Source organism: Lethenteron reissneri, chromosome 27 (assembly GCF_015708825.2).
Source record: "Lethenteron reissneri isolate LAM-NWPU_2019-01 chromosome 27, ASM1570882v1, whole genome shotgun sequence".
In the NCBI taxonomy this organism is placed as follows: domain Eukaryota; kingdom Metazoa; phylum Chordata; class Hyperoartia; order Petromyzontiformes; family Petromyzontidae; genus Lethenteron; species Lethenteron reissneri.
This window is the reverse complement of record NC_083805.1, coordinates 9,981,006-10,053,094: the sequence shown is the minus strand read 5'-3', so window position 1 is coordinate 10,053,094 and position 72,089 is coordinate 9,981,006. Positions and strand designations below refer to the sequence as shown.

General features: G+C 43.8%; 1 protein-coding gene across 1 annotated transcript; it reads left to right on the top strand.

Annotated features, from left to right (window-relative positions):
* Nucleotides 1-21,991: 21,991 nt before the first annotated feature.
* Nucleotides 21,992-69,355, top strand: PPIL2 (peptidylprolyl isomerase like 2). Its single transcript, XM_061561407.1, has 20 exons — nt 21,992-22,178; nt 22,597-22,646; nt 23,391-23,436; nt 23,630-23,692; nt 24,379-24,430; nt 24,586-24,637; nt 25,512-25,603; nt 26,149-26,238; nt 26,444-26,519; nt 27,754-27,914; nt 40,019-40,094; nt 41,804-41,916; nt 46,755-46,844; nt 48,837-48,870; nt 55,278-55,395; nt 58,332-58,388; nt 65,565-65,637; nt 66,460-66,522; nt 66,958-67,100; nt 68,166-69,355. The coding sequence occupies exons 1-20, from the start codon at nt 22,147-22,149 to the stop codon at nt 68,257-68,259; spliced, it is 1,575 nt and encodes a 524-aa protein (XP_061417391.1). The 5' UTR covers nt 21,992-22,146; the 3' UTR covers nt 68,260-69,355.
* The last annotated feature ends 2,734 nt before the right edge of the window (nt 69,356-72,089 follow it).

Genomic DNA, 72,089 nt, shown 5'->3' with positions numbered 1-72,089 from the left:
GTAGTAATGCATAACAAAGAGGTTATGTTGTGTTGCATTGTGTTTCTAAGTTTACTATGTTTGTTTCTTCTCATTCATTCTTACCTGATGATGGTTGCTTGTGTTGCAATCGAAACATCGTATTCTATTATTATTTGATTTTATTTTCTACGTGACTTTACCGAAAGAACCAAAGAGTAATCCCTGCAGTCACGAAAGCTTCGAATCTAGTTTATGTTATTGAGGCTTCATTATAATTGGGTTAATCTAGAAGATTGATAAACACAACAATTGGGGTAACTCTAACACAGCGTTCTTCTTTGCAAGGCCCGCAGGCCACTCGTAGCCCCTGGTGGCCTTTAGTGCGGCCCCGACAATACACAGCGAGTGAAAACACCCCCTCCCCAATCGCGCTGCTGTCAAACCAATGGTTTGACGGCCCTCACCCTGACGACGTCTTATCGGTGAAAGTGCCCCGCTCCTACCGGTGTGAAAATGAGTGAAGAGCACTGCTCTGACAGTGAACCCTTCTGCAGGTGTATGAGCTCTAAAGCGATGGGAAGGCCTATTTAGAAATGGGAAAATACGTTGTTCATGAATCCTCGCGTTATTATCCATTAGCTTGTTTTTGTACTCTATATTTGCAACGTGAGTCCAGGGCGCGTGTGGCAAGAAGTCAGCGTCCTCTGTGATTTGGAAAGCACGCCGTTTGACAATGTTTGTCGATTAATACCGAAACTACGTCGCTGGAATATGCCAATATGTTTTTTGTAAACAGTCCTATGATTTCCCCAAAACTTCCTCTTTCATTTTAAACTCAGCGTTTCCAAGAAGCGAGTTTTGTTTTCCCAGCTGATGTGTGTCGACGCGAGGCCAATGGTGTCCTGTAGTTACACAGACAGCGTCTTCAGACACTGTCGCATTTCGAGGCTATTTCAATCTGAGTTGTGTTCTGTAAACGCCACATAAATGGGAAGGGGAGGTAACCTGTCTGCAAGAGGAGGATGAAGTGGCAATAACTGAAAGGTGGCCCAATTTTTTCACAAGCTGCTCAGAGAGGATGCCATGCTTTAGTCTGCCTCTCTTCTGGTAAGCTATCGCTTCGTCTGTAAGTCATCGGCCAGTCTTTGTACCATTTAGAGTACGTTCAGATGCATAATCTCCGTTGCAATGGAGACCCCTTGCACAACGAGTGTGGGGGAGCCTGGTTAGCGTTGGGATGGGTGGACCACCAGTGCTTATAGGCATGGCAATTATAGGGGCTTTTTTTGCCAGTATCAAAGTATGAAAATAAGAATAGGTTTTCCCCTTGCTGGCAATCGAATCAGTGTTAAGATGTTCAAACACCAAATAGAAACGTTTTGCAAGGAATGAAGTCTGCGTTAACCACATGTGCTCGTGGGTCTGCGAGGTGGACAGGGGTTGGTAGTGCTGAATGTCACCTCCTCCTATGCGTCGTGGATTTTCTCCAGGCTCTCCGAGTTCCTCGAACAGAAAGCCAAACACTCGTATATATATAAATATCGTTATTCTGTGCATCCATGCTATTAACCTGCGTGCGATACAGAACGAAGCTGTTCCTGTACAAGCAAAAATTAAGTTTTGGTAATCGTGTAAGGCTCCCTTAATAGCTCGGATGTCAGCATGTTGTGGTTTCAAATATCTTAGCAGCAAGATTTAACCTCTGAACGGGATCACCCTATTCATCGTGCTGTTCCGAAAACAACACTGGATATTGTGCAAATTATGATTCACAATTGCAGTGCTAAAAAAATGAACCCGTAAAAACAAAGTTTTTCACTATAAATCCTTTATATGCGTGGCGGCTAGAGTCCTCTCGTTCTCTGGCTTGAGATGGCTGCCACCTATGGGTCAGATGATTGCCTGCCACCATTAAGCAATTTGTAATTAAATAAATAAAAATTGTCCTAATAAGTGTAAAATTTTGGGAAAAAATTTTCACGAAAATAAATTGTCACGCACAACGAGTCTGTGTGTAAAATGTCAGCTCGACTGGATCACGGGAAGTGGGTTAAAAAATGACCGAAAGATTTGCACGGTCGTAAGCAAGCAAGCAAGCAAGTGAACTTAATATAAAGGATTTAAAAATAAATAAATGTGTTTTTAAACGTAATTGTGGGGTACTGAATAACATTTCACCATGTATGTTTAAACTTATTTTACGGCGCAAAAGAAGTTCAACATACACACATTACCACAGGCTATTGTGGCAGCCTTGTTATGGGACACGTTCGAATGGTGGTGTCACAAGACGCCAAGTCTAAGGGGCCGTCCATAAATGACGTCACGCGATTTTGGACGATTTTAGACCCCCCCCCCCTAGTCACACAACGTCACTAAAAGTCAGACCCCCCCTCAAATATGACGTCACAAAGCTCTGCCCCCCCCAAGAAATAGAACATGCTTCAAATCGCTTTAAACTATTATCAATGTAGTGCGTATTTAATGTGGCGCTGCACTCTGATGTTGTAGGAGATAACATTTATCAAAACGTCTATTTAATTAAGTAGAACGTGTTGTCTATATTCATTGAAAGTTGCGCATTTTGATGTGACGTCACATTTCTCAACCCCCCCCCCCCTCGTCACACATCGTCACAAATGTCTGACCCCCCCCCAGGTGCGTGACGTCATTTATGGACGGCCCCTAGGGGAACAGTCCTTACTCCGAGCGAGGCCCTCCTGGGGGGTACTGCCCCCACCCCACCCCCCGCTTCGTTGAGTCGCAGGCGCAATCGTCAGTTTATGTGAGCCTACCTCTTTGTAGGTAGATATCTCTACACGAATATGTGTGCCTCTGTGCGTATATGCACCTGTGTGGAACCAGTTTCCTGCCGGAGAGCCTTCGACACTTCACGTGGCCTCAATGTGCACCTAGCCTGGTACAAGCGTCAGTTTCAGTTTCATGTATTAGGTATAGCCCTGTGAGCCATTCGGCTCCTGAATCGGGTGCAACCGCAAACAACAAAAAACAAAAACATGAACAAGAAAACATATTAAAGCGACTATGTGGCTGTGCAAACAGAAAATCCAAGAAAAGACAGCAAAATATTGCGGGAAAAGCACCGTACACAAACGCTGTGCAAAAATCCCAGTGGGATGCAAGTCAAACAACAACAACAACCACAAGACAACTTAGATTAAGACCATCAGTCTAACTCTGCACTCCAACAAACAAACATGGCCAAACCAAAAACGTTTTCGAAATCACCAAAATAAAGCCAATAAAGCAATGTAACATTACCGCCATCAAGTGAACGGCCGCTGTTGCCATATATATCTACGTCATTATCCGTGCGTGGGCATGCGTGTATATGCACGCATGCCCACGCAGTAGTGTAGCGGTTAGCGTGCTGCGCTATGAACCCGGCGACACGGGTTCGATTCCCGCTCACGGCCAACACCAGTGACGAATATCTGAACCGGTCCCGGGCCTCCCCTAGGTCGACTCAGCCTCAAATGAGTACCTGGTGCAGTGTGTAAACATTGTCACAGGGGAGACAAAGGCGGTCGGGCGTGGTGCTGGCCACCCACCCCTCGTGTACCGTTGCGGCCTTCATAGGTGCTCGCTAACAGCACTTGCCCCTACAGTCTGTTAAGGCTATACGGGGGATCTTTATCTGTACAGGGGTAGCGTGAGCACAAGATAAAGTCGGCCCCTTGCCCCACACACACACAAATACCGAGGTCATGCCACCTTCACACGGCTCAGGGAGACGGTCGCTGGGGGTGGAGACCCCCTGTGCACGCCTCGCCGGCGGCAGTGAAGGTTTCCGAAACTGAGGGCCTCCTGTTCTTGGTGCTTTCGGTAAAGTCATGTAGAAGGAAAGTAATTAAAATAAAATAAAACATAATAAAATAATTCTCACGACGTTTCGGCCACAACGCAAGCAGCCGTCCTCAGGTGAAGAAGGGTCATTCTTCACCTGAGGACGGCTGCTTGCGTTGTGGCCGAAACGTCGTGAGAATTATTTTTATTATGTTTTATTTTTATTATTTAATTACTTCCCTTCTACGTGACTTTACCGAAAGAACCAAGAAGATGAATCCCTGCAGTCACGAAAGCTTTAAATCGAAATTTGAGGGCCTCCTGTTCTTGGTTCTTTCGGTAAAGTCACGTAGAAGGGAAATAATAAAATAATAAAAATAAAACAATAAAATTCTCACGACGTTTATTGTTTTATTTTTATTATTATTTCCCTTCTACGTGACTTTACCGAAAGAACCAAAAATATGAATCCATGCAGTCACGAAAGCTTTAAATTGAGGGCCTCCTGTTCGGGCCGAGCCCTCTCGTAGAGTCAGCAACCTGCCTAAGACCAGCAGCACTCACTCACACAACGTACCACCAACAATACAAAGACGACACCGACTGCGCAACATTTATTCTCTCATCCCTGGTTTGGCTGGGCTCAAGAGCAGCTTTCTGGGGTGCCGAGACCTGGTGTGACCGACGTGGTGGCACCGGAACCCAGAAGGTGTGGGGCTCCAGTGGAACCCAACGCCTTCACGTTTCTCCACACGTGTCCACCCTCCAGCTCGCCCTCCACCAGACTCCCCCGCTCCTGGCCCTCTGCCTCCCCACTCCTGGTTTCCGCCCACTAAAGCTTACTCATTCTCTCCCGATCGTGGAGGGCTCGTGTGGGATAACGCCGATCACGTCACCCAGACTCTCCCATTCCACCCCTCCCCTCTCATACTTAATTTGGAGCTTTCGTGACTTTCGGTAAAGTCGCGTATAAAGAGAAAATAATAAATTAAATACTCGTATACGACGTTTCGATTGCAACACAAGCAATCATCATCAGGTATAAATGAAATAGAAACACAAATCTAGTATACTTAGAAATGTAATGTAATACAACAGAGAATCGGATAACATAACAGTCAACACCTCTCCCCTCTCTCCTCACCTGTTTGTTAACTGCCCCCTTAGCTTTTGAATTACTCCCAGTGAGAAGTGGTCGTTCCCACGTGCTTGGGCCCAGCTATTTTATTCTTTCTGCTGGGGACTGCCACGTGTTCGATCAATATTGAATCTCGTACATGAAGAAAGCACACTCAGGCCTCCAACTTGGAGTGACTTGGCCTAAAACCCTTTGAACAAGTGGCAGAGAGAGAGAGATCCATAAATAATGGGTATTCCACATTGAGTTTGCCCCTGCGTAGCCAACAAAGGAACATCCAGACAAAGCGTTCTCTGTTCCTTTGTGTGCTTATCTGCATTTGCATGGATGCGTTGGCATGTGTGATGATGTTAAGATGTGAGAGATGTGCCATCTTGGGGGAGGGGGGGGTTGGCGGCTGCCCAGCCCACATTAGTAGGTGAAAGGTGCAAGAGTTTAGCACAGAGGCATGACCCGGTGGTCTATGGCTCCACAACGTACTCTTAGTTTTTTCGGTAAAGTCACGTAGGTAAAAAATGAAATTAAAATTAATAAAAAATAAAATAATATAAAAAATCACGACGTTTCGGAGGCAACACAAGCTCCACAGCGGTCCGTGACTCCGAGTTGAGGAGCCAACATAGTCCACCCCGTGGTTTTTAGCGTGTAGGTGGATTAATTGAACAAACTAGTGGCTTCACGCACAGAGATAAATAGGCTTACATGTAGACTCACATAGACACCCATGGACCTCCACAGAGGTCAGAGACCACGAGCCTCACTCGAGTGAGACCCATTGAGTCAACTGACACTCGCTGGCTGTGGCTTCATCATCCAACGGACGAACGCACGCAGCTCACGTAGCTTCCCGGAGGTCTGTTCTGGTCTGGTGCGCAGCGCAACAACAAATCTATGCTTTGTGTTCCAATCACCAATTATCCCACCAGCGCACAATATCACCTGAGACTGGGGAAAACCCCCGAGGCTGACTCTTGTTGTCTCCTCGACCTCTGGGATCCATCTACGAGCTGTCCACCACTGGCGTGACCTCAATTAAACACGTGTATGTGTATACAGTTCTCGAGCTTAGCATTCCCCCCCGTCTCAACGTGGCTGTTTTTTTTGCTGGCGCATGGAATGCTCACGGTTTGTTCCCCTCCCGCCGACCCGCTCGCGGCTGGGCCAAAATAACAAGTGGAACATTTTTTTTGGGGGGTCGAATCCGGTAGTCACACACACACGCGCACGCACAAAAACAACTTAAATATTTCAAGAGTCGCGATGCATGTGAATCCGAGACGGGCGTTCCTTATCGGTGACTAATGTCACGACTAAGCAGTCCTTAAAGAGCCGCAGGTTGCCAATCCACCGTTCCTGTGGTCGCCGGGCGGATTATATTTATAGTTGAGCGACGGCAACTGGCAGAGAGAGGGCATCCTCCGCGGCTGGCGGGCAGGGTGCCCAACGCTGCGGTGTTTGCGTCGCAGGCGGGGGTGTGGTGCCTTGACTCGCGCGCTGATTGGTCGAGAGCGGATGGGGACGGACTGTGGACGATGGGATCAGCTGATACCGTAGGGCGAGCGGTTAGGGGCCATCCATTGAGTGCGTAAGCATGGAGGAGGGAGGGGGGGGGGGTTAACCCAAATGCGTAGGCTTGCGTATTGGGGGGTCTACTGACAATGTGCGTACGCATAGGAAACGGGGGGGGGAGGTGAAGCCTTGATAATAATTTGTCTACATTGGCCTTCAAATGAGTTAGATAGTCCGGCGGTGGACTATCTGTTTGCTCAAACGCGTCAATATTTCCTTTGCCAGGACCAAAATATGATAATATGTTTTTCCCATTTTTTCTGGCAACAAAACAGGTGTTGAGATGTTAAAACGCCAAACTGAAACCTTTTACAAGGAAACATGTCTGCATTAACCACAATACTTGTGGTCAGAATGCAAACAAAAAACGTACTCTGGTAACACCGTTCAAAGACAATGCATATATTATCAGAGTACGCTTTTTGTTTGCATTCTGACCACAAGTAGTGTGGCTAATGCAGACATGTTTTCTTGTAAAAGGTTTCAGTTTGGTGTTTTAACATATTAACAACCTGATCATTGGTTTTTTACCCTTTTATCTGGCAACAAAACTGACACCTTTTTTTACAAGGAGTCATGTTTGCATTGACCACAATACCTGCAGTCGTAATGCAAACAAAGAACATAACTCTGATAATGTATGCACTGTCATTGAAGTTGATTGGTCCACACCCGAGACAGCTTTCCTTAGAGCCTAGTCTCATTCTGGCAAATTAGGTTCCAATGGTGTAAATCTTAACAACCTGTTTTGTTGCCAGAAAAAAGGGGAAAACCTATTCTCACGTTAATATTATGAATCCTTGATCGTTTCTGCCTGGATTAAATATCGGCCGTTCTATAGGATTCGGAGGGGGGGGGGGTGCTTCAACCGTACGCACGCACGCAGGTGGGGGGGGGGGGTGTAAAAAGTACACGTGTGTAGGGGGGGGGGTCAAGTTTTGACAGATTTACCTACTCAATGGATGTCCCCTTAAGCCCTCTCGTGCAGCCAACAATGTGCGTGCGCGGATGTTTGTCACGCGGTCAGCGGTGCCTTTGGCGAGCGTTCGAACGGCGGTTATAACGCGCCTGCGCGACCAGACACGATTTATCTGGGCCTCCCCTAGGTCGACTCAGGCCTTAAATGAGTACTTGGCGCGATGTGTACACTTTGGTGCAGGCCACCCACCTCCTCAGCACTTGCCCCAAAAAGTATGCTCAGGCTATAAGGGGGAACTTATTTATATTGGAAATATTCGTACTGCTGATTTACCTTATCGGCTATATTTCTAAGTGTATATAACGTGATTTTGTTTTAATATGTCCTGACACTTTTCATAATGAGTATCATGTTTTTGAAGTTACACGCATCCATACTGGAGGTCATACTTCACTGGACGGGTCATTATGGGTCTGTGACGGTGAGGGGTGGGAACCTAGGAGGAGCTGGTCATATATCATCGATGTTGGCCGTGGGCTTGGATTTGATCTCAGATTGCTACGTTCATAACCATTGCGTCACTACTCCACCCCCATATCTATTAACAGCGCTTGGTAAGCTCGTGGACGGGTTTGTAACACGTGGGTCTGTCGCTGCCAGCTTCCGGCCCGTCTACCACAGTGATCCTCCTTGCTGTGTCATATTCCACACAAAGAGGATTTGATTTTGTGTTTAGGGTTCATGATTGCATGCGTGGAGTCCGTGATGCGGTCGTGTGTGCCCAGAACTAAGCACAGGTCTGGCGGTTGTGGCTTTGTGTGTCCAAGGGGGCCCAGCACCTGGTGGTGGTGGTGATTGTGGGTTGTAATTGTGGTTGTGGCTGTACATGTGAAGGGCCAGACCTGGTGGTGTTGGTTGTATGTGGACGAATAATGGCAAAGTGGTCAGTGCACTGACCTCCAATCCTCGCTCCTTGGGTTTGATTCCCAGCCGTTGACTATACATCAGTGGCTCGTAGTATATCTTGTACTGGGCCTCTGCAAGGTCAACTCACCCTTAAATGTATATAAAGTAAGTGTATGTGTTTCCATTTTTTGGAATCGATTGTTTGGTGTGTGTGCGTTTTTACGTACTATTTACAAATCTAATTTGCCAACTGTATCATGTTAAAATGTGCTTGCCATGTGATATATTTTTTTATTTTGATCCAGGTCTCAATTGACAAAGACACGTCTGTGTGTAAATGTGTTCTTATATGCACTGCCCCTTTGTCAATCTATTGCTAGATGGGGGCCTCCCCACGTCATATTTATTTTCCCATACTTCACCGCAGCAGTCAACGCGGGTTGGTGAAGACAGACGGAGAGCATAGACATTGTAGCATAGTACAGTACAACAATGCATGTTGCTACACTGCTCCCTGACAATCACTTTAGCCCCACAGTAGCGTATAACACCTGTTCTACACTCCAGCAAGCACATCACCAACTTCGAGGTGAGCGTCTGGACACGCTCAGAGCCAGACGACCTCGGCTCTTCGGACACCTTTGCCTCGGCGGACGCCTCAGCTGATCATATCAGAGCCCTGCGCGCGTGATCATCGACGGCTGCGGGATTGGAGACGACCCCGGGGCTGCAGGCCACGGTTGACATGGAACACGCACGACCAAGATTGATCTTCACCACCACCGTGGCCTTGGCCTGCACTCAAAACTAAACTTTTCACTTTTTTATTTTATTATTTTATCAGGTGAGGACCACTGAGCTAAACATCTCTTTTTTATAAGCGACCTGGCTATCACAAATGATAGCTCAACGAAGCGGCTTATCACGTGGACATTTGTAGTTAGCCAAATACCGTACTATAAACGCATGTTGATTAATTATAAATTTGGGGGGGGGGGAGGAAACCCGGAGGACCCGGAGACAAATCCACACGACCGTGGGAAGAAGATGCAAACTTCAAATATACAGCAGGTGTCAGGGTATGGGATCGAACCCACGACCTCCCGCGTACCAGGCGAGGGAGTTAACATCTCGCCACCGCGGCGCCCCAGAATGGCGAGCGAGGTGTAGGATCGCTTAACGGCGTCTCGTGGGCACCGCTGCACCCCGAGGGATTCGCCTTGTGACGATGATGGTTGTCCATCGCTATCCAGGCTCAACCTGCTCAGTTTCCAAGATTTGTTACGACCTGGCACACTCTGGCACACAGTTGCATCAGACGAGACTTTCTCCAGCAGGAGGGAAGATGTGGATGGTGAAACAAAGCGGAGAGTTAGCGCAATGATATTGTAACTGTGACGTGGAGCCAATGTTCGTGGTCACAATGACCATGTACGCATGTACAGATAAAGATTATTGACATGTGCCAGAGGAAAGGCAAAATGTGTTTGCGTAGAGCCGAATAAATGTGTGACTATCGTTATATCATTGTACAGTTTGTTTGCATCCCAAACAGTGCCTTATAACCTATGCTTTCATATCATCGATACCATCACGTGAAGTGATAAATCCTAATTTTCAGCAGTTTTTAATCCTGAATGCAGACCAAATAACCCATTGCAGGACTCTCCTGAAACAGAGCATTGAGACCCTGTAAGGATTTCTAGATGAAATTGAGGACACTATTATCTTCTTGGTTCTTTCGGTAAAGTCACGTAGAATGGAAATAATAAAATAAAAAAAATAAAACATAATAAAATAATTCTTTTATTATTTCCATTCTACGTGACTTTACCGAAAGAACCAAGAAGATGAATCCTTACAGTCACGAAAGCTTTAAATAGACACTATTATCATTGCACATTGTGTAGGCGCTTAGTGTATTGTTACAATGCAGAAGGGTGAGCGATGGTGACGGCTTGGGAAGGCCTTCACCGAGACGCGTTGAACAAAGATCAAGCTGCAGCAGCAGCGTGCACAAACATTGCGCACACAATTCTCTCGCGCGCGTCGTGACGGGCACTGCGAAATCCGACCGTGTCCGTCCGATGCTCGCTGAGCTGCATCTGTGTCCGGTTGCCGAACGAATCCGTGATTATAAGGCCGCACTCGCTCCACACACACACACATCGATTGCCACAAATGAAGCCACGATACCATGCTGATCTCGTTAAGCATAAACCAGCACGCGAACTGCGGTCATCGCAGCAGCGGCTTCTGGCTCGCCAACAGATGCGCTTCTGCGGCCGTCTGGAACGCTCTTCCTTCCGATATTAGGAAGCCACTGGAGCGGATGCACTTTTAAATCATCTAGATTGAAAACTCGTTTCTTTAGAACTGATTTTTGTGTTTGTTTTTTATCCTTCCCCGCACCTCCAATTAGCACGGTTGGCTACGTACGGTGTGAAAGAAATTCAATATATACACATCAGGCGTGTGCAGCGTGGAACGCGTCAATTTGTATTTCAATGGGAGGAATTGATAAGCGGGGAAAGACGGAGCGTGGTTGAGTCGCGACGACTGGAGTGTGGAAAACCCTGGGACTCTAATGTCCGCACAGACACACACGTGTATCTGGCACGTTACTTTTCCTTACATACCGAATGCACTTATTTGCTGTGCAAGGAGACAAACAGCGAAAAACAAATCCGACGGCGGCGCAAACACCCACGCCAGAGGTCGCAACCGGGTACCCGATACCCGGCTACCCGTACCTGGCAGGGTACAGGTACCCGTTTGCGACCCTGGTGCGGCCGGGTACGGTTAGGCCGTGAGTCACTGGTGAGTGACCATTTGTCACTCATTTCCCAACGTCTTGTCTCTTCTCACAATTCAAGTTCCTAGAATCAACCCACCCGCGCCTGCAACATGGCTTCATCCCAGAGGTCGCAATCAGGTACTCGATACCCGTATCCGGCTGGGTACGGGTAGGGTACGGCCGGGTACGGGTCCGGGTACCCGTTTGCGACCCTGGTGCGGCCGGGTACGGGTAAGGAATCAAAACTCGTTTGCGACCTCTGACCTACGCCCGCACGAAAGTTCACCAACGCGCGACCGTGCCAGTGGTGAGACTAAACGCCACGCCAGGAAGAGCATTGTTCCCCCCCCCTCTCGCCCAGAGAGCAGCCAGCTCTACTTGGTGGCCGCCCGTGTGGCCGCTTCACACAGAACCGCTGAGCGAGCTCGGGCGGAACGAGGCGAGGCGGAGCGGGGAGGTGGTGTGTGTGGGGGGGGAGGCTGTGTCCGTCCGTGTCATCCCGTGCGTCACCCCCAGATCGGCTGTAACTAGTTTGAGCCGGCGCCGTTCAAGTTCTTGGCCAGGCGGCGATGTCGTCACTCGCCTGGTGGTTTTCGCATTTGTCTTCCTTGAAGAGATGTTTTTTTGTTCATTCAATTTTGCGTTTTCTTTCAGCCGCAAACTCTTTCTCGGTTCCCCTTTTCACCGAGATACTGCGTGAAACTGAGCGTAGCCGTGGTACTTCCACTTGCTCGGCAGGCGGGTTTTCAGCAACGCATGCATCAGCTGTTTTGTGGGTGTCGATTGCATTTTCTCACATGAATGTTTCTGTTCCGTACGTATGTATGTTGAACTTATTTCGCACCGGACGTCGCCATCCGTGGTCTGTGGATGTGCGGGGAAGAACAATCTAAACACAAAAAGCAGTGATTAAGAAATGATTTTTCAATCTAGATTTGAAAATGCATAGCTGCTCCAGTGGCTTCCTAATATCGTAAGAGACGATCCTTAATGAATAACGTCACGAAGCGGTTCTTAAAGAGCAGCATGAGGTTCCGGAACCGCAGGTTGCCGACCCCTGGCCGTTAGTGCAAGGAGTGTGATGTCAGTGTTACTAATTCACGATTCTAAAAGCTTTCTTGTAGCGCGTTGAAAAAACTCACTTCAACCAAGTTGTTTACTTGTTAAGATTAACGATTCACAGTCTCTTGTCAATCCACGGCTAGATGAAGGCCTCCCAACATCTTTCTAGATTTGAAGTTTTCGTGACTGCAAGGATCCATACTCTTTGGTTCTTTCGGTAAAGTTACGTAGGTGAAAATAAAACATAAGAATTAAAAATAAGAATAAAAATGAAAAAATAAAAATTGAAATAACTAAATGCAATCACGACGTTTCGATTGCAAAACAAGCAATCATCATCAGGTGTGAAAATCACAGCTAGAATTTTAAAAGTATTTTTTTGTAATTTTCTAGCTGTGATTTTCACACCTGATGATTGCTTGTGTTGCAATCGAAACGTCGTGATTGAATTTAGTTATTCATTTTTTTTATTCTTATTTTTTATTCTTGTCTTTTATTTTTTATTTTCACCTACGTGACTTTACCGAAAGAACCAAAGAGAATGGATCCCAACATCTTGTCGGCCAAGGGAGTTGTTTGACCATACTTCACCACGCTGGTAACTGGGGGATGGTGAATGAATTGAGATATGACTCACTGCTGATGGTGTCCGTTGCAGGAAAATTCACTGGAGTCGCTGGGTTTAGAGCAGAATCCGAATCAGAATCTCTATTTAGACTGGAGGAATCCGATGAGCTATGAAGCTTTTTTCACAAATGTTCAGTAGAGGCGAGTCAGCAAGTTACATGAATGAACAAACCACAACAACCCTCGCTTGCTTCTGGCATTGTGTTACGTGTCCAATGTTACTACACCTGTGGAGATGACATCCAAACAGAAGCGTGGAATGAAACAGAACTCAGCACACGGGGTTCTTGTCCAGAGTTAGATGGTAGGAAAACATTTGTTTTCAAAAACGGATGATGCTCACCTTGTCATAGTATGCTGTGTGTAAGATTCATTCGTGCCTCATACCTTCAGATCAGCCATTGCCACCACTCGTTTTCTCTATGACCAGATCAGAGCCCACTGTTGGCACAGTGGCTAGAGTATTGCAGTATGAACCCAGTGACCTGAGTTTGATTGCCAGCCACCACGAGCATAAACAATCAGTGATATCCGACCTGGTCCTGGGGGCTCCTCCCTTCAACCAATCCGCACTGACCGGCGTGGTGAAGCATGGTCGAACGGTCCCCACCTCCAACACGGTTTGGAGAGAGAGCCCTTTATCCGTAGCCAGGTTGAAATACAATTCTATCTATAGGGCACTTGTATTTAATTTGGCTTAGTCACACGCCCACTTTAAAAACTCAAAAATAAAAAAATAAACACTCGTTTCATCGAGGGCTGCAAAAATAAGTATACAAAGCAAACGTGTGCACATCGGTGGGCATTTGCTACCAGAATAAATTACGAAAAACAGGGTGCACCATTTCGTTATCCGCACCGGGGCTCGTGCCAACCACGCCACTGCCGAAGACACCGTGAGGTTAGCAACAGGTTGCCTGCCGTGTCTGCACAAAATGTGCTTAACCCGAGAGCCTGAAACGGACTCGGCTGGCATTGCAAACTCAGCAGCGTTCGCGCGCGCAAAGCATGCGCGGCGAAGAACGGGAGCCAAACCCCGAACTTGAACGCCAATCCAAAATAATCGCGAACCTACGTGGCACTCACTCTCCAAACCTGGTGATGGGGCAACAACAAAAAAACCGGCAGTCCGGCTTGTAATCGAGACAGCCCGTTGAAGCTCCTGTTGACTCGATGTCCGCGGCGACTTCGTGGCCAAATAAGAAGATTTGGGGAGGCGCGCACACGGGGCTGGAGGGGTGCAGAGCGCCCCTGTCACTGACGCAACTCGGAGCCGGCCTCGCCGATGCTATTAATACTGCCAGGCGGATTGGGCTTTGAGCGGCGTGTGACGGCACACGTGACACATAGTCACCGAGGCGGCGGCAACCGGTTTTGAGAGGAGCGGTGCACCAAATAAAGATCGCTGTGCCCTCCTCCAGCCGGCGTTGGGATTATTAAATCCTTTATTAAATCCTTTATATTAAGTTCGCGTGCTTGCGTGCTTGCGTGCTTGCTTGCTTACGACCGTGCAAACATTTTGGTCGTTTTTTAACCCACTTCCCGTGATCCAATCGAGCTGACATTTTGCACACAGACTCGTTGTGCGAGACAATTAATGTTCGTGAAAATTTTTTTCCAAAATTTTACACTGTTTAGGGAAAACAAATTAAATATTTAATTACCAATTGTTTAATACTGCAGACAATCATCTGACCCATAGGTGGCAGCCGTCTCAAGCCAGAGGACGAGAGGACTCTAGCCGCCACGCATATAAAGGATTTATAGTGAAAAACTTTGTTTTTACGGGTTATACTTATTGTATCGCAAGGTTGGTGGCGCGTTGCTCACTGCGCGTTGTGTGAATCATGGGGTTAGGTAAGTTCAGTCTAGTTTGTTTCACTAGGCGAGTGAGAATTCAAGCGGTCGTGATGAGCCTCATTTGCAAGAGTGATCCTGGGTTACCAACATGACTGAAGCAAAACAAATAAAGTACAGTAAAACCTTGTATTGCGAGCATAATTCGTTCCGGAAACGTGTTTGTAATCCAAAGCACTCGTATATCAAAGCACTCGTATATCAGTTGTGATCACGTGACGCTCGGCAGACAAAGCGTATACACGTACTACTCGTGTTGCAAGACCTCGCTCGTTTATCAAATGACTATTTATTTAAAAAATTTGCTCGTCTTGCAAAACACTCGCAGACCAAGTTACTCGCAATCCAAGGTTTTACTGCACGGCCATGAAGGTAATAGACATCAGGACTAAAGCAATTGTGCCACGTGAGAAATTGAAGATATTGCACAAAGACAAATCAGTGTTAAATAACAAATTCCCTGTTGCGTAGTCGGTCAGCTCGGGCATATTATTTTGTTGAATGATCGTTGTCCAATTACAACATAAATGACAGAATATTTTACAGATAAGGTGACTTCCATTCAATATGTAAACGGTTAAATGTACCCATTCACATGAATTACCGATCTGCCTTAAAGAAGGGCATTTATAAATCATTGCACGTATTGTGTGCTATGCTGTGCGGATCAGAAACATGGGCAAATCAAGCGGGTTTTTTTCTCTCCAGGTTCTCTAGTTTCCCGTTACACGAAACTAAACACTCAATGATACTGGCCAAACACTCCAATTCAGGTTCTTATTGACACAAAAAGTCTTGAGACTCAGTCAGGCGCTCCTGGGTGGATAGTTTGAATGATTATGATTTTACTCTTCTCATTCAATTCATTCAGCTTGCTTGAAAGTGCATTGTATTGTATGTAATGACAGAGCCAGTGGCAAATATTTATCTTGTAGTAAAGACGCTGCCTCCCACATTTCCCCTCAGCCTGTTTGCACAGTGGCAGGGATATAGGTCCCTGCTGTTATCGTCTTTGTTAATCAGGGGGTCCTGGCACATATAGGGTCCATAATCAACGTTTTTGGGTTTAGATCGCGTTATTTATAAATGTGTCGTAACCCTCCACCACCCGACACGGCCAATCAGTAAAAAAGTGTCACGTTGACAAAAGACAATTAGTTCACTGCTTTAGCCCCACCGGTGTGTTGAAGCGTGAAACCACAACATTTACAATTTGAGTACTAATTGTCTTTTGTCACCGTGACACTTTTTTACTGATTGGCCGTGTCGGGTGGTGGAGGGTTACGACACATTTATAAATAACGCGATCTAAACCCAAAAACGTTGATTATGAATAATATTGGTCGCGAAAGCCTGCTACGTGTTAAACAGATAGGGTGTTGAAAACCCCTGCCCTGCGGTGTCTCCTGTTGACACAACACACACACACCACTCTTGTTTCGCCAGGCGATGAACAACAACGCGGCGAACACAACACGTGGGACGTGCCCTCATTCCCAACGGTGCCCTGAGGTTGAGTCATTCGCTCCGTTTCTAAAATCGTACGTGGCGAAACGAAGTAAGCAACCGCAACAAAAAATCGAAACTCCAAAAACGAACGTGAAATGCACTTTAAATTGGGAAGAAATAACAATCTGAATTAAGTATGGGAAATTGATTTAGTTGTAACTATGAAACCCCAGGCGGCTGCTTGCTAATTTCGAATCCTGTGCATATTATTGTAAAAGCTAAACTAAGCTTTTTTTTTACCAGGTAAGGCCCACTGAGCTATTAGCTCTTTTTCAGAAGCAACCTGGCTACAAGTGATAACTCAACGAAGTGGCTTATCAAGTGGAAATTTGTAGCAGCCAAATACTTCGAAATATGGAGGGAAAAACCAGAGGACCGGGAGAAAAATCCACGCGACCACGGGGAGAACACGCAAACTCCAAATAAACAGGCGTCAGAGTCAGGATCGAACCCACGGCCTCCTGCAAAACAGATGAGATAGTTCATATCGCGCCAGCCGTGGCGCCCCGAATACGACAAAAACATCAATAACTCAACAACGATAACAGACCATTGTCAAACAGATGAACCGAAATATTACGCGTGTACATTCCAGTCACTCTTTTTGTTGAATAACTGTAAATGTTGAAACCAACGTGCAGCGCCTGAAGTTGACAGAGGAAGACAGCTCTTCGTTAAGTCAACCGTTTGACGACCCTGCAATCTTGTGACATTTAGCTTGCATTCCACACACGCAACAATTTGACATGCAGGTTGGGAGTGGCAGCAGATGCCTGTAATGTCCATGCCCAGGGGCCAGGTGTGTTAAACACAAACAGGTTACTGTTGTCCTGCCATTCTAATTGCTTTGGTTTTGTTTGCATGAAGCTTAGAACCAAAGTGCCAAAGTCGTGTGGCAATGCTGCAAAAAATATTGACGCGTTTGACATATAATAATCATCAAATCCGTTCCAAACACCTACAGTATGACCTATCGTCCTACATTTGAGTCATGTGCACATCTGGCGTATGTATATCAGTGAATTGAGTGAGCATGCTGACATTGGTTACTTTTGTAGGTAAGGGTCGCCAAGACACCATGGTGTTCTGGAGAACTTGGAGGTCACACTTGCTGCAAGACAAATTGTGGAAATTTGGCTCCTACTGCAAGCATCACAAAAGCTCAGCAGGGTTGAAAACAGGACGGCGCTTGGATTGGTGATCACCATACACGTGATTTGTTAACCTATTCGATACTTTGCACGCCTAAAGTGTTTTAGTATTTGTTGTTGTACCGTTCTGACCCGCGCCTACTGGACATCTGTGAAAACGAGCTTAATAGCTCATCGGATTCCTCCAGTGTACATATTCTGATTCTGACACAGCTGGTTGCTGTAAGCTGCGGGGCTACGTGGTGGGCAGCAGAGGGCAGTGTAGCAGATTCCATTGTTGAACTGTATTTTTAAATCCTTTATATTAAGTTCGCTTGCTTGCTTAGGACCGTGCAAATCTTTCGGTCGTTTTTAACCCACTTCCCGTGATCCAATCGAGCTGACATTTTGCACACAGTCTCGTTGTGCGTGACAATGAATTTTAGTGAAAAAAATTTTCAAAAATTTTACACTGTTTAGGGAATTTTTTAAAAATATTTATTTACAAATTGGTTAATGCTGGCACACAATCATCTGACCCATAGGTGGCAGCCATCTCAAGCCAGAGGACGAGAGGACTCTAGCCGCCCCGATGCCACGCATATAAAGGATTTATAGTGAAAAACTTTGTTTTTAAGGGTTAATTTTTATATGCTTCCACATGTCATGTGCCCGGTCTTCACCAACCCACACCGGCCAGTATGGAGAAGTATGGTCAAATAACCCCCAACTCATCCAGCAGTAGATTGACGAAAGGGCTGCACATGTCCGACAATCATCTAAACGCGTGTGAACTCACGCGGGTTTAACATAATCGTCTGCCTCTACAAAAAAACACATTTTTATTTTGCGCGCATGTTTCATTAACAGTAGTTAACACTAAAATAAATCGATTAAAACATTTTAGGCTTTTGAAGTAGAACACGAAAAATGTAGGTATCGACTGCCTGAAAATGTAATCTTGTCTTCTTGGTTCTGTCGGTAAAGTCACGTAGAAGGAAAATAATACAAATAAAACATAATAAAATAATTCTCACGACGTTTCGGCCACAACGCAAGCAGCCGTCTTCAGGTGCAGAACAGGTCTGTCGAGAAGGCAGAGTCTGAGAAGATGAATCCCTGCAGTCACGAAAGCTTTAAATCGAAATGTAATCCTGATTGACTGAAAATTCAGGCAGGAGCTATTCAGATTTCCTCAATATTCTAAAGTCTCCCTCAACTGGATGACAATATTTTATTGTGTTGATGGGAGTTCCTACGTTTACATGTGTGACCTATCTGTTAGGGGCTTTGGTAAAAGCTGTGAGCCCGACACAAGAAGCCAAAACATCCTTTGATGGAATTGCTTAAACATCCCGATGTAAAAGTCGACTCAAAAGTTTTGAGACTTAGTGGGGCTTTCGTGAGTAAATAGTATTACTCTATTGATACTGATCTTGATTGTTTAAGAGGACAAAAGTTGCATTCTGAAGCGAGGGAGCTCAAGCAAGATCAAGGGACATCAGTCTCCTCCGTTGCCCTCATAGTCTGGAACTCCCAGCCTCTGTTCAGGCACAATGCCTTGAATCTAGGATAGATACAACATACATTAACATAAGATGCGGTCGCATTTAAAATATATTTAAATCCATATTGCAAGTGTGTAGACTGCAGTCTTACGGAGACAAAATGTAAGCACATGCTTTCCGAGGGCAACCACGATGAAACATGCGTCCAGAATTGCATCATTGAGCTACACAACACGAGATCAGCTGAGTGCAAGCTATTTTTGTAGTAACTGAAAGTGAATAATACATGAAATCACACAAACATTAACTATCTGAAGATAACGGGAAAAATGTATCGCATTCAAATTGTTTCATTCCTACTCTCTGCTAAATTGACATTCTTTATATTCTCGTCTGCAAAAAAAACAATAAAAACACTCCTAATTAAATTGTACTGTTGCTTGGGTTTTAGGAAATTTAATAATATATAATTAATCTTCATCGCAAAAGGGAGTCAATAGTGATTAAGCTCTTGCCCACAGCAGGCCTGAAATCATCATCAGCTATGAGCAATGCACTGCTGGATGAAGACAATCTAAGATATGGGCTAGCATTGACTTGCTGCCTACCACTTGTAAATCAGGCGTTGATACTATTTTTGTAACAACCTTGAGGCAAGCGTCTTGAGACTCAGTCAGGCTTTCCTAGAGAATACATGATAATAAACTGAATTTGTCCATGTGTAAGTCTGTCAGTCACAGCACTTGGGTCTTATTTGTTGCAGAATGGCTCTAAAGATAGAGGACCACGTGGTGTTGATGAACTATGTATTAACCTACGACACGTGACACAAGATAATTATATTCTTGGTTCTTTCGGTAAAGTCAAGTAGAAGGGAAATAATAAAATAATAAAACAATTATATTCTCACGTTTCGATTGCAACACAAGCAATCATCATTTACCTTCTACGTGACTTTACCGAAAGAACCAAGAATATGAATTCCTGCAGTCACGAAAGTTTTCAATCGAAATACAAGATAATTACTTTGATAATATTCTGGAATTTTTAGGAAAGTGTAAACTTTCTTCCCATTCCTGTATTAGAGTTGAGAATTTGGAATGGTTTTGTAAAATAAAGAAAACTCTAGTCATCAAATAAGGATAAAATAAAAGTCTCTTGCACCTTGCTGAAGACATGTATGTTGCATTAGCAGTGAAGCTGGAACTTAAAAAAATTGCTGGAATTAATAAGCTGGAATTTGGTCAAATTAAGGAAAAACCTAATTTAATGTCAGCGATTTTGTGCCATCATCGATGACCGGGTTTAGATCATGAACTCGCTACGTTTGAGAAGCCAGTTCAATCATGGGTGGCTGAAATCGAGATTTGAAACAAAGGTTCTTAACCAGCTCAGTACCCTGAACCCTTCAGCCAACTCGCTACCTTCCACCAAATTTTATTTAAAATATATTTACTGTATCACGCATAAAGTTCCGACCAGTATTTTATCAGCTCAATAAAGACAACGCCATACATACTTGGTTCGAAAATGTAATTCCCTGCCATGTACATTCTACAGCCTGTCCAATGGCACCGTCTACTGGAACAAATATGTATTTGCATGTGTTACTGGTAGGAACCTCCTGGTTACACCAGCCCACAGGGGATTATTGTGTCCGTCCGTCCGTCGTGCAGGGAGGGACTAGGTGGGGAGCTAGGGGCTGGGTGGGGAGGGGAGGGTGGGGAGGGGCTGGGTGGGGAGGGTGGGGAGGGGCTGGGTGGGGCTGGGTGGGGAGGGGCTGGTCACCCCGTGGTGCCCTTATAAAACTCAACGTTGAACCTACTCACGCCGGCTTGTCCCCGCCCTCACAGTCGGGCATATTTGCAGAATACACCACGCCGCCGTTGACCCTGGCCATTGACCGAGCAACGCAACGTTCCTACCAGCTCCCTCCGCAGGAATGTGTTTTAAGACCACACGATACCCTCTGGAATATTATGCCTGTGCTTGGTCGATGCGTTTTGATTTGCTCAATAAACATCAGACAACGGCTGCTTAGGGTTGCCACGTGTAATTGGCAAGATCACTCCGTGAACGTTGTGGGGTTCTGTTTAACGTGTGTTTTAAACGAACGTTGATGGTTAACATGTTTGTAAATCAAATCGGCTGATAAACTCAAAGTACCGCAATAATGCTACGTGGGCAGAAGTGACCGATGACGCTAAAATGAGAATATGATTGTCCTGTAAAACCTTGGATTGCGAGCATAATTCGTTCCAGAAACGTGTTTGTAATCCAAAGCACTCGTATATCAGTTGTGATCACGTGACGCTTGGCAGACAAAGCGTATACACGTACTACTCGTATTGCAAGACCTCGCTCGTTTATCAAATTAATATTTATTTTAAAATTTAGCTCGTCTTGCAAAACACTCGCAGACCAAGTTACTCGCAATCCAAGGTTTTACTGTACCTAGTTCTGAAATATTAACTTCTAGAACCAGAACGGTGCGGTTAGGATGCTGCTTTGGCGGATACACATTGTGTTTCAGACCACAGTGGTTGCTATTTTTATTAAGTGAAGTCTCGGTCCGTGTGTGAAGTCTCGCGTGAAGTGAAGTCTCGCGTGAAGTGAAGTCTCGGGCCGTGTGTGAAGTCTCGGGTCAAGTGAAGTCTCGGGTCAAGTGAAGTCTCGGGCCGTGTGTGAAGTCTCGGGTCAAGTGAAATCTCGGGTCAAGTGAAATCTCTGGTCAAATGAAGTCTCGGGTCAAATGAAGTCTCGGGTCAAGTGAAGTCTCGGGTCGCGTGAAGTCTCGGGTCAAGTGAAGTCTCGGGTCAAGTGAAGTCTCGGGCCGTGTGTGAAGTCTCGCGTGAAGTGAAGTCTCGCGTGAAGTGAAGTCTCGGGCCGTGTGTGAAATCTGGGGTCAAGTGAAGTCTCGGGTCAAGTGAAGTCTCGGGTCGTGTGTGAAGTCTCGGGTCAAGTGAAGTCTCGGGTCAAGTGAAGTCTCGGGTCAAGTGAAGTCTCGGGTCAAGTGAAGTCTCGGGTCAAATGAAGTCTCGGGTCGCGTTAAGTGAAGTCTCGTGAAGTGAAGTCTCGGGTCGCGTGAAGTCTCGCGTGAAGTGAAGTCTCGGGTCGCGTGAAGTCTCGCGTGAAGTGAAGTCTCGGGTCAAGTGAAGTGGCGGCTGCCCGTGTGTTTGTCGTGGTCCCCCGCGCGGTGCAGCGTGGGAGCATCGCGCAATCCTCGTCCACTTCCGGCGACGTTCTGGACCGTGTTCGTCCGCGTTCCTTCTTGGCTTCCGCTTTTTTGTTGTTTTTAGTTAATTTTGGTTAAATTTTCGCTGCGGAGGCGCCCGTCTTGACGCCCAATCCTCACCATGGGCAAGCGGCAGCATCAGAAAGACAAGCTGTGAGTGTTATGCACTACCGGAGGCGATCTCTGTCTGTCGGGCCTTGCGGGCCCGAGTCCGGCCCGCAGCGCTTTCCTAGATCGGCTACCGGGATAGAGGCGACGGCCCCGGCAGCAGAGCGACCAGCCCGGCCCGACCCGGTCCATCGGTGTCTCGCGACGATTACATCGCGCCTTTGACTTTAAATTAAATAGTAAATTATAGTTACAAGTACAGCAGCAATTGTCATCTTGAAATAAAAATTTGGGGGTTGTGATTTCAATTCGTGATTAACTACACAATTGGAATTAGCCTCACGTCTCGTAATGAGACAGACCTTTTCGTATCAAAACCTACATTTTTCTGGAGCGAGACAGCCTGCCTTTAAGCATCAATTAACCATAACTCTTGATTGTTATTACTCTCTCCTTTGTACAGGTACATTACGTGCGCTGAATGGACACATCTGTATGGTGGCAAAAAACCAGGTAACTCATGCTAATTATCAGCAATATCTTATAATTTAGAATGCAGTTAACAAGCATGAAATTCTAACAATGTACATCACTTTATCCAGGGAAGCTTCACTCAACTCTTGAGGGCACTTTGCAGCAGGGTTCTGCAATGGAACGTTGGGCCAATTCCATGAATAATGAGTGTGTGTGGCCTGTGGGAGGAAACCATGGCATTTGGAGAAAACCCAGAGCTCTGGATATTTTTAATGTATTGCTGCAATGTATTTCCATCGTCTGGCTGACTTTTGTTGCAACCCAAGTCTATTCTCGGGCAATTTCCCGCCCGCGTGCTGAGCAGTACGAATGGAACATTACATGAATTCTTCTTTTGATATCGGTTCTTGAGGTCGGTCATATGTAAATCAACATTGTAAGAATCAATGTTTTTCCAGATGTGTGTGTGTGTGTTTTATATGCTTAGTTCACGTCACCCATTCACGTAAGATGCTCCCTTTGACCACAATGTTAAAAAGAAGATTTGAATCGTGACAGTTAATTGAATCGACGTTAGGGAGGAAAGGAAATTTATTTTGGTCCCGACTGACCTTGCATAGCTTCCAAGATCTGACATGTTCGAGCGCTTTAAAAGTTATTTGTTAGTAGGCTGTATACAACACATCTAGAATACTTCATATATGTGTACAGCACCTTTATATTACACCTTGAATCTAGCTATGAGTGTTTAACGTAAGATGTATTGATTATTTCTCTCTTCAGATGGACCCAAATCGGACTTCCGGAGGCTGTCTTTTGATCGCTGTAGGTAAGTAAAGATGGTTTGTAGCGCTCTGCCCAAACCACTTCTCACAGCCTTGTCACATCCTGAGAGAGCGTTTATCCAACTGGTGGATAAAATGTATAACAGTTATCCCTGCAATACACAGAAGCGCACGTTAATGATGATGGGAAGAGCATTTAACGATGATGCTTCAATAATATGTGTTTGTTGTTTCCAGTTTGTCAATGCTGCCCTTTGAGCATCCGATGTGTACACCAGATGGCATCGTCTTTGATTTCATGTGAGTAGTGTGATAATTATAAGCACAGTTCTGTATATATGTATGTTGAACTTAGTTTAACACGTAAGCTTTCGCGACCAATATCTATAAGAGGTTTTTTGGGTTCAGTCGCATACATATATTTACATGATATAACCAAAAGAAAACTCTTATGGATGAGTAATTTATTTTTCACCGTACGAAGCCAACCGTGCTAATCAGAGGTGCAACATAGTTTTACATTACACTGTTAGCAAGAAGGCTTCTGATTCAAGCCCACTGCTTCAGATATAAGCACACATGTCCCTACTCCCAAGTAGTGTGCAGTGCTTATATCTGCCTTCCACTGTATATAATTCATCTAACAACAGAGGTTAACTCAAAACTCAACATTTTAAGGATAATCAATATCTGTCAGAATTCAACTCAGGGGTTATATGGTGATATGTAGCCAATGTGTTTTCTCTCATTTTGTGTGTTTGTGAAATACATTGATACTTTGGTTTTGCCTGGATATAATTTAAAGCATTTGTGTTACAAATTGTAGATTAGTCTGTTTGTTTTTAAAATTTGCGCTCAAATCTATTTGACGGTTTTACATAAACCATCGATTTTCAATTTTGTACAATTCGCAAGAAATTACAGGCATGCCTTCCAACCTTAAATGGGTTTATTGTAAAACTCGAGTGTAATTATTATTTTGACAGGAACATCTTTCCTTGGATCAAGAAGTACGGAACGCATCCCAGCACTGGGGAGGTAGGAGTATATTTAATTTCGATTTGATAAAAACAACTTTCAGATTTCAATCCGTTGCAAGGACACTTCATATGTTTTCCTTTAAACCATCATTAACCTTCAAACGACAAATGCTTAGATAAATGTAAAATATGCTTCTCTTGCGGTTTTTGTAGAAACTGGACATAAAGTCTCTCCTCAAGCTTAATTTCCACAAGAACGCAGATGGTAAGAAACTCGAATGAGAATAAAAAAAAATTGTGATGTTTGTCAAGTTTAATAGCACATATCCACATGGTATTCTCCCCAGAATGAAAGTAAATGTCTGTTTTTTTCACACGTTGAACTGAGAAAAGACAGTTATTCCTAAATAGTACGACATGTGAAATAGTACACGGACATGCTGTTCTAGTCCATGGCCCCCCTGGAGAGGCTCTAAACACGTTGAACCGATGTGGCAGGTCTTCTTCAGCTCAGCTTAGCCCCACTCAATATTCAGAAGCTTTATCTGTCATTACAAATTCTTTGTAACGTTAGCAGCATTGAAGTACAACATGACAAAGCATGGCTGTGGGTTCATTAAAATCACATTAGTGTAATAGATAGGTGCAAGACATGGTCACTCATCTTTCACTTTTATTCATTGTGTGAGGGAAGTACATTTAGTTAAACTACCAAATAAATGTTAGACAGAAATATTCTGGTAATGTCTTGATGCTCTTTTCATAGACCTATCATTGTGCATGAAATTGTCATGGTATTTGTATACATTAACGTATGTTTTTTAGTTCAAACATATATCGTTAATTTTTCTTCTTCTTGCTTCTTTCAGTAAAGTCACGTAGAATGGAAATAATAAAATAATAAAAATAAAACATTATAAAATAATTCTCACGATGTTTCGGCCACAACGCAAGCAGCCTGAGGACGGCTGCTTGTGTTGTGGCCGAAACGTCGTGAGAATTATTTTATTATGTTTTATTTTTATTATTTTATTATTTCCATTCTACGTGACTTTACCGAAAGAACCAAGAAGATGAATCCCTGCAGTCACGAAAGCTTTAAATCGAAAAATATCGTTAATTATTAATGATCTCTCCAGGGAAATACAGCTGCCCAGTGCTGTTCAACGTCTTCACTGACAACTCTCACATCGTGGCGATCAAGACGACGGGGAATGTCTTTTCCTACGAAGTGAGCAACTTTATTGCATAGGTGTCGCTAAAGAGCAAAGAGGGTAACTTCATCCTGCTCTGTGACTCCGCATGTATGGTGATAATTGAAGTCCCCTGATCGCTGAAACATGAAGGAACAGTTGTGTTTTTACTTTGCTGTTCTGCTGTACTTAGTCACATTTTCTGTTACTTATGCTTACACCTCGCAGACATCAAGCACCTATTCTCTTGGTATCTGTTCCAATCACACTTTTCGCTCACACTCCCACTCTACACTCTTCACTCTTCACTTGCTTTAGGTCCGTGTTTTTCAGCCGGCAGTGCTAATGTTGCAGGCAGCAATTCACAAGTTCTATCATGGCGTTATGCAGAAGCTACGAAATAAATAAGTAATGTATAATGCTACCAATTTGAAATTAATGCACTTTTAGTCCGGTGTGTTCGATTTTCATATGCCACCACTGCGGCATTGGTATCTAGAAATATTGACAAACACTGCTCTTGATAACCATGCCTATTGTGTGTACAGAAATGAAATGGAGTGTGTGGAACCTGTTTTTGCAGGCTGTTGATAAGCTGAACATCAAGGGAAAGAACTTTTTGGAGCTGATAACAAATGAGCCGTTCACCAGGAAGGACATCATCACTCTGCAGGTGACGTGATGTCGTGTGTAACTTGGAAATTTTGCTCGTCAAATGCAAGCACCTGGGTTTGGTTGAAACAGTATTGTCTGGGTGTACTGTGCGACGAATTGTGAGGCCGTCTCGGTGTTAGTTATTTACTTCAGTGAATTCAACCACTGTTGAGATGACCGGTGTAATTTAACCTTCAATGTGCTCTGCTCTCCCCTCCCCACAGGACCCACAAAACCTTGACAAGTTCAACTTGACGAACATGCACCACATCAAACACAAGCTCAAAATACCAGATGAAGGTGCTCAACAACTTTTGTTATTATTTTCACCGTTACCTTGTACGGTTGTGCTCAATGCTTATGGAACAAAGTTTCTTGACAAATAACATGAATACGTTACTTTAACAATTGCTGCACCATTGGTTTATTTTCATCATGAATTGCGAGGGGAAAAATCAGCATGGCAATATGTTGATCTACACCATTATCTTTGTCATTGTAGACTATGTTGAATTGTCAGGTGATCTTTGTAGTTTAGCCCCTACGTGGTGACTGAAATTGCTGATGCCTTATCAGTCAGGATTCAATGAATTCTCAACACGCATTGGAATTGGCCAAGCGTTTCAAAGCAGTACCCGCCTTTAAAATAGTGAAATTCAATGACGGCTTTCCTCGATGTGTTCATTAAGATCACTTGTTGGGGCAATGCTTCAGTTTTCAGTTTCATTTATTAGGATTTACCCTGTGAGCCATTCGGCTCTTGATTTGGGTTCAACCGCAACAAACAATAAAATTACAAGATACACCTAAAATTAATTGTACACAAATCTAAACATCACATTCGTAAACAATAAAATCCTCCAGAAAAAGCACAACCCGTCCATGTTGCGTACAAAAAGTGCAAAAAAAAATACATTTGCATATTTACATGACATGGTCATAAGTTTGTACAAGGGTTAGCAATCGTTTGTGTGTTTCTATATCGGACAAACCAATGCCCAAATCACCAGTCACCCAGGGCTATGTTGTAGCACCAGGTGTTGCCAACAGAGGCTCCTGCAGCAAAATCCATTGTTGCACTATGCTTCTATGCAGTCATGTTTATACTACCTGCCTTCAACCTACACTAACTAGTATGGCGAAGTAAGGTCAAACATCTCCCACGACTGACACAGACTGGGTGGTCCTTTGTCCGGCAGTAGTTGGATCAAGGGCTGTAAATTATTATTGAAACTAACAGTCTCTTTTTATTCTGCAATAGTTTGAGTTACATAGACCATAGAGGCAGAACTATTCACGCCTCTGACCCACATGCCGTTGGGAGTCCCTCATTCAGCAGTGGATGGACATTAACATACTGCAGAAATGTATTGTGCCGTTAACACCGTCCATATGTTTTTGTTTAGTTTGTTTTATAAATGTACTTGTGCATAGCTGACAAGTGGGTCACATGCAGATGATAGGTTATATGTCAGGATTGAGCCGAGGTCATGATCGGTTAATTTGCGTCTTACGCTCGTGTGCATCGCCACAGAGGATGAGAAGGCGCGGCAGAAGCCAGACTACCATCTAAAGTCGACGAACCAGGAGACCCGCGAGACGCTGGCCGAGCTGTACCGCGACTACAAGGGGGACAAGCTGCTGGCCTCCACCGCCCCACTGCCCAACAAGAAGATTGCCGACAAATTCAACGAGGTGAGGGCCTGCGATTGCACGCACGTAAATATATACAACATAGATCCCTTATGCCGCTATATGCACTGTCTGGGCCAGTACTGATAGTGAGCACCAGAGGTCACAACCGGGTACCCGATATCCGTACCCTACCCGATACCCGGCTACCCGTACCCGGCCGGGTACGGGTACCCGTTTGCGACCCTGGTGCGGCCAGGTACGGGTACGGGTAGGCCGTGAGTCACTGGTGAGTAACCGTTTGTCACTCATTTCGGGTAGGGTACGGATAGGGAACGGGTACCCGTACCCGGCCGGGTACGGGTAAGGAATCAAAACCCGTTTGCGACCTCTGGTGAGCACCTACGATTAAGACCGGCTTGGCACTACAAAATAATGGTGTACCCAGAACTACGTACGGCAGCTTTTGTCTCCCCGGCGATTATTTTATAATGGCTTAGTCAACCTAGGGGAGGTCGAACACAATTTCTGATACCACTTGCCACTGATGTTAGCCTTGTTGAGGAATTGAACTCGGGTAACCAGGTTAGTCATGCAGTACATACACCACTGCAGGTCATGCAAATCAAACAACAACAGCTGCTATTCCCCAGAAAGTGACGGTGATGTCACCACAGCACTTGCGCCTGGCTAGGCACACTTTTGAGGCCACTTGAAATGTCGCAAATGAAATGCACAAGTCGTTGACTTGGCTTAAATGACTCTCTGGTATGGTGCTTATACATCAGCACTGGGGAGACAAAGGTGCCCAGACAACCCCCTAGTGTGCCATTCTGGACTTTTTTCAGGGGTTCGTTAACAGCATTTGCTGCAACTTTCTAGATAGGGTATATACGGGATCTTTGTTTCTTTCAATCCACAAACGAAACACAACAGCATGTTGTGAAATGCTGCATGCGTAGATTCATTTGGAGAGTTCTGCTGAAAGTGCTCCGACGTACACATAAATCAGGAGCCAACAACTGTGTGTGTATTTGACCATAATGCACTATTAAAATAATATCTGGTTGAAATGATCATAATTGACGCACTCTAACGCAATTCCATGATGCGCGTCGCGTGGTTTTATATCGGGTTAATGTGAAATTGTGAATCGATCAGGGATGAGGTAATGGCTGTGCCTCTTCCAGCCTCTGGTCACAACAACCCTGACGCACAATCTGTCATCTATGTATGACCTGTAGGGGTCAGTGTGCGGTCAGACTGTGTATTGGTCTATGTTCCCACACATTCTTTGAGCCTCTGTTTTCCCTTCTGGAATTGTTGGGTTTTGATTTCTTAGCCAGAAATGATATAAATAGAATTACATTATTTTTCCGACGCTGCCTTGCACACATGAAATTGGTAACTTAATCATGATGCGAAGACATTTTGGCAAGCGTTTAGGTGACCTTACGTGGTGCACGGCTTATGAGGCCTGTAAGAATAGTACGTCTCGATTACCAGCAATATCAGGGTGTGATACTAAACACCCCAGGAAACAAATAAACTCCTCCAACCATCTGCTCGCTAATTAATACTCATCAGTTATACTCATCTGGCTGGAAATGGGGCCTTGCGGCAGAGGCTGCGCCCACACAGTTGCGTGCCAATGTCTTTTGTGCTGTTGGCGACGTTATATTGCGTACGTTAGGTCGGCGGAGTGTGGCGATTGCCACCCAGAGCCACCACTTCATGTGCCGAGCCAAGAAATGAGGGCGCACTTAAGAGCCGCCTCGCCTTGAAGATTACTGATACGAGGCTTTTCATCCATCACGCATTACAATAATAGGTGCGGTGGTTAATGCGGTGGAAGCGCGTTTAGTATAACACGGTTTCTAATACGTGCGCTACATCCTCTGAAAATAACGCAGTGCATCACAGTTTCAGTTTTCAGTTTCATTTATTAGGTATGGCCCTGTGAGCCATGCGGCTCTTGACTCGGGTGCAACCGCAACAAACAAAAACATGAACAAAGAACATCTTAAAGTGACGATGTGCAACAGAAACATCCAGGAAAACCCAGCGAAATCTTCCAGAAAAAAACACTGTATATCAACGCTCTGTACAAAAATCCCAGTGGGATGCAAGTCAAACTAACAACCATAAGGCAATTTAGATTAAAGTTATCAGGCTAACTCCGTACTTCAACAAACAAACATGGCTTAACCATACGTTTACGAAATCAAAATAAAGCTATAAAAACAATGTAACAGTGATCATAGTAACTGTAATTCAAATGTATCAATAAACTATATATATAACATGTACGACCCATCTTTGCAGCCATAGCTGGCAGCATGAGTCACTCCATAACAGCAGGAGTATCAGCAGGAATATCAACATTTTTCAATGCACCTTTAAAGATCAGCACACTATAATCAAAACTTAAGATCGTACTTTGCAGCAGACATCCGGAGAGATGCATTTGATTTAAGGTACTGCATTGCAGGGGCAGCGGGGGATGTACAGCTCCTCAAGAGCTTGTTTTGAGTGCAGATCTCACAGGAAATGATCGAAGTTGCAGTTTATTGGCGATAGCATTCCAGACCCTGGGGTCATCACCAGCAAAGGACCTTCCTCCAGAATTTGTACGGCAATAAGGAATGTGAAGCTGGTAAATGAGCGAGGACCTTAGGTCACATTTGTTCTTCAAAACAGTGAGGAGATTCAGCAGGTAGTCTGCTGATTTTTTTGTAAGTACATCGCGAATAAATAAGATCTGATGCACAAGCCGTCGATCATGAAGAGATGTTAAGTTTGACCCAATGTAGAGATCGCAGTGGTGGGTCCTATATGGGCAGTTCAATGCAAATCTTAAGGCCGAGTGAAAAATTGGGTCAAGCTTCTTCAGTACAGTACTGAGGGCTGATTTATATACGATGTCACAGTAATCAAGTAGAGGAAGTATGGTAGCTTTTATCAATTAAAAACGGAACATAGGGGGGAAACAATGCTTGTGTCGATACAGAAAAACTTTTTTTATTAATTTTGTCTTTTTACCAATATAATCAATGTGATCTTGAAAATTCAGTTTTGAATCAAAGATGACCCCAATATGCTTATAGATCTTGACTTGCTCTACTTGACAATTATTTGAGGAATGTAATTGGGGAAAAATAACTTCCTGCTTTAGTCCTGGTGAGAAGCATAGCACCTTGGTTTAGGAGTTATTGAGGACTAGTTTGAGAGCAACTAGCTGATGTTGTAGTTTGTTGACATCACCCTGGAGCTTAGCAATATCGTCATCCGTAGAGCAGCCAGTAGTAATCAGTATCGTGTCATCTGCAAACAGATTTACCCTGGAATGATCCAGGTCAGCTCCCAAGTCTTTGACATAAAGAGAGAACAGGAGGGAGCATAGGATGGAACCCTGTGGAACCCCTTTTGTTATCTTAGCACTATTTGACCTTCCACCATCTAGGAATACAGTTTGGGTGCTAGAAGAGAGGTAAGTTGTTTAACCATTCCAAACGGAGGCAACTTAGTTTACTTAACAGGGTGTTGTTGTGGTCGACTGTATCAAAGACTTTGGACAAGTCAAGAAAAAGACTGGCGCAGTACTGCTTATTGTCAATGCTACTGTAAATGTGATTAGAGAGTCTCATGCAGCAGATGTGGTGCTGTATTTTTTTCGGAACCCAGATTGGTTTTGATGTAAGAGATTGTTGTCGGATAGGAAACTGCTAATTTGGTGGTTGAATAATTGAGATAGGTCGGTAGTTATTTGGATCATCTTTAGGGGCCCCCTTTGTGAAATGGACGAACATAGGAATGTTTCCACACACGTGCCCTGCACAGCATAACGTATCCATCAAGTAAAATGAAAGCTACAAAGTGCATATTTGCTGTGTTCAGACGTTGCAAATATTTTGTGCATAAGTTATTCTCAATACTCCTTGTCAGACACCCAGACAATTCATATGTTGGGCTTGAATATAGGACCATAAATAGGTGAGATGGAAACATATATTTGTTGGATAAGAGCATAAGAAAGGGATAAACTGTCATTGTAACACACAGCTGGAGTGTGTAGCAGTTATAATTTTCTGTAATGTATTTCTTATTTTAAAAGTATTTTGTGTAACTATGCATGCCATGTGACCTGACCTCTTTAATCAAGTAAGAGCCCGTTAAGACCAGCAGTTGATATTTTCAAGGGAGACCTGCTTGTCCACAAGTTAAGAGGCACACCCTCTCTTTGAGTAAGTGAAATAATGAAATAGTTGTTTGCTGCAATTCAAAAGTGTTGAATAAAGCGGCGAAGTGATCTCTTACGGGGAGGGCAGCAACCATCACTGAACATGTCATCTTGGCTGAATTGCTTTGACCTCTGACCCTAAATTGAGGTTGCAGTAAAGGCAGGTAGGGCAGAACTTGAAATGTAGAAAATAAAAACCCTTGCAGGACACTAGACAATGATCCCCCATATAGGCTTACATACTTTTGGGGCAAGTGCTACTAGCGAGCACCTATGAAGGCTGGATAAGCACACGAGGGGGTGGGTGGCCAACACAACGCCTTCCCACCTTTGTTTCCCTCGTATTAATGTTTACATACCACTCCAGGTATGCAACTGAGGCAGAGCGACCTAAGGGAGTCCCCAAGACAGGTTTAAATTAATGGTCACCGGCGTTGGCCGTGATTGGGAATTTTACTCAGGTCGTCTGGTTCGCAGCGCGGCGCACTAACCGCTGCACTACTGCAGACACGAGCAGCGCAATGACATGTACACGTGCTGTGCTTGTGGATGTGTTATTGTACGTACGATTAGTTGTTTAGAAGGGGAAAAGGCAGTTTGTACGTGCGTTTTTGTCTGCTTCTTTATACGTTACACCTTGAAATGGTCGCTCGCTGGCCCCAATTTTGCCTTGTTATTCAAACTTCGTTTAAACACATTGTGCTAAATTCAAATAAGGCTTTGTAACAAAATAGATAGGAAAATTTAATGATACCCCCCCTACCTCCACAGTAATTCAATGAATTGCTTCGATTAAGGATTGCTGTTTGATTTAAGAATCAAGTTAGTTTTTTACATTGTGGATTTTGGGTGACATGAGCCCTTTACATACAAAATAAGTACTGAAAAACATCCATTCTTACATGCAATTATCTTGAGCTTAAGCATTGATATTATTGGATTGATACATTTTTGTATCTATACATATGATGTAATTACAGCAATGCCTAAGCAAATGGGTGACATGGTCACGAACACATCATATGGATATGTTCGTGGCCATGTCTCCTTGTGTGACAGCAGAGTATTTTTAAATCCTTTATATTAAGTTTCCTTGCTTGCTTAGGACCGTGAAAATCTTTCGGTCGTTTTTTAACCCACTTCCCGTGATCCAATCGAGCTGAAATTTTGCACACAGACTCGTTGTGCGTGACAATGCATTTTCGTGAAATCTTTTTTCCAAAATGTTACACTTTTTAGGGAAACAAATTTAAATATTTAATTACCAATTGCTTAATGCTGCCAGACAATCATCTGACCCATAGGTGGCAGCCATCTCAAGCCAGAGGACAAGAGGACTCTAGCCGCCACGCATATAAAGGATTTATAGTGAAAAACTTTTACGGGTTAATTATTAGTGTTATTCCCATGTTTAGCCATTATATGGGGTTGTAGGGTGATGAGGATGGACATCCGGTTCTTAAAAAAATCATCAAATCATTTGCTATATAGCTTGAGCCTACAATTTCCTTGTTTACGGTCTAGTCATATCTGTGCACCAATGTTCACTCGTACTTTCACACTTATAAGTGAATTTGATGGTTTTAATCTTTATACTGTCACGTATTTGAATATCAAATACGGATGCTTCTTTAAACCATTTTCATTAATCGCACTATAAAGACTTGATCATTATGTCCCTTGCATAAGGAGTTAAGTAAAAGTAAATGCACATTAGTGTTTTGATTGATGCTTTAATGAGCCAGTTGATCAGCCACTTTATGTATTATAACTAGATTAGGATGACTCCTTATAAACTGATCTTCCAGGAGCGTGGCCATTGCATAGATACGTTTTATCAACACATCCGTTTTTTCACCACATCGCTGCTTTTTCAGTGAAATCGCTTTAAATGGGCCCACCTCGTCAGATCTTGGAAGCCAAGCAGGGCTGAGCATGGAGAGTTGCTTACATGGATGACCACCACGCACCAAACAAGTATTGTAGGCTACTGCGTAGCTACAATCATAGCAGAGTACGTTGCAGCAATGCCTGTCGATATGCTGTTCTGTGCTCACCCTCCCCTCCTCAACCTGCACTGATAAGAGCAAATAATAACCCCCACAATGCCGTACAATGTTAAGCGGGCCTCGTTCAGCTGTGTACATGCTCAAGTACTGATTTGTGCGTGTTTGTGAAATGAGTGGCAGGCATGCATCATTGCATTCATTTGAGAGTGTTGAGTAAACCGTTAATAGTGTGTGTTAACATAGGATGAATACTATAGATCATTTAGTACATTAATTCAACAAAATCAATATACAATATGTTCATTTCAAAAAGCTATGTTTTCAGTAATGTATATAGCAGAGACTATTTGCTTTTCCCTGAGGCAGACTTTCACATGTCAATATTTGATGTATAGTATACACTTACCGTTATTAATACATATTTATGTATATTGAAGTTTTTTCGCATCGTACCTAGTCAACCGTGCTATATATATTGAATAAGGACAACAAATAGTGTTAGAATTATTACACAAACACATAAACACACTGTCCAGAAGGTATTACCTTGCTTTGCAGTTAACAGGTTCATTCAATCATACTGCCGCATATGTTTTATTTGCACAAAAGTCCATAAGAATTCTCATCTTCCTCTGCTGCCACCATTGTTTGGAACTCCCCCCCCCCCCACAACCATCAGCACTTTCGACTCCCCTTCCCACATTCAAGTCCTGCCTCAAGACATTACTATATACCTCTGCTTATACCACTGTTTCTATACAGCACTTTGAGATGTGGTCACCTATAGACACTATGTACATCCGATTTTGTATAAGATAAAATACACGTCTGTTCATAACGGTGAAATGTGAAGGGGGTGAGTGCATGAACGCCCAAACAGCCGTGTATTCTCCGCGCCGGTCATCGTATATTTTTGTCCACGCGCTAATCACCGTAAGCCCATTTACAGAGCTCAGCGGCAACAACCTCATGGCGACCTTCTCTAAATCATTGCGTAACCTTGCACGGGCAGGGATCGATTCGGCATGTGGTGTTGGTGGTTGTTGTCAGCGATGGTGGTGTGTCGGCTGTTGGTGGTGCTGCTACTGCATAAGAGTGGCTTCCCTCGTAAGGAATGGCACTGCATGGCCGTAAATAATGCATGGCGCAATACGTATTGTGCCGCATGCAGCAGCTCTGCATGTTAAGTGAGGTTCGGGGCTTATGAATGCTGATGAAAATGTACACTCAGGGCCACTAGCAGCAGCAAGTAATAAAAGCAGCGAATACAGATACAGTTTTTATGAAAGATAAAAAAATAAACACGTGCACACGTGGTGCTTTTGGGCTGTTTACACGTAGCGCATATTTAGTTCCGTTGTGGTAAGCGAACAAACACAACACAACTGTATCCTGTGTATAATGTGCATCGCACTGTGCGTTGTGTGATATTTGTTAATGGTATACTGTACAAATGTGTGTCAAGAATGTATGTGTGTGTGTGAGTGTGTGCTTGCCTGCATGTCGTGTACCAGGAAAATAGCTCGGTGGATTGGGGGGTTTGTCTCCCAGACAGCCATGAGGCGGAAAGCTGCATTGCCAACGCTTTCCAACGTTATATTTGTTCGTGCAGAATTTTCATCGACTCCTAAGACATTATTCCTTGGAAATGTGTATAGTGACTGTGATGCCCATACCAAAATATGCCATATTCTTTTGATGATGATGAAGACTGTGATGAGAATGATTAACAAAACATTATTATGCTAATTGATCAACCATTCTTGCAATGCGTATTCATAAACCAGCCATTCTATTTAGAAATGTGTCATTTCATTTCAATTAGTTTGTGGAAAAATCTGAGCAAATTAAATTTTGCCCACATGCGTCTTAATTGGGTTGTGGTGAAAAATACGATCAGTGGTTCCAAGTTTTCAAGGCCTGTTGCTACAATAGAAACAAAGGTGCCGCACCATTCGAGGATGTAATTGCCCCACAAATGTTTTAAAAATATATATAAATCAGTGGCAGGAAGCCCATTGACATTCAATGAGGACGGCTGCTTGCGTTGTGGCTGAAACGTCGTGAGAATTATTTTATTATGTTTTAGTTTTATTATTTCTTTTCTACGTGACTTTACCGAAAGAACCAAGAAGATGAATCCCTGCAGTCACGAAAGCTTTAAATCGAAAGGTAATATATTACCTTGGAGTTTATTCCTACCCCGACAAATTCATGATTTTAATTGGATTAATGTAACAGATTATAAATGCACGATTAAACAGTAACACAATAACACTTAATAACACAACTGCACAATATTTAGCGCTCCAATGTTTAAAAGTACGTTCCTTAGGCAAGTTTAACTGTTGACCTATACGGTGCACTCATTACACACAAAGTGCTTGCCACAAATGAACCGCAATACCTTGCCGATCTCGTCAAGGAGCATAAACCATCACGTGAACTCCGGTCATCCTCGCAGTGGCTTTTGGCTGCTGGCCATTGAACAAAGACGGTCACCGCATCGCGCACTTTCAGATGCGCTTCTGTGGCCGTCCGGAACGCTCTTCCTTCTGATTTTTGGAAGCCACTGGATTGTAAACTAATTTCTTTTTAACTGATTTTTGTCATTTGTTTGTTGTCCTTCCCCCGCACCTCCCATTCTCATGGTTGGTTACGTACGGTGCGAAAAAAGTTCAACATATATACATACTTACGTTGTGGAAGTGGCAGTTGCTGCCTGAATGGCAGAGTGATTCCGCTGACATCACTGCGCATTCGTCAGAAACAATTGCGAATTACGTTGTGCCCATCTGTTTTATGATTTACAATTTTGACCCATTTCACGTACTGGGCTAATTTAAATGGCAGATGAGATGAGCATTGCTGGGCCGATCAGGCCTAATTATCTGAAGTATCGCCTCAAAGAGCAAGACATTTATTAATTATTTCTACCTCGCTCATGTTAAATACATATCATTAGCTTTCAAATGGCAGCTGGGTCATTTTGAACCAAACCACTGCAATATTTTTTTCCTTCTACTCTTTTGATCTCTTGCTTTCAATCTCACCAAGAGAACACAATCGTCCCAAGCCTTTTCGTCTCATCACATTACCTTTCAAAAAGTGTACCTTTCAAAAAGTGTACCTTTCATTTTTCGATTTAAAGCTTTCGTGACTGCAGGGGTTCATCTACTTGGTTCTTTCGGTAAAGTCACGTAGAAGGGAAATAATAAAAATAAAACATAATGAAATACAATTCTCACGACGTCTCGGCCACAACGCAAGCAGCCGTTCTCAGGTGAAGAACAGGGCTGTCGGAAAGACAGCGTCTTAATTTTATTATATTACTATTTCCCTTCTACGTGACTTTACCGAAAGAACCAAGAAGATGTACCTTTCATGTTAACTACCTTGAATATACCTTCCTACTGAGTTAGATTTAAGCTAAAATAGAATACGAAAAGCAAGATCACTGTATAGAAGGGTGGAATACATCCCATCCACACAACAGAAGTGTTTATGAACTTAAATGTTGCTTATTATGATGCTGCTCATTTAGTACCTTACAATCAGCACCTTTATAGTGTCCATGTAATTCCATAATACTCGTCTACATTTACGACTTGTCCACAGACTGAGGGTTCACACTGACTTGCCATGGCTAGAATTTGTGAGTGTGCATGGTCATGTAGGGCTGTTTGACCTTCATGTGACCTCCATTGCAGTCTGCTTCGTGAACAGAAATCACTGGGAGATTGCACATACCGGACATTTGTTTCAGGCTTGAATGGGCTTCACGGTCATTTCCTTCGACTGTAATCATTCTGAGTTGGATACTTAGAACCATTGAAGGGGTTGGCAGTTACCAATAACCCTGGCATGCAGACTAGATTTTTTTGTTAGGTATTTTTCCCGAATTGTTATCCCTATTGCACTGTCCGTGTCATGTCGTGGAACTGAGTATCCAATTGGGTATCTTGGAGAACAGCAGCAACCCTTCGTATTGCAGAGCAGCCCACAGAGGCGGATAGCACAGAGATAACTCTGAGATCCCTTCAAGTGAGCTCTAGCATGCGGGGGAGGAGGGGGGTGGAAAGCAATGTTTGTCACATGTTATTGAGCAATTTTCAATTCTCAGAGCTGGAATTTCACTTTAAGTGCAGAAGGACTGTGATATATTGTTCTCTACAATGATAAGATTGAAAGTCGTCAATAACCTACTTTAAAATGTCTTTAATTGGCACTATCCCCCAACAATTGAACTGCATTAACCGGGGTGGTCTAAGGCCACTAAGCTTACCTGGTTTGAGTCTCCGCTCCCTGGATAATGTGTCTCGGAGACATTTGGAATCTGTCTGCTGTCTGCTTGCTCGCAGATGTTAAAGAGCTCAGTACACAGCTGACAGTAGCAGGCTATTGCCTGTCTTACAAGGGTAACATAAGATCAAATGTCCCTGAAATGTGAGAATAAAAGAGTTTGAGTAAGGTACAGCATTGCCATATGCTTTTTACACCAAATTTTCACTATTCTCACCGTTATCATTGAACAGGCACTTGAAAGAGGGGGTGTATTTACAGCCAGCATACATGAAACGTTAAGTGATAATAAGAAGAGTATTATACTTCATGACAAATGTGCACCATTGTCACCATTTAGACAGTATTAGCAGCATCTCACATGTATAAAGGAGTATAGACCACATGGCAATTTTATTTAGAACTTAAACAAATCTTCCAAATCAGACTTGAAACCTTTCCAAACAATAGTGTTTTTTGTTTTTTTCACCAATTTTGTTAGGATTGTGCTTTCAGTGTGATTATTATACAAGGCAGACATTTCCATATCGAACGCTTCAAACATGCAATGGATCGCCTTGTTTCACAGAACTGCTATGGTAGATGACTTTGCAGAATTATCTCTGACGTTACTTCCAGAAGCTTCTTATCGACAGTGGGCTTCACACCTTTTTATATGACCTGCAGATAGTATATGATATCAAAATATGCTTAACCAAATATGCCAAATTGATAAATGAATCATGAAGATAATTTACATTCCATTTTCAATCCATTGCAGGGCACAGGCCTCCCAATGATGTATTGCTCATGGGGATGTTTAACCATACTTCACCAAACTGGTTAATTCTGTACTTTTTGGTTCTTTCGGTAAAGTCACGTAGATTTTTTTTTTAATATATAACTAAATTAAATCACGACGTTTCGGAGGCAACACAAGCTTCCGTCATCAGGTGGAACAACCACAGCAAAATTACTGTAGTGAATAGAGAGCTATTTGTGACACATTATTATATAGGGTAAGAGGGGATGATGAGCCAGGGAGGCTTGTGTTGCCTCCGAAACGTCGTGATTTAATTGAGTTATTTTCATTTTTTTTTCATCTACGTGACAATTACCGAAAGGACCAAAGAATATGGATCCTTGCAGTCACGAAAACTTCAAATCTAGAATGGTTAATTCTGGTTGGTAAATGGTGGAGGGCCAGAAACTGATCAGATACCACTTGCCATTGATGCTAGCTGTGGCTGGAAAATGGACTTGGGTCACCAGGTTCATTGTGCAGTGCACTCCTACTGTGCCACTGCTTCTCCCGCCCCCCCACCCCCATACGAAATGAAGTGACACAAATTTACAACGAGGGACTGTTTTGTGCTGTCCCCGCTGGTGACTGGACCAAAACCATCAACTAACTCCGCTTGAGAATCCAGTTTAATCTCAGGTGGCTCAAACCCAATTTTTAACCCAGCATCTGAGAAGTGCTCGCTTATTTTGCTGACATAATATCCCCCTGAGCTATCTGGCCACCTCTGTAAGAATCCTGAAAAAAAGTTTTAACATTTTTGCTGTGGCTGTGTTTTTTTGTGGTGATGGTGACGAGGTCTGCTTGTGTTTTCTGTTTGTTTGTTGTGTGGCAGGCACACTACTCGACTGGTCATACGGCAGCGGCATTGATGTCCACAACCTACACGCCACAAACGCAGAGCCATCGAGGTGGGTAGCACGGGAACTCGACGCTGCTCAACCCTCGGGTTGCCGAATTATGGGAAAAATAATATCTCGCACGCCGAAGAGTGGTGAACTAATTGTGAATGTATTTGCTTGAGTGGTTTATTATTATGCAACTGGCTTAAAAAGTGGGACTCTTAATGTCCTGAGAAGACTCAGATTTCCCAGGATGGCTACCTCAAAGAGAGGGTGTCCTGGGAAAACCAGAACAGGTGGTAACTGCACACATTCTAATCCACTGTGTGCTGCATGCTTCTGCCCCCAGTGGGGTCTCAGGTCTTTGAATTAATCGTACGCAACAAAAGACAATCAGTTTGCTGCACACATCAAAAAGTCCAGCTGCTGCGTGTGTCTCTGTCGCTGTTCAGTCGTACCACACGGTGCCTGATGAAGCCATTCCGCTAGTGTTTTATGATGGCCGCCACTGAAGAATTGGATTTGCATACACTTGACACGCGTGCCAATCCATTCAATCGTTGCGAAAGTTGTTTTGAATTCTATTGTCATATCCATGATGATTGAAAAACGATCACTGATTCTGAACACAATTGTTGGAAAAATCTATGATTGATAATCATTTCAGAAGTCAGAAGAAGTCATGTTTATTTATCGATTGATGAAAACAAAATAACCGGTTAAGAACTCGTGTGGACAGTGCATTCACAATGAGGCAAAAATTGCACATCCATGATGGGTGTTCAAAATTAGATGTTTTGCTGTTAATCTTTAATAGAAGTACAATGTGTACTTTCCAAATGATAGCTCCACTTTTAAGAACATACTCTATTGAACTGCCGTACAACAAACCACTGCTCTCGATGTTTTTGTGAGAGAGACCTACGTGAACGTTTTGATCATGAATCGCGAAATTAATCCTAGTATTTTTCTGTTAGGCAATTGCAAGACAGTTTTAAACATCGTTTTCGTGGGCCTGCAAAATACGCTGCCGTAATTATGTTCCTTTCCAGTAGGCATGGAATGATGTATGGAGTTGCCATTCCATTCAATAATCTTTTGATTTTATATCTCATGTTTATCATGTTTATTTGCTCTTGCGTTCGTTTTCTTATTTGTAGTTTTGTTTATTCCATTTGCCTAAATGTGTCATAAGCACTGCATCGCATATTATTTTACATAAATACTATACAATGGATTCTGCCATGCACGATTCGATGGATGTATTTTTGTTGAAAGAATAGATTGTATTTGGTTAATCAATATGGCATTACATAGTAAAATGGTTAGCATTGTTTTGGCTTCTCATCAGCGATGCTAATGAAGTGTCTACTCTGTGGTGCTGTGTTAAATTTGAATTGCTCTGAGGATATCTGGGTCCTGCTTCATACCTGCCTACTTGTATTCTGTGTGTTTGTCATGTCAAATATTTGTGTGTGTTTTGTATGTGGAGAGCAGTGGTGCAGTGATTAACGCACTGCATTACAGACCCGGTGACCCGAGTTCGATTTCCGCTAATACCAGTGGCCAATTATCTCAAAGCTGTTTTTTGGCGTCCCCTTGGTCGACTCAGCCTGAAATAAGTACTTTTTGCGATGTGTCAACATCAACACTGGTGGAGACAAATGCAGCCAGGCTTGGTTCTAGCCACACCAGCCCCTTGTTGTGTGCCTTGCCAATGATTGTAAGTGCTCTCTAACAGCGCGGGGGACCTTTGCCCGTGTCGGTGTGTGCCGTAGATGTCGTGGATGAGGACATAGTGCGCTTCAAGTACGTGCAGAAAAAGAAAAAGGGCTACGTGCGCATGCTAACCAACATGGGAGAACTCAACCTGGAGCTGCACTGCGGCATGGTGAGGCGTCAAACCCGTGGCCACACGCACACACCGGAGCGTGACTTGTGCAGCCGCTTGCGAGCACGCCCGTACTCATCGAGCAGGGTTCTTCATCTGTGTTTGCCAGCGGGCCACGTGATGAACTTAAGGATGTGCCCACAGGCCGGAGGTCGGCAACCAAAATAACAAGAAGAGACATTTTTTTTCTATTTCGGTAAAAATATCTCAAATGTTGCAAGTGTCGCAGTGCACTTGAATACCCAGACGGACCTGAATAAATAACGTCACAAAGCAATCCTTAAAGAGCCGCATGTTGCCAACACCTGCCATAGGCCACGTGACATCGAACGTCATGTGTATACACGTTGCAGGAGAAGGAATAACTTGGCAGCACTTTGTGAATGCTAACTTTTGCCTGTAGCTGAAAGACTTTTACAATATTGGGACTTTATAATGGCAGTGGCCTTCAAGCCACGTAAATGTGGGGTGGGAGAAGGGCAGCCAGTGAAGACTCGCAAGATGTTACGTTGATAGTAAGTATATAGTAATCCAGCTCACATAGTCGTAGTGCACGTAGACCGTATTCTCCAGAATTCGAGACGCTCTGGAAAGTGAGACGCACGCCAAACTTGTGTTCACTGCCAATAAAGTAATACGAATCTTGTCCCCACACACCTACTGGATTATAAGATGCGCCTCCCATCTGTTTGCTTTCAAATACAGGAAATGAAGTGCATCTAATAATCTGGAGAACATGGCAAAGCAAACAAAACAAGTGTGTCCTCTAGGGGCAGCGTCTTTCAAAGTTTAAAACGAAAACCTCTCACCCTCTTATTTATATTTACTGCCCTTACTACCTTGTTGTTTTTGGTCCCCTGCTGGCATGAAAGCCTATTTCCAAAGTGAGGAGATGGAGTCGTTCCTACAGGTGGTGGTTGGTATTGTCCCTAATTGAAAATGTCAATGGGACAAAGCGTGTTGCTATTAATGTACCTTGGGAGCCTGTTGTTGGTGGTGTTTCATGCCAGCATGCTCATCATTTTGGTTAAAATCAGAGCCTACCGTAAGCATTACGCTCTCAGGTTTGTCACGTGGATTGCACAGAACATTATTGGGTAGTTCTGTTTCTATATTCTTAAAATATCTTTCCAAATCACACTGTGCTGCTTAAATGTTGGCACACAAAACCTCTTGGGAATTTTAAATTAAGTTGGCGAATGCAATTGAAAGGTAAAGTTATTTCTTTAGCTTGTATTCAGTCGTCTTGCTTCAACGTAAAGGGTAAGAACTAAAACAACGAGCAGAGACTTGAGATGTATCTCTGATTCCATAGTCGGCCAGTTTGAATTTTTGTTCTCACTTCGAAAGTTGCAGTGCAGTAGATGTTTCATCTGGGACATTGCACCAGTTTTCATGGATAACTTTGAATCAACAAATGCCGCAACAATTTTCTCTGCCCCATTGTGCTCTCCCCCGCATTGCTTTTTATCTGTTGACAAGTGCTCCAGCTTAGGATATTTGGTAGGCTATGGGAAAAATATCGGATTTTGTTTCACCTCCTTGACTTTGTTCATTGAAAAAGCTATTAAGACCACGGGGCTGGATATAAAGCAAGCTTGGCTCGTGCTCGAAATCCATCCTTTTGAGGTGTCACACAAATGTGGCAGAACGATCAATCTGCAGGAATGCCAAAATGCGCCGCCGCAACAGTTGCAAACACTCAAAACAAGTGGTCCCACGTTCATTGCATCGGGGAGGGTGCGCAAGCACTTCTCAGGCTCTCGCCCAGCAGACTGTCAGCGACTTACATTTCTTGCGTTTTCTTCGGTGGGGCGGGGGGGGCCTTTGTCCTTGTGAATTCATTGCGATTACTGGGACGTTGGGCCCTCTATGCGCGAACGGAGTGCACTTTCATCAATGTTTGCTTGCCTTTTCCCTGCGTGTTTACTTTACTTGAAGCAGTTGGGCTGAATGGGGTGATTTTTTTTTTTCCACTGTTGTTTCCAGGGAGTGCACAAATTAAATGTGATGGAAATTTTTTTGAAAGCAAATATGTTAACAGTAACAGGAAATAGATGCACATTACAAAATGTGTCTTTCTCTGCAGTATTTACTGCATATAATATAACATTTAAAAATATTGGCAAATTCATATGCTTGTTGTGTATTATTTTCTCAAATGCACATTGTTTATGTAATAATGCACGTGTGATCATGCTTGAAGTTTTTGAGAATTCCGGAAAGAATGTATGATTTGCTGCACGATATTTAATCACGCCTGCATTTTTCTCGCATCAATTGGACACATCTTTAAAAGTGATTCTTTCTCTCAAATTCCTTCCCTCTCCCTGCCCTCATTCTATTCTGCTCTGCCTCACGTCGCTGCTATGTTTAAAGACATTCTCAAAAAACAAACATGTTATACATTAGTCTCTCGCAAAAGCCAAAAAAAATATCAATCTCAGCCGTTTTCTGAATGGTGTGTGTACACACTATATAACAGACTTCACAGTAGCTGAGGAAGACGTGCATTTAAGATGGGGCCTTGGGAACATGTTAAAAATTAATGTGTGGCTCTTTTTACATTTATTAGTGGCTGGTGTTTGCTGTCAGCTCGCATGGCACCATTATTTTGAGGTGTTGTATTTTTGGTGGGCACAGAGCACGGACGGACGTTGCGTGTGTGTGTATGTGTGCAGACCATCACTCATGCCAGCGTGCAACTACCAATTTCATTTCTCCCATTTCATATCAGCGATATGCTGATAAAACTTGTGGGTTTGTCATCTTTGCCAGTTGTCATTTCCACCATAGCACAGTTATCTTAGGTTCATCTTTCAGGTTATTAATGGTTTTGGGTATATACTCGGCATTTGCTTATAGGATTCACTGTGGGATCGTATTTGGAGTTAAGTATAAGAGGTCATATGACCAAATCACCTGGAATGCACCTGATCTTGTCATATCTTGTAAGCTAAACAGGATTGAACCTGGATCGTGTTTGGATGGGTGCCCGTCATGCACACACAGGTTGTTATAGGCTACAGGTATTAGGAAACCTTCATCCAGCAGTATATTGACAAAAGGGCCTCGGTCAGCTTTGGTATTAAGATGGCCCTAGCAATGTAGTAAACGGTTAAAATTAGCATTCGGATTAACATTACAAGTATTGAGTCGTGTTGGGGATATGTTTACAAGTAGGAATGTAATGAATATTACTGTCAGGGTTAGCATGAGGACAGGAGCACATTTTTTGATAATGGTGAGTTACAAGAGCACTTATATTTAGTATTGCTTCTGGGTCTAGAATACTTAAGTAGCAACATTTCCATTAGTTATGTACTGTGCGCCATTACCCTTGTAAGAGCAATTTATTTTTACTACAGACTTTGTGAAACCAATCAATTGAGGTTAAAATATAAGCAACCTCAGTTTTCTTTTAAAGTTGAAGCAGAATTTGTATATAAATAAGTTGCCATTTTTGCACAAGCATAACCCTGGTGTCGGTTTAATTTCAGCAAACAGCATGTGCTTAGATTATTATAAATGTCACTTGTGAATTATTAATGACTCCAATTGCAAGACACATTTCACGTGCACACGAATCCCCACTAAGCCTACATTACTCTCTCCCCACGCAACCCTCAACCCCTTTGGAAACTTGGACGATAACACTAATTGGTGACGGTCTGTCATGTGTGCGGCCTGTACATTGCGATTACAGGGACATTGGTTAATTCTGTGGCGGGTGCCCCTGGTATATTTGATGTCTTAACAGAGCCCCATTATTTTCAAACAAGACCATTATGTATCCCATTCATAGTTTGTAATGTTTTTGATAGTTTTCATATTGTAACAATATCTAAAGCAATGCTGAAGAGAAGCAAAAGAAACACTAGAGAAACAACTGAGAGATAAATCACGAGACAATTCTGGAAGGCGCGCAATTCAATGCTTATGTAGTAGGTTCAATGAGATTTGGACGACGTAGTCGGAGGCACACTTATTTATTAAACATTTCACTCAATACAGGCCAAGGTATACAACACTCGAAGGGGTAGCGGCCCCTTCACCCGTCTAACAGGGAGATCCCACGATCTCTATCCCGGCTAGCCTACTCCCAGGTCCTCCACTCGAGAGCTAGGGGAGGCTAGCTGATCCAGCTCTGGCCAAGCTAGGATCACGGCACCCTTAGTCACCAGACCGGCTCTTACAAGAGCATCGGCTCTGGGCTCTCGGGGCCACGCCACTGGCTTGCCCTGGTCGGTCCTTAGAAGAACAACGATCCAGGGGAGTCCCAGGGCCTATCTAGCCGGTCTTCCTTCTTCACTGGCTTAAGCTAAATACTGAACCCCGAGCCCACCGGCTCACCGCCTTATATAGCAACTCCCCCCCTCCGAGGGGTGGGGCCGTGGGGGATCATAGCGCCGTTTCAGCCCCCCAGGCTAAACGATGCGGACGTGGATGTAAGCATCCTTCCGCGTGCGGGCATAACCCCCCCTGGTATGTTTGTTCGCCCTCCCGTAACACCTCTACACTTATAATAGTTGCCGTACGGTACTAAACTGGAACTGACTGGCGCGTGACGTTTCTGTATGACCCTTCTTGGCATTGCCTTGCACGCTGTTCAAATATTTGAGGTTCAGTTGTGCAATTAGAACATTCATGATTAATTTAGAGGTCCCGCCCCACAAAAAAATGTATCCATTGCATACAAAACACGTAATGTTTATAAATCCTACGAAGAGGACACTCGAAATCATGGTCATTGGTTCTCTTGTTGTTGGAATGCAACGGTGGCCGCTTGTATTTTGCTCATCCTTGTCACTGACGCTACTTGTAATTGTCGCCGATAGGTTCCCAAGACGTGTGAGAACTTCATTCTGCTGTGCCAGAGGGGCTACTACGATGGAACCGTTTTCCATCGGTCGATCCGCAACTTCATGGTGAGTGGAAGCTTTTTATTTTGACTTCTTGCATGAATTGCTGCTTGGGGTTGAGCTGTGATGCTGCAGGGCTTATTGACTGCTCTCAGAACCCAACAACAAGCTGCATTCGATATAGTTATGAGAACGGCTACAACAAAAGATTTTTGACAGTTTTTTTTCTGAAAATCTCTTCAAATGGCCTTTTTATCTTTCTCAATACTCTGCTATGAGTTTGCCACTTTAAAGTCAAACCGATATTGAAATTTAACCAAATTTTGTGAAAAAACACAAATGTTTCATGCAGTCATTGGAGACTTGCTCAGTTCGAAAAAATTAACCCGTAAAAACAAAGTTTTTCACCATAAATCCTTTATATGCGTGGCATCGGTTTTATTTTATTATTTATTTCTGTTTTTCTTGAGTAAGAGTTTCATTTTTATCACATTAGTATTTTAAATTAAATATGAAATTTTTTTTCCCCCTAAAATGTGGAAAATTTTGGAATTTTTTTTTCACGAAAATAAATTGTCACGCACAACGAGTCTGTGTGCAAAATGTCAGCTCGATTGGATCACGGGAAGTGGGTTAAAAAACGACCGAAAGATTTGCACGGTCGTAAACGCGCAAGCAAGCAAGCAAGTGAACTTAATATAAAGGATTTAAAAATAAGTTCTACCGCTGGTGGCTGACACCTTGATTCAAACGCAGGATTTCTCAGGCATGCCCACTCAGTGCTCTGACCCCTGATCCATCTGGCTACGTCTGTTTTTTGCGTATTTGATTGTTTTGTTTCACTTGGTGGTGCTGTGCTTCCTTCTCACCCATACCATTTTAATCATTGCAACTGTTCAATATTTATTTTTTAAAAAATTCCTTCCTTGTCTGCTTTAGCTTGCACTCTAAGACCCTTCAGAATAATCAATTGTTTAGCAGTATTATTGGAGCCTGGGTCATAAATTCCATCTCTTGTAATTTTAGTATCCTCATTAAGTTGTTTATTTTACAATCATCCATACGTTATATCTTAATGGCAGGTATTACTGTATGTGTATTGTTGTTATTGCAGTGGTTCTTGGAAATACCAAGTTTGGAAATTGCAAGAACATTTTTGTAAATTGTTTTATTATCAGAATAGCTCTGCAAACAATTACCAGGTGCTTTTAAAATATATCTGAAATAATTTACCGATCTAAGACGTTTTGCCAACTTAAAATAGAATTAATATATTTTTCTGATTCTCTTTCTCACCCTATCATTTGATAAATAGGCCTTTCTCCTGCAAGCACCAAACAATCTTAAATAAGAACTATCTTTCTACAAATGCTATTAAATCATTAGGACACTTTAATATATATTCACCTTGCACCTTGTCATGCACTACACTTCAGCCATTCGAGACAGCACAGTAATTGTTTCCAGAACAGTAAAGGGCACTTTCCCAAATGTTGGCAGATACTGAGTTGAAGCCAAGTTGAACAAAACTGAAGTAGATTCCATGTTTTCCTTTAACGCTAAATCAATTTAATTCAGTACATCCTTCTGCTGCTGTGTTTATCATGAATGTGCTGAGAATTTGTGACCTGAAATAAAATATATGATGGGGTTTTAGCTGATGTGATGAATGTTGTGTCCTTAACTCAGCATGATTTAGAAGGTAAGGTACATTTGTGTGTGTGGAGAGTAGTAGTGTAGTGGTTAGGACGCTGAGCTACGAACCCAGCAACCCGCCCGAGTTGAATTCTCGCTCACGGCCAACACCAGTGACGATTATCAAAATAGGTCTTGGTCCTGCCCTAGGTCGACTCGGCCTCAAATGAGTACCGAGTGCGAGGAGACAAAGGTGGGCGGGTATGATGTTGGTCACCCACCCCTTGTGTACCATGCTGGCCTTCATCGGTGCTCGATAACAGCACTTGCCTCAATAGTTTAAGGTTATATGGAGGATATTTGTTTGTTCTTTCTTGTGTTATGAATGGTAATAATGCAGCTTTTGCATTGTTCTGATTACAGATTCAGGGTGGAGACCCAACAGGGACTGGCAAAGGTACGGTGCCTATACATTACATTTAAAAGGCAATCATTCTTTCTTGACATTCGTTCCAAGAAGTGGATGCACACTTGTGGTTGTGAGATGGGCTATCATTTTGCATGTCACGCACGCGTGTGTGCAAATGTGCTTTTGTGGATGGGCAGATACATTTGTGTGTATATTTTCCAAACACCTCGGTGATGTCAAAGTGCATCTAGCCTGGTACAGTTTCTGCGTTGATGTCACCAAAATCGGTGGAAAATGAGGGATGGCGGTTTTTTTGCATGCTTGCACAAATTGGTGTTTGGCCAGTGTGACCCATGCAGACATAATTTTGGTAAAAAACAAGATTCTGTGTTGGACAATACGCTTAAGGGCATTAATCAGTGAAGACATTCAGTTGTCTGTGATTAAATACAAATCTCTCATTAACGATGAATAGGCAATTGCACTTGCGTTAACGCTCTATCTAGTAAATATGCGTTCGGCAGATTTTTCGAGTGCAAGTCTGCATGCATCATTGCGCTTTTTATAGTTTAGTAAGTGCAGGCATTTAAAACGGTCATTAAGGCTGGGAAGCACATTCTAGTGTATCCAATGCTGGCCCATGTTGGAAGCGTTCATAGGTAAACACCGCACTTCTGAAGGGTTTAATTTCTGTTTTGTGTTTGCTTTGTGTACTGTTGGTCGGTCTTTGTGCGCCATACATTTATGTCAATCTGTATTTGGTATTCTGCTGTGTGTACTATAACGTCCCTTGCCCATGTCTCGCATTTATGTAAATCTGTGTTCCTGTTTTACGGCACGATTTCTGCCGGGATGCTGCGCGATCTCCGCTTCTCCGTTTAAACAACACTGAACCACCACTTACCCCAGCGCTAAATTTATCCCAACGCTTTTGTTACTCGAGAGACGGGGATAACGAGCGATGCTGGTGCGCCGTGCGTGCCGTTCCTCGCAGCGATTCTGCCGGTTTTAGCAGTCGGCTCGTGTTCGGCTCAAGGTACAGCGAGGAAAGCCTCCAGGGACCTCACCACGGTTTCGGCCCATCTTTGCTTTTCCTGCTGCGTATTTTTTTGCTCTACATTTTTTCTCGTGGAGCTGTTTTTGCGGCTGCAGCTCAGTACATGGTGTTAGGGCGGCGCTGATTAAAGATGCAGCTTGATTTATAGCCTGTCACAGCTGGCAAGTCTTTAACCCCTCTGTAGCTACAAGACGTTGGTTTATGCTAATAAGGAATGTGGGCTTTGATTTTTTTTTGGGGTTATATGCCTGTTTCTTCGGTGACCTATCAGCTCTGCACAATGAACGGATGCTCGAGTGTCAGAAATTCTGGCAATCCTCTGGCACCTTCTGATGCTTTTGTTTGCTTCTTAGTGCATAGTAGGTCTTGCTGTTCTGGATGCAACTGATTAACTTTGATGTAATTTTGGACGTTTTTATTCATTGACACCAGCACGTGGGAAGTACGGTGCATTGATGTCCAGGGGGTTCTAACGTTCTGTCGTATTCGGCAAACACTTCACATTGGCAGGTGAATTGGGTATTAAAATGCCTCATTAATTGGTGTTGACAATTTACTTATTGAGGAAACCAGAGCACCTGGATAAAACTCACGCGCGAGGGGGGATTTTTTTTTTTTAGCCCTAAGATGGAAACAGATGGCGATTAGTCCACTTGCTTTTTACTGCCTTCTCCTGGTGAGCCAGGGTATGGCACCTCGATACCCACGGAAAGGGCGTTTCACAACATTTTTGTGATTCACCAACCTTCACCTCCACAAGTGGTGGATTAGAGGCCACATGCATAGCGACCACCACCTGGCGAAAGACACTTAAACATTTTGTTGAAGTAATGCTACGCCTCTTTAGAAAACTTTTTTCATTTAGCGCTCTACATCGTCTAAGGTATATGGAGTTCTGTTCACATTTTTACACGGCATTGAAAAAAAAATGTGAGTTCATGTTAATGTTCTTTTAATATTATCTTTTCAAAAGTAATTATCTCCATATTGCAATACTAGTACAGTTCTTCAGTATTTTTTTATTAACTTAAATTTGTTTTGAAAAACAAAAACTCAAATTTCACAACCTCTCACGATAACTCAATGTTTTATGCCAATATTAAATAATTCACCCTCACATTTGTAAAGCTCCGTGAAATGTGTCTACATTAGAATGTTTTTTTTACTTTATCCTGAAGGTTTCACAGCATTCTAGATTTGAAGCTTTCGTGACTGCAAGGATTCATATTCTTAGTAATTTTGGTAAAGTCACGTAGGTAAAAAATTAAATCAAAATTTATAAAATAATGATTTTTATTACCTACGTGACTTTACCGAAAGAACTAAGAATATGTTATTATTTTATTAATTTTTATTTCATTTTTTACCTACGTGACTTTACCGAAAGAACTAAGAATATGTTTCACAGCATCACAGCCCCTAGTCACATTCGCTACACAGATGTGGAGCTCTCAAAGGTTAATTAGGATGGATTTTTGGCTAATGTGGCTGCCTATGCCATCAGTGTTCCACCACAGGGCCTAGACACATCATCCATACCAGTGGCCCTGCTGGAGTAGCTGCACATGGACAGAATCAGGACTGCCTAGCAGCACTCACTTGTCATGTTGCCACTTTACTTCAGCCAGAGCACTACCTTGTGCATGTGATACCTTTAGCTAGTAATTCTGTACAGCATCCTTCAGAATTGGGTTTTCAGCAATATTTTAACTAATTGTTGGCAGTAGACACATAGCCTCATCTGATGATTAACATCCCATTGCCAATGGATACTCTTGGACTAAAGTAATATTTATGCAGCAGCTACCCTGATGGATGAAAGCAGTTTGTAGGGCCCTTTATCCAGCAGTGGATTGATCATGGCTGATGATGATAAGCAGTTACCAGTCGGTTACAAGTTAACAAGAACAAATCTTGCCATACCACATGCACTAGGTACACAAGCATGGGGTCAGAGACAGACATTGTGGTGACAGGGTTTGGTGCAAATTGCCAGCTGGTGGTTTTGTCTCAGATAGGAGCCTCAATTAGTCTTTTCATGTTTTCAGTGTTTCACGGAACCCCGTAGCACGCTGCTCGACAGGTCCCTTGCTCCCAAGTTGCAACGCTCATTGAGATTCCATGTCCATATTCTTCTTATTTCATGATTTGGGAGGCTGCCAAATCCATTTGCTTTCTATCCACTTCTGACTTGTGATACATATTTTCCAAAAGTACCTTTTAAAGCGAACCGCAAAGTGCTTTGCTGAGATATACAAGCAGACCCAGCCATAGGGGCATAGAGCTTTGATGACAATTACATATTTGACAGTTTTTCCTCCTGCAATTGGATGGTACTGGGACGTGACCAGCTGAGCGTAAACACTTCACACGATGGTTTGTACAGAATTGGTTACTGACTTGCATATGTGGGAATTAAGTGGTCATTCAGAGTCTTAGCCAGAATTTTTTATAGACAGGCAGAGAAGACGATTGAAAGATGGCATAAAGTAGCATTGGGCTAAGAATAAACCGCTAAGCTGTTTTAAATCTAATGAAATGTTGTTAATTCTAAGTAAACATAATTTGCTGTTGACCTTACGGAACTTGAGCCATTAAATGTGTGCGATAATCAGGGGCACTTCATGATAAATGAGCATGGCCTTTGCAAGGGTATGTTTGGAATACAGGATTAGTGAAAACGGTCCTCTGTGTGTGTGTGTGTGCATGTGCAGGGGGTAGTTGCTTGTGGCTATAAGTTCAACCCTGGTGATCTTCGCTTTACCTCCTGGCTTTGTACCCAAGTACCAATTTGTAAAACAAGAATTACCTACCATTGTCCTCCCGTTTACAATGTAGCTTTTTTTCGTACACCATGAATAAAATTGTCATTCAAGATGGCACGATTGTTTCCGAAGGCAATTTTGCCTGGATTTACTCACCCGGATTGAGTACCCTGTGTCAACGCCACCGTTACAGAGGCAAATTGCAGCCAGCTCCAGTCCTGGCCTCAAGACGCCCTCACGTGCCATACCACCCACAGTCGGTGCCCACGAACAGCGTTTGACCCCAGCAAATTTAACCAAGCCAACAAGGCGATCTTTGTCCTTGTCTTTGGGTCCATGTCGCTGTGCTTTGCTGCCTGACTGCCTGCGCACATGTATTGAATTTAAGCCAGGCTTTAAAGGGGTTTGTTTTATGGGGCTGTCAGAAAACTGCTCACTGCCATGCTCGCACGCCTTTCTGCCTCCCATGTTCCTCCCGTCTGAATGTGTGCCCCTTCTGTGTGTCTAGCTGTCTCTCTGATTGGTCTGTCCGTCTGCCTCAATGTCAATTGATTACCACATTACCTCATCCTTCATGTACATCTCGAATCACTGCTGGATGAGGGCCTTCTCATGTCATGACCATACTTCACTATGCCGGAGCATAGACAGAGAAGCATAGAAGCACAGTGTAACAAAGGAATTTGTTGTACTGCCTTCCACAGCACACCACACAGCCCCACACTCTATAACAACATCATATCACATGACTTGTGACGTGGCCCACCAGTGCACACCAATTTACAACGCGGCCTGCTGAATTATATAGTTGGAAGAACCCTGCCGTAGAGTATTGTTGTAACCAATCCCATCTCACACCAACCCACCAGCACCTAATTTCCACTAGCTTAGCTGGTAAAAGCCTACACCATGTAGATTACCTTCCTGTTCCTTCAATGTCCACCCACCTCATTCACTTCTGCTTTTGACCTATTCACTGGAAATTAACCCAATCCGAATGACCTCCGATGATAAGAAGGTTTTGTACCTGAACAATGCTTGGATAGCTTGACCACCATGCACAAACAGATAGTTATAGGCTGTGGGGCTATGTGGTGTTAAGCGGAGGGCAGAAAAATCAATTTTCCTGTACTTCTGTGCTCCCATGTCGATGTTTCCCACCTTCACCAATCGACACGGACTAGGGTGTTGAAGTATGGTCAAATAAACTCCACAACCTGTACGGCATGGGAGGTGAGGCCGTCATGCAGCAGTGGATTATCAAAAGGACTGCACGTGTAAACTATTACTTCATAGTCCCTCTGCGTGCACACTTTCATATTCAATTTGTGATCGGTTATTACTGTGAGTTTATTTCTTTTGTTTGTGCATAAAAGGTAAAATTGCATGTTCTTCCTTTAAGTGTATTTCAAGGGTTTACAACTTTTGTTAAGAGGCTTGGCGCTTTGCTTCAGTTGACGTCAGTACTAAGATATCCTACTTAAGCTTTGTGTGGTGACCAATATGAATGCGAACATTTTTTTCCCATAAATAATCCACTGAAAAATGATTGCCTCCAATAGAGACACAATTGATGGCAGCATGTCCTGAGAATTAACGTGAGCCGTCATGTGTTACTGTGGGCAGTAGTGGCACATTGGTTCACACGCTGCGCTACAAAACAACATACATTTAATTCCAGGCCACTGTTAACATAATTGACGAGCGGTGTATAGGAAGTGGTCCTGGGCTCACATAGGTCAACTCGGCCACAGACGAGGACCCAGTGTGGTGTATACGCCTTGGCACTGGGGAGACGAAGGTGGTTGTGCGATGATGCTGGCCACACGAGTATCCTCTTATGCTTAGGTTTTTTCGGTAAAGTCACGTAGGTAAAAATTTAAATTAATAAAAGTAAAATAAAAATAAAATAAAAATCACGACGAAGTCTCCTTGGTCGGTCGTATCCTTAATAGGTGCTCACTCACAACACTCGTTCTAACAGCCTGTAAACTTGCATGGGGATTCTTTGTATGTGTGGGCTAATGCTGGTGTGTGCAGCCTACGTGTTAATGATTAGGTTTTTGAGATTGTGTCTGCAGTGTAATTGCCGTGTAAAGCTGCATCGGATTTTTGTTAGCAACGTTTACAAGATTCTCGCTGAATGTATTAACCCTGCGAGTAAGGATTACATCTTCCTATTCTTTAAGTGGTTTGCTGTTTTGTAGAATGTGAAACGTTTAAACGCATTTTCTCATCTTCGATTTATATTTGTGTTGCTTTTTTAAAAGCGCTACTATATAAATCAGGACCTCTTGTAATCTGAAAGAGATTTTTTTTTACCAAACTGGCTTTCATCAAGATGTCAGCTTTCATCAGTGCCAATATAAGCCTCTTGACACAAATGTTGATTGTCGAATATTTCCTTCATCGTTTACGTGTGTGTTCTTGGAGTCTTCTTTTTAAGGATTATAAGTTACAGTTATGCCAAATATTGTTTTTTTTTTCAGTAAAAATTTAGGCCGATTCTTTGTAACAAAGTCCTCGTTATTAAACATTGCCTACCCCATCAAGGCAGTGCGTTGCGCTGTGCTGTTGCGCGTGTACCAAGCCTGTATAACGCCCCATACACTCTGTGATTATACCGTTCACAGGGGGAGAGTCGGCTTGGGGAAAGCCCTTCAAGGATGAATTTAAGCCGAACCTCTGCCACCAGGGGCGTGGAGTGCTTAGCATGGCCAACTCTGGACCCAACAGCAATGGGTCCCAATTGTGAGTATTTATCTGAATAAACCTTGAACCTCAACTCACTAGGACACGACCCCTGCAGGCGATTTTAACGACAGTGTTGCCAGTTGAACAGCACAAACTACTCACTTTAGTGGGCAGCAGTGGTTAGTGCAGTAATATCGATTATTGTATTGTGCTATGATCTGACATCGATGCTTTCCACTTTCACCAATGCGCACTGACAACTTGATGACGTGTGGTCAGATAACCCCCACTAGCTTCGCAGGCCTCATCCAGCAGTGGATTGACAAAGAGGCCGTACAGCCACTTACAGGTGGCTTTATTGTTATTTATTAAGGAGTGCCAAACTTAATATTGTCCTGTTTTGGTCACCCATGTTTCATTCCATTAACATTCATGCATTCAGGGCATGTTATGTGCAAATGTTGAGCCTTTGTATAAATCTGTATGTTTTGCCAGAGACTTTATAAAAATGTGACATTCTACATTTGTAAAGCTGGTGAAAAAAATATTTGGAACCACATTTAAAAGTCTATCACCTGGAATGTTACTAATCGTGATAAATGCTGTTATGGATGTAATATGTTAAAGATAGTGGTTTATTTAATCCTTTGGGAAGACAATAGTGGTTCTGTACGAATTACATTGTGCATTGGTCTGGCCCAATGAGAACTGGCCCACATTGTTATTAAGGTGGATTCTTGAAGCTTTTACATATTCAGTGTTTCATATTCAAAGCCATTGTTAAAAAGTTGCATAGCATCGCATGGACCCAGATGGCATTTTATTCTTTTAGCAGCAGAAGCCGCAAACTTTCCCAAATTACAATTCCATCCTGGGTCACTGCACCGACTCAAGACCAGAAACAGAACGGCATGATCTTGAAGAGTTCGCCCGCGGCTTCACTTTGCTTGGGCTGAGTTTCTGGGGAATTCCAGGTGAAAATATTGGGGTTACGGCTCGCACACTCGCACGCAGTGAATCACGCTCGCACCAAACCACGCGGTAATTGACTCGAGTAGAGCCCAACCTCGGAAGCGCTTCCCTCTGCGCCAGAACCGTCACCGCTTGAAGCTTGACAAGCAGCGGGGCTGCTTGTGGGAGAAGGGCCGTAATCACGTGCGATGGGTCGATGTCTTCAATTTGCGCTTCCCACAGTGGAGTGATATCTGTTGACAGCTGCAGTAAATTGTGTTTTTGCCTTTTCCCTTTGCTTTCTGGCAAATTGCATATTGCCTATTTAGTTCTTGGCAGATGTTTATTTTTTTTGCCCCTTCATTTGAATCCATTTCAATGTAAATTTTCAAGGCTTTTTTCTTTTATTGGTCTCGGAAGCATTCGTTGATTGCGTTTTCTTTTCTTACATCGTATCTTTTCCAACAATCCTGTTCGGGTGTCCCCGTTTGGGATTATGCCTAATAAATGTGGGTCCAAATTACAAGAAAACCAATTAGTTCATGATGCAGTCATGGATTTCTAAACAGACGCAAGGAAATATGCAATCGCTGGACAATACAACCACCATTTGCTGCATCTGCACTAGCTGCAGAGACTGTAAAATATATTCGCTTTTCTCACATTGTGGAAACAGGACAGTTAACGTTGGGTTTAAAGTCATGAATAACACTGGTCAACAAAAATGTTTTGTTTTTTTCTGGCCTGGACTTTTGCAGCTGTTTCAGACTAATTTCAGGGTGCTGATTCCAAATCTGATCTCAGATTTGCTCTATCACATAATTTTTATGCTATCGGCATACCCCATTTTCATTGATTTTACCCACAATTAACTCTGTCACTTATGATTGCAAGTTGTTGCGAGTCAGTGACTGCTTTAGTGTTAAAATATGGTGCTGTATTTTTAGGATAGTGTGTTTATTATATCATTTAATGTAGATATCGACATTTATTAAATATTTTTCTTCAGCAGTTTTTATTGAAAATGCAATATTTGATATCTCAAAAACCTGATGTGATAGACAAAAACTGATGCCAGATTTGGAATCAGCACCCCATAATTACATTAAAATCGTTGGAATACCTTATGCCAGAAAAAGTGTGACCAGTGTAATCCTTGCTCCTCCCCCCCCCCCCCCATGTAATGCGTATCCTCGGAGTTATTTGACCATACTTGACCTCCGATTAGTGTGGTTGACTACATACGGTGTGAAAGAAGTTCAACAACATACATACACGCTAGTCAATGCACATTGGTGAAGGTGGGCACATGTATGTGGGAGCATAGAAGGACATAACATGAATGTATTTTCTGCACTGCCCTTTGCTGCCCACAATTTAACCCTGCAGCAGCCTATAAGAACCTACATTGGCATGGTGATCGCTGATCTCAGCACTATTCCTGTCCAAATCTCCTTTGCGTTTGAGATCTGATGAGTTCAGGCACATTCTTGGTGATTTGGTCATAGTATGAATTACACTGGTCAACAAAAAAAAAAATTTCTGGCCTGGATTTTTGCAGCTGTTTTAGACTAATTTCAGGGTGCTGATTCCAAATCTGATCTCAGATTTGCTCTATCACATAATTTTTATGCTATCGGCATACCCCATTTTCATTGATTTTACCCACAATTAACTCTGTCACTTATGATTGCAAGTTGTTGCGAGTCAGTGACTGCTTTAGTGTTAAAATATGGTGCTGTATTTTTAGGATAGTGTGTTTATAATATCATTTTATGTAGATATCCACCTTTTTTAAATATTTTTCTTCTGCAGTTTTTTTGAAAATGCAATATTTGATATCTCAAAATCCTGATGTGATAGACAAAAACTGATGCGAGATTTGGAATCAGCACCCCAAAATTACCTTAAAACCGTTGGAATTCCTTATGCCAGAAAAAGTGTGTTGACCAGTGTTATTATAACCCATGCACGGGTTTGTGTTGTGTTTCGATGGTCGGTTTAAACCCCGAGCGTGCATCTAACCGCTTTTCTTTTTCTAGCTTCATAACGTTCCGCTCCTGCACCCATCTGGACAGAAAACATGCTGTCTTCGGACGGTAAGTCCCCGACCCCCGTGTCCACCCAATCCTTGTGCCACTCTGTGCGACCTCTCAGCCTGCCTCTCAGCCTGCCTCTCAGCCTGCCTCTCAGCCTGCCTCTCAGCCTGCCTCTCGGCCGTCATTTTATTATTAGCAACCCGCCAGGGAAATCTTTTCTGTACATCTCCCTGTTGACGGGGCTGGGCCACGACAGCCGGCCAATTGGCCTGGTCCCTCTTGGGGATTTAGCAATCTGCAATCCGGTGAGTTCTGTTTCAGAGAAGCGGCCGCGACTCACAAACTGGGCATCTGTCACGTGGTGGCGACAAGTTAATTACGGGTGCAACTTGAGGGTGGGAAGATGCCACAGATGTTGGCCCAGATATGGCCAGCAGCGTCGCATTCATATGCTAATGGTTGTCTCCTGCCCTAGATTCATTGTTGTGCTCAGAGCTGCCAGGACTCTTTTTTTAAACTTTTTTTTACGTGTTTCAGTTCCAAGAAACGCTTTTATTATTCCTGTGATTTTTTTTCATTACATGCTGCTCTAATAGCACGTCTGCTGTCACCCCCTTTATATTGATGTCTTCCTATCTTTGGATTCAATCCATCTATCTTGTTTGTCTATTTTATGAACTCCTATATATCAATGCTGTGTATTGATTCTATCATTCCTTTATGGGCATCCTACATATATATCAACCCTATACGCTATATCCATAACGCAGCGTAAGTCATATGTATGCATTTCTTTATATCCTGTGTATCTGCCTTGTGTATCGTTAGGATCAGTCCTATATGTTTTTGCAATGTGCATGCATTATCTCCTGTGTATCACAACTATGTTATCTGTCTTGTACATGGAATATTATTTTTGTTAAATAGAAATCTATATTTTCTTTTGGCATGGCAGGAAGGCAGTTTAGTAACACTTGTGCCTCGCAGCAACAAACAGTACCCAAGTTAGATTCCCAACTCGGGTGCCTTTTTGCTTGGACTTTGTATGATCTCCCCTAATTGTGCAATGGGTTTCTTCCAGGTTTTACGGTTTCCTTTCATAGCGGATAAAGACAAACATACAGTATAACTGGTATTGGCCAAACATTGTAATGCTGAAAAGAATACTTTAAAATTACTCAATTGGGATTACACAGCAGCAAAATCCCCCCCCCCTGCCCCCCACTGCGAATACTTGGCAGGACCGTCCATGGCAAACAATGGTCACGAACCAGTCCTGGAACCTCCTTCCCTTCCTTCTTTAGCAACCCACACTGACCAGCGTGGTTAAGTAAGGTCAAAAACCCCCATGACCAATACAGCATCTTCTTCTTTAGTGCTGCCTAACGGCGTGTGCGACTTCACGATGATATTGGTCCCGGTCTAGCACGGCGTGTAGAGTTTGTGCTGTTGTTAATTGTAGCCATGTTTTGATGTTACTGAGCCATGTCGTTTTTGGTCGTCCTGGTCCTTTTTTCCCTTCGATTTTTCCTTCCAGGATTTGCTTTAATAGCTGGTATTTGTGGTCGTTTCGGGCAATGTGGCCTAGGTAGTAACACTTCCTGCTAATGATGGTCTTCAGCAGTTGCCTGTCAGTGCCCATATCTTGCAGAACTTGTGTATTGGTGGTTTTGGCTGTCCATGGGATTTTCAGCATTCTTCGATACAGCCACATCTCGAAAGCTTCGAGCCTTTTTGTTGCTGTTGTTGTCAGTGTCCACCTCTCTACTCCGTACAGCAAAATTGACCAGATGTAGCATTTCAGTGTACAGCATGGCGAGGCCTTAATCCAGCAGTGCGTTAACAAAGGGGTCCACACGGTTGTGCTACAGCAATTTGATTGTGCCGTTAACACTGCCTGTTGTGTGTCCACACTGAATTGCGAGTGTATCCGTTTCAATGTTCATTTTTTTGCGGTTTCCTTTTTCTAAGCAGTTCTTTTACAGTAGCCAGCAAAAGGCACACTCAGCTCCGTGTTGCATTCGCACTTTGTATGTTGAGCAGCTTTGTTGTGCAGTAATGCAGGTGCCACTTTGGAAAATGTACATCTCAGAATCACACTGCATGATAACGTGACAGAGACACGTTTTTCTCTTTTATGTTTTTCACCTTGTTTAGCTTTCCACCGTGGGCTTACAGTCGGATAATGCAATAAACCTACATGATTTTTTTTTGCAAAAGGCCCTTTTTAAACCTAAATTACATAGGAATACTTAAAGCAAAATGTATTATTAAAAAAATACTTTGACAAGACATGCAGATATTTATCCCAGACGATTTGACCATTTTACGTAAGTATCGTTGCCCAGTTCACATTTGTGGTTAGGTCCAACAGAGAATGCGAGTGGGACACCCTGCTCATCCTAACCCGTGGTAAATATTCAACGTCAATTGCGGACGCTTGCACGCGAGGCTTGCCCCCTACGAGGCTTGCCCCCTACGAGGCTTGACCCCCTACGAGGCTTGCCCCCTACGAGGCTTGCCCCCTACGAGGCTTGCCCCCTACGAGGCTTGCCCCCTACGAGGCTTGCCCCCTACGTGGCTTGCCCCCTACGAGGCTTGCCCCCTACGAGGCTTGCCCCCTACGAGGCTTGCCCCCTACGTGGCTTGCCCCCTACGAGGCTTGCCCCCTACGTGGCTTGCCCCCTACGAGGCTTGCCCCCTACGAGGCTTGCCCCCTACGAGGCTTGCCCCCTACGAGGCTTGCCCCCTACGAGGCTTGCCCATGGCCTCCGGCTTGGTTGCATACATTGAGCCTGCCAGGACAGCAGGCCCCACGTGCCATCACCTCACATCGGCGCCCGCAGCAGGTCTGATAAGCTGCCCTTTTTAAATCGCTGATCGTGGCCGGGAGGGAAAGGGTTGTGCCTGCCACATGAGAGCAGGCGGTAATTAGTTGAGCTCACATCTGCCCTCCCCTGATATTTACATCTCTGTTGTGATGCATTCAGGCTTGCTGTGCCGTGCTTGCCAATAATTACAGCTTTGTTTGGGTGGAACCCATCTAATTTCACGGTGTGATGTTGATGTGCAGTGATTGGTATTTTAAACTGTGTGTAATTTGTCTCTTCTGCTGGTGCCTCTTTGTGCCCTGTGAGGGATAGGGACTCGGGTGCTCATGCGTGCTCATGCGTGTGTGTCCATGCATGCGTGTGTGTGCGAAGCGATAGTATAGCAGTTAGCGCGCTATACTATGATACCTGTGACCCAAGTTCGATTTCCGCTCATGGCCAACACAAGTGACGAATATCTTTAACCAGTCCCGGGCCTCCCCTAGGTCGACTCGGCCTCAAATGAGTACCTAGTGCAGTGTTTAAACATCGCCACTCGGGAGACAAAGGCGGCCGGGTGTGGTTTTAGCCACCTTCCCCCTCGTGTGCTGTGCTGGCCTTCCATCGGTGCTCGCTAACAGCACTTGCCCAGAAAGTCTGTTTAGGCTATATATCTTTGTCTTTTCTTGTGGTAATGGAGAGCGGCAGAGCAGTGGTTAGCACATTGCGCTGTGAACCCAGTGACTGAAGTTCGATTCCCTGCCACGGTTAACGCCAGGGGGGAGTGATATCCGAACTAATATTCAGATATCACTAATATTCTTCGTGGCCCCTTTGAAGGTTGCACAATGTGCACGTGCCTGTCCTTAAAATATCAATGTGCCAAAATAACAATAAAAATATTCAACTGCTATGACATGTGGATCCGAATCATGGTCATTGATGAAGGAAATGAAGCTAAATCTGAAAAGTGCTCAAAGAAGCATAGCAGGATTCACGCTTGGAATTACATTGAGAGAAAGGACGATAAACAAATGGATTAGAGAACAAAGGCAGATTAAATCGATGATTCGAACTGTTAGGAAGAGTGAGCATGGGCAGGACCCATCACTTGAAGGTGTGATTGCCCGTAGTCAATAACAACGACAAAGTGGCAGCCAAGAGAGATGGAACGCGTCCAAGCAGATAACCTGCCGAAAAGATGGAGCGATTACATCGGCACGTGTGTAGGTGCTGCTAGGTGGGAATTGCTACATTGCAGGATCGTGAGAGGTGGTGGTGGCTTAGGGAGGCTTTCATCCAGCAGGAGACTAATTATGGCTGATGATGATGTGCCTGTCCTGTATGGCTAAACTGTAAACAAAGCTGTATTTAGGTCGGGTAAAGGCACACTAATTACGGGTTTTGAAACAACCTGATTGTCAACAGGTGTTCCCATTTACACCAAGCCATGCACTGTGGACGAGGTATCCAAAGTGCCCTAATGGAAGCCTACTTAAGCGCGTGATTATGTGTAGAGATTTCTTTCTGACTGACACGTGATCGCCGCGTATTTCCCCACGCGTGTTTACATGCCGGCCATTTGCGCTTCATTAAAAACTCCCAGAGTGGTCGTGCACACCGGCTTAATATTCAGATATTGAAGCTGTTTGATCGTTTGCAATGGGCAACATTTTAATTGTTAATCATTGTGAAGTCAAATTAGTAAGACCCTAATAAATCACAGCGCGAAAAATGTTGCCAGCCAACTGAATTTGTTTTTTTTATCAAACCTGTTTTTAGTTATGGTCCATTGAATGTATAATTGTATATTTAAATGGCTTTATATATACATAATTTTTTTTAAAAATGTCAATTGCTGAACTATGTCGTTTAATAACCTATGCCATGGTGTTTTACGCAGTGTTTTTAAATTAAAGATTTTACGTTAAGCGTTAAATTGAAATTATAGAAAATAATATTCCAATAAACGCGATGAAGGGGTGTGAAGAGAAATCGGCTGTTGCGACGCGCGCTCGCTGCTCGGAAAGCGTGCCACGAATAGGGTTTCCATGGCAACCACTGCTTGCCATGGTTGCCATGGCAAACAGTGGTTGCCATGGCGTGGGTACCGGGAGGGTGTGTTGCCGTGACGGCGGTGGTGCGGTGCGCTGCAGGGCCTGTGGGCCGAGGGAGTGGGTTGGCGGACGGAGTGAGGGGCAAGGAGCGGCAGCTGCCCACCGTGACACACTGTTTCGTGAACTCTTGGCCCCTGTTTTTTTTTTCGGCAAAAAGAGCCTCCGCTAGATGGAGCTCTCGAGAGCCCCTCTAGACGTTATTTGGCCTACTCTTCCACAGTGGCCAGACAATTCGGTAAGAGGTGGGGAGTACCCACACTTTGCCCACATTAAACGTCACCTGCTGATTGACTCTCTGTGGCGTACCCATTCAGTTTAGATTTGAAGCTTTCGTGACTGTAAGGATTCATACTCTAGGTTTTTTCCGGTAAAGTCACGTAGGTAAAAATAAATTATAAAAATAATACAAATGATAATAGAAATAAAATAATAAATCACGACGTTTCGGAGGCAACATAACAGACACTTGTGTTGCCCCCGAAACGTCGTGATTTATTCTTTAATTTCTATTATCATTTGTATTATTTTCATTATTTATTTTTACCTACGTGACTTTACCGAAAAAACCTAAGAGTATGTACCCATTAATTTGTTCGTTACCTGCCATGATCTATTTCTCCACTGCTGGATTGAGTCCTTGTTAAGGCACCCCCATCTTTTATGGTCATGCGATCCACCTCGCTCCAACGCACGTGCTGATTTCATCGCTCTGTCTCTGCAGTGGACACTCCATCATGAGTGGCGTGTTCTGTTAATCCCGCTTATTTTGTTTACCGGTCAGTATGGCAACAGGTGCAAGTACATAGCTTATTTGGGCTGTTTGCTTCAAAACATCCTATGGTATCGAATTACATGCTAATTCCTACTAATTGTTGAATATTCTCTAACATAAATACACTTTTATTTATATATATATAGTCTGTACGTACGAGGAGTGTTATAGATTCATATTTAAACATTCACTAATTGGCTGAAAAAATATTTATAGAGGACTGCAGATCTTGGGGAATTATTGGCGCCGGCTCACCACCTTGCAAGCTTGTCTGTGGTTTCTGAACAATAGTGAGAGATGCAATTTATATGAACGACGTTATATAAAAGTAAAATCAAATAATTATAATCCGGTTATACAATCCGTAGCCATATATGGGGCTTTAAAATGCACATAGAGTTTCCGTAGGCGTGAAATTTGTAATCCAATTTTCAAAACACCTTGTCCTGAGACGGTTGAAGGCGCTCCCTATGATCCGCTACCGTAGACTGATCCATGTAAAATTGCTTCCAATAACGATCTGGTGTTTTTTACTTATTTAATTTTAACCACCTTGGCAAACACTTTGATGTGAATAATTGTAATGTTTCGCCGCCGATTGTTCACATTCCTATCGTGACGTTCACTCTGACCTGTGCACGTCCGCCAATATTGTCAAAAACATTTCATTCCGAAAAGCAGAAGCAATTTTAAACCACTTATTTTATCAAGTGTACTTTTAACATTGGCAGAGCGCAGAAAAAAACACAGCACTTCGTGCCATTTTCTGAATTAACACTTGACAGATGAAATACTTGAGGTGCTCTTGTAAAAAAAATAAACACTGCAATTCATTTCTGTCCTTACATTGACTTTTTGTCACTCTGAACACTAATCACGGCACCACAGGTGGCAAAGAGCGACACTCCATGTGGCACAAATAGGTTGGTGGTTGAAATGTCACACATTTTTCAGCTTCTGGGGTGTTTGAGTCTGAAATGTTAAGTATCTGTCAAGGACTCAAAGGTGTTTGGTCACACACTGTGACACAATTACAGCCGTGCACGCTGACGTCGTTTCAGCCGGCTTGTTACCCTGTAAAGTTAACTCAGCCCGAAATTCGTGCAAACTTGCATAGTATATAGTCAGGCGTGCGTGGTGCCGTGGCTCCACCACTGCAAATGATGGCCCCGTTCACCAAAATATGCTTCATCGTAAGAGACTACGCAGCGGAATAATGGGGCCTTTGTTTGCCGCGTATGTGTGTACGTACATTGAACTTTTAACGCACCGTACATAGCTAACCGTGCTAATCGGAGGTGCGGGGGAAGGACAACAAACTAAACACAAAATCAGTTATAAAAAAAAAAGTTTTTAATCTCCATTTAAAAGTGCATAGCTCCAGTAGCTTCCTAATATCGGAAGTGAAGGAGCATTCCAGACGGCCACAGAGGCGCATTTGAAAGAACGCATTGCAGTCATCGTCTTTGTTCGATGGCTAGCCAAAATGCGCTGCGAGGGTGACCTGAGTTTGCTTGTGTGTTCGTTTATATCATAGTATGATTGGAGGTATGGAAGTCCTGCATGCCATCGAGAAGATAGAGGCCAACCCCAAGACTGATCGCCCGGAGGTAGGTGACCGAATCCTTTTCGACTCGTTGATATTTCACTCCCGTTGTGACGAGCATTCTAGAGACACGAGCATATCTGTGCAGACTTTGTATCCTTGTTAACTTGAATTCTCGAGTCCCAGAAATGTACAGCGTGTGCTTGAAGGGTGACTCAGTCTTCCACTTAATGCTCCTATCTTGAAAACAGCACGTTCTTTTGCTTCGCTGGCGTTCTGCAGAGCATCACCGTGGTCCAGTCACCTGCCGGGAAAAATATAAACGAGCACTCAAATTAAAATTTAGCGTAAACGAATTAGGTGTATACAATATTCCTTGTTGTCCGTTTTACTCGGTTGTAGAGGTTATGAACAAAAACGACTCGGTCATCACCTGGTGCACATCAAGGTGCAGGTTTTCAAGATCCACCCATGAGTGCAACTTAAATAAGCGGATGATATTTCTCCTTCACATATCTGTTCCTCCACACCAAAATTTGTTTTTCACTTCCTCTCAACCGCGCAAGGCCTGCTGAAAGTGCATTATTTCAGAAGCATTGGTGCACAAACAAACTCTCGACTGGTTTTAACCTACAGTGTCTCATCGGCAGTCGAGCTTGCTTGACCCAATCCTGGTGAACTGTCAGATGTTACAGGCAAGGACCATCTCTTAAAGATATGGGTCTAAGTTCGATGGAAATGTATTATTATTTTTACCATACGTACCCCACTGAGAGTGGTAACCGTGTGTGAGCGGGGCGTAATCTACACTGAAGGGAAGCCGGGTTGCGGCTAGAAGGCTCTTAACCATGGTGCTTTGTATTTGTGTCCCTGTATTTACTCCCAGAAAGAAATCAAGATTGAGAAAATGACCGTCCTTGTGAATCCTTTTGAGGAAGGCGATGCACTCGTGAGTACACTAAATAACAGGATAAAATGTACAAACATTGAGTGGGTAAATGACGGCGCATAAGTAGCAATTCCAAGCATGGAAATTAGCCTGGATTCCGTTGAGGTGTTGAATAACGGGGGTTGAACCGCAGCTGTTTTTTTACAATTACACTTGACAATGTATATTTATTGGAATTATTACGATTGCAAAAAACGTAAAAAAAAGAGAGCATTTTGGCTGTTTGTTCGTATGCTTCGACTGTTTTGCCGGATTTTATAATAAAAAACGCTCAACAGCGATGTGGGAAGACTTGCGCTGTACCACCAGTGAGAAGCGTGAAACGGCCGTCCCGTTTCAACCACTGCAGAGTTAATGTCTACCCAGCTCTCCATCGCGATGGTTTAAAAACAGCTTGGATTTTTCTGAGAAACTTGTTTTTCCACCCCCGTACAGTTGGCAGCTGATCGGCAGAAGGCTCTGGAAGAGGACGAGGAGCTGGAGAAATCTCGCCTGCCGATCGTCCGCAAGCCCGTAGCCAACCCCCAGCCCAAGACCTATCGCTCCGGCATCGGCAAATACATCGACATGGCCGCCGTGTGAGCACTTATTTTATTGACATTTTTGTTTTTACTTTTACCGGGTAAGACCCACTGAGCTATATAGCTCTTTTTCAGAAGCGACCTGGCCACAAATGATAACTCAGCGAAGTGCCTGATCATCTGGAAATTTATCGCAGCCCAATAATATAAACGCACGTTTCTAAATGTGGAGGAAAAAAACCAGAGGACCCGTAGAAAAATACACGCGACCACGGGGAGAACACGCAAACTCTAAATTTGCAGGCGTTAGGGTCGGCATGGAACCCATGACCTGCATTTACCACGCCATCCATGTCGATAATAGGTGCTACAGCAACATCTACAGCAATTATAGCTATATTTGCTGCCCCTATTCAGTGCAATCATTGTTGTGTGCTACATGTGAGCGGATGATATTTCATTTCACTGTCAACATCGTTCAGCGTGATAGCGCCCCTTGTAAAACAAATGCTTGCGAACAGGTCGTGAAAATATACTTTCCTCATTGCTCTTGCTGTGCGCTTAGGGTCAACCGTGGGTGAACTAACGCAGCCTTGAATTTAGAGTAGTTCAGGCAAATGTGTTGTTGCTGCCGCCGCCGCTGCCGTTACAGGAAAGAATGTGACTTGCTGACTTTAAAATATCACACTGTTCAAGCTTAGCAGCAAGGGTTGGATGATTCACCCTTCCACTCCTGCCCCGCCCATTCGAAATACTGTCTCGATTGAGAGTCACGATCAAATACAATTAATTCTAGATTAGAAGCTTTCGTGACTGCAAGGATTCATATTCTTAGGTTTTTTCGGTAAAGTCACGTAGGTAAAAAATTAAAATTAATAAAAGTAAGAATACAAATACAATTAGTTTGCTTTACTTTGCGATGAATGGGTTAGTGCGTCTCGTAGCCGCAAGGGTATCTCTAACAAATTACTCAAGGAATGTAGATTTTTGCACGCTTGATGCATATATCATGAGCTTAACAATCTACTTGGAAATATAAAAATACGTAAAAAGTTATATTTCTAGTTATCGCATCTCAGCATTGCTCACCTGTGACCACTTGTTCGTCTGTTTTCTTTGCAGGAAGCGCCGTACGGATGAAGAGAGCGTCGCATCCAGCAGTGGAGCCGCGGGGCCATCGTCTGCGAAGAAACTCAAGACCAGCTCATCGCGTTAGACGAGCAGCAGTGTGTAGCAGGCTTGTTGTGGGCATCAACGGCAAGTGCCAGTGGTATTTCACGTAATTTGTGTCGATTAAGAGCATTATTCTCCGTTCATTATTTCCGCCTCTCATAAGGCACCATGGCAAGATGGATGATCTACAATGGCTGCGGGGTGTTTGTGGGGAAAAATGGACCCCTTTGTGCATTTGCATGAGTGAGAACAGCCGTACAGAGGGACAATTTGTGCACACTCACGTCAAGGTGATAACAGAAACACGTGATGGCAGTGGCCCTTCTCCGCACCGCACATGATGGAAGTATTCAATTACAGAGCTACTGGTTTTCATGTTTTAACCTAACGGAAATGGATTTCACTGATGCAGACTACTCCCTTTGTGAAAGGCATGAAAGGCAAAAGCCAGAGCAGTTCAGAGGTGGCAGCCACGTGCTTAGGAGACAGGTGACACGGGCGATCACACGACAACGCCGCCCACAAGAAAAGGACCAGCACTGCACTTGATAATCCTTCACCAATGTATCAGCGCGCTCCTCCTGACACACGAACATGACCCACCAGCGTCTGGAAGGGTCAGAGGTTGAACCTTGGCAGAGTGTCCACAACCACTTAGCAGTTCCACCAGATGACGACTGCCTGGGCTGCCCTCTCGGTGGGGCAGATTCTATCTCCAGGCTGGCGAGTTCTCGTCACGCCACCGTGTGCGGCAGGCCGATGTCACGCTGGGATGTACATTACTTTGACATACGTCTTGTGCCCAGCCTCATTTGCCCGATGGACAATGTAGATGGGGGGGTAGGGGGGTGCTGAGCAGGGTCATTGTAGTTGGTGATTGATCGTGTAGATGCGTGGTGTGGTTGGTAAGGATGCTAGCGAGTCGTATGATCTCATGGCTTTTAGGAGAGAGCTAGCAGTTGGTCCAAATACAAGAAGCCTTAGCCTGGGTTTAGCATGGCCTTGTGTCCTCTGCCACTTTTTGTAACTGCAGTGTAGATATTAATTGTATCTTTTTTATTTCTCTCACCCTCACCTGCCTCTGCCGTTCTTTGTCACCTTTTATTACTTTATATTGTGAAATAAAATCTTATCCACAACTCTTGAGTCGGTTCTTTTTTTTTAAAAAGAGACAGCTATGAAAATGATGGTTGGCCATTTACCACCAGTTTGTTTCTAGTCTTGAACCAAGCTGAGCCTTGTTTTGAACATAAACTCTGAAACAACAACAATGTGCCAAGGGGTCCACATTGAATTGGCTGCTCGAGTCGTTCACTTAAAATATATAACGAATGTTTCTACCGCACTGTAAAAAACAGAACCCCTCTAATCTGTTGTGATATGGGGGGACTGATTTCACAGATCCTATTCGTGAATCTATTCCACATCCGTGGAATTAACAGGATGAATTTGCCACTCATCTCTCCTTGTGCCTATCCGAGCAATACACGGAGAAACAGACACACGGAGAAACACGGACAGCAACGGAGATACAGAGGGAGCAAAGACGGACACGGAGACAAAAGATAATTTCCATAAGTGGTCTTGAGCAGGATATCTAGAAGGGATGATGGAGAATGGTCAAGAGTAACAACGGAGTGGCAGCCAAGGAATGGAACGTGTTCAAGAGTGTCCACCGAGTTGGTGGAGTGATGAAATCGGTTCATGTGCAGACGGTTAGATGTATTGTTGTGCTGCAACATCTTTGAGAGGTTTCCTGGGACAGGCCTTACAGGTGAGAAGGGTGCGTGGTGGGCTGGACCTCTTCGCCACTTTCACGAGCCCTGCTTGAGTTGAATCGCTCGGTATCGTGCAACGTAGTCAGTCACTGACGTTGCATAAACACGAGATGTTCCGTCGCATCTGAAGAATGCAACCGAGTTGCGGGAGAATGGCATCGTGATCATAACTCTGCGCATCCATAAAGCTGGCCACAGCGTGCTCTTGCTGGAGGCGGCCAGCACATTAACAAGTGCCATGTACCTGGATGAGGGCCTCTTTTTCCCCACACTTAGTCGGTCGCGGGAATGGTTTGGCCATGCATCACCATGCTGGTCGGTGTTTGGTTTATGGTAGACAGCATAGACGCGTAATAATCTATGTGGCTACTGCTGCCCACCATTTGGCCCTAGAGCATTCTATAATAACCTGTTTGTACGTGGTGGTTGCTCATCCAAACACGAGGCTCAAGCTCGCTTGTCCAAATGATATATGACGAGGTGGACTACATTCAGGGCGATGTTATCATAGGCTAACGAGCGCCATCTCTTCTAAACAACTGCGTGCCAAGTTGCATCCATCCCGCTGCTGAGCAAGCACAGCACCTCCGCACTGAACAATCGGCGCAGGCTTTATTAGCACCGCGCCGAAACCGACCCTCCAATGTGGTACAAATAGCGCGTAGACCAATGCCGTAATTATAATATATATTTGGGGGGGGGGGATATCCCCCCCCCATATTCAAATTTACTCAAAATGTCCCTCCCAATATATTGCTATAAAATAGATGTCTGTTTATATGATTGTGGTTATAGTTGTACTTAATAAATCCCTAATCTCTGCCATTACATACAATGAAACAAGAAAAGGTAAAAAAAGAAAAAAGAGCAATGTAATGCAATACAATACACTATTAGACATTATTGTTAAAAATAAATAAAAAGTCAATCCCATGTGTTAGTGAATTTTTTAATATTTTAGGCAGGAAATGGCAGGAAATTCGTTTTCAAATTTAGATTTTTTTTCTGGGGTGGTGACCCCCCAGACCCCCTGGGAAATCTGGTCTTCCCCAATGTTGACTCCATGGCTACGGCCTTGGCGTAGTCAATGGCACGGATGGAACGGATTGTTGTTGCCGTTGGTTCGAGTCAGCCCCGCGCCCGTGTGGCACTACCACGAGCCCCCGACACTCCCACAGCAGTGCCGAGGCGCGCGTTCGTTTACGCAGCGGCAGAGGTCGCAACCGGGTACCCGATACCCGGCTACCCGTACCCGGACCCGTTTGCGACCCTGGTGCGGCCCGGTACGGGTAGACCGTGAGTCACTGGTGAGTCACCGTTTGTCACTCATTTCCCAACGTCTTGTGTCTCTTCTCACAATTCAAGTTCCTAGAATCAACCCACCCGCGCCTGCAACATGGCTTCATCCCAGAGGTCGCAATCAGGTACCCGATACCCGTGCCCTACCCGTACCTGCGCAGCTGGCCGATGAGCGGGCACTGTAAACAGTTCAATGCCACTCGGGGTGGTGGGTGGATGGGGAAAATAATATCCGCTTTTACGAGCTACATTGTTAGGAAATGGAAAACATCACGTGAGGATTCATAAAGCTGGTAACGAATTTCACGAGCGGTAACTTGACGCGCGCGCGGCGTTGCGAGCGCACTATCGCTGGGATATTGCATTTGCCGCTTATTGTCCACGATCATTCCACGGCTGGGTGAACGCCTCCAACAGAGCTCGTCGTTCCTCGCCGTCTTGCGATCGAGAGAAATCCATCCAGCCACCTTCAACAGGAGCTGACTTCATTGCTCCCTCCCCCTCGGGGTGCCACTCGGTGGCGGTCTCTCAATCAGCGGACGTGTTGCTCGCTTAAGCCAGTCCCCTTAGCGAAGGCGATTCTTCCAATTTCGCAGGGTTGCCGTCATTGCGATGGTTGTTGCCACTCCGGTGACTCCGCTGTCCGCCGGGGGCAGCTTGTGTTCAACATGAGCCGTCGTCGTCGCTAGCCAACTTTGAGTTCCATCATCTGAAAGAGGCGTTACTCGGTTGGGAAGGAATCGGAGGTGATCAGGGGTTGGGGAAGATGCTGTGTGAGCGTGATTGTGTAGGCGTG

Coding starts and splice junctions, on each gene's coding strand:
- PPIL2 (XM_061561407.1), top strand. CDS start 22,147: ATGGGCAAGCGGCAGCATCAGAAAGACAAGCT. Junction 24,431..24,585: donor CGCATCCCAGCACTGGGGAG/GTAGGAGTATAT, acceptor CGGTTTTTGTAG/AAACTGGACATAAAGTCTCT. Junction 27,915..40,018: donor TTGCCGACAAATTCAACGAG/GTGAGGGCCTGC, acceptor GTTGTGTGGCAG/GCACACTACTCGACTGGTCA.